The following is a 72,089-nucleotide window of genomic DNA, read 5'->3' as shown; positions in this document are numbered from 1 at the left end:
GAGGCTAATTTTATATCACAAGAGCTAGATTCTTGCATTTAATTTTGGATGGAGAGAGAATGTAGTTTCTGGTTGGAACTGTATCAATGACATTGTACCTAAAATGGCTACACCATATTAATTTGATTGAAACAAAACCCAAAAAAAAAAAGCAAAAAAAAAAAACAGATATTAAAAATGAACCAACCTTTACTTCACGGTAGTGCACTAAGACAATATTTGATAGCTCCCTGCAGCAACAATATACATATAAGAGGGTAATAAACTCCAAACCGAACGCTTTATTTGATTTTTTATAAATCCAATTGTTTATACTTTGAATATTATAAGCTTTCTAACCTTTAGTTTCAGGATGTTTTATTAAGACTGTAAAAGGAATCAGAATTAGTTTCAAGAGGCTTTCATCCTTATGATATTGTTCCTCCTTTCGACTAATTTTGAGCTTGTATGTATAAATATCAAATATCTTTTAAAATTTCAGTGGAGCTTAAATGAACTTGAAACCAAATGTCCATCTACTTGCCTTTTCATATAAATATCTTTGTTACTTAGATAATAGATAGCCCAGTTGTAGGTTCTTAACCCTTTAAGCGTATCACACAATATAACTAACTAAACTACACCAGTATATGTTTAATAAGTTCATCATGAAAACAAAATTCATAACATATCAGGCAAGTGGCAGCCATTATGTTAAAAAAGACTATGATGTTTAACAATGCTTTTTTTCAATATTACTTTTGTATAGTTTCCTTCATTTCAGTAAAGTCTGAGTGATCTTGGTTTTAGTATGTGCAACGCGCTCCGAACCGTTTTGATCCATAAAGCTGCTGTGTGATGCCGGATGCGCACATGCTTTTGTTTTTAAAAAATACTCAAAAATTATTTATAGACAATATCATAACTCGTTAACTTTTAAACACTAAAAAGTAAGAGATTAAAATAAATAGACTATAAAAAAAAAAGCTATAGTACCACCAAAGAAGTTTTATGTATAACCAAAATAAGTCTTCAACTCTATGTGTACAAGCAGTCTACACATAAGGGACAGGTAATCTATGCATAAACACACTTTAACTCAGAAATGCGCGCATCACGCATTATGCGCGCATCACTTTAACACCAGAAAAGAACGTTCACTCACTCTTCAAGCAGCCAATAACTACGCCTCTGAAAATTTTCATTCTCTTCTCCATGAGCATAGTAGCAGTGTAGCACATCAATGCTTCCAGCCTAATAACATTTAATGAAACTCTTAAGGCTTAAAAGAAACAGACAAAAAATAAAGTGTTTGAATGCTTCTATAGAAAAAAGAAGACCACCAAATACTGATAAGTAGAAAATAGACCCTCAAAACACTTACTTTAAGCCTTTCGTGAGCTTCTTTGACCGTTTTCCCATCTTTTTTCTTTCTCCAGTTATGTCCATCTTTTCTGAAGTACCTCAACACCTTCCGGTCAAAAAGAAAAAGTGAACCATCTGAAAAGAGGCTTGCATATCAGTTCATCATGTCTAAATGTACCAATTATAAGTAACCATGTGTCGGGTGTGTTTAGAAAATCATACTTGGAGGCCTATTTCCAGGCTCTGTTGCAATGCGAAACTTTGTATAATTTCGTAGAATTTCACATATTTCAGCAGGTCGAAGCCATCGATGCTGTGCTTCCGAAAGTATTTGCTCAATATCTACATTTAGCCACCAAATCAGTCAAAATAGGCAAGTAAAACAGTAAAAGCAACTTCAAATAGGAAAAAAACTATAAAACCAGCTGCATCCATCATCTACTCTAAAACACAGCTGATTATCAATGTCGCTTTCCTAATTCACAAAGCTAATACTTCATGCAGACAGTACAAACCCTAACTATAACCAGCAACAAAATCAACACAAATCAATCAATTCTAAGCTCAATCGAAGACTTCACAAACACTGAAACACGTACAACCGTACAATCACAGCTAAAAACACAATCATCCGAGATCGTACAAACCCTAACTCACAAAAACCTAACATTAACAACAATCAGCAACACAAATCGCAATAACGAGCAGTAAGTGAAAGTAAAACTAACCTAATTGAGCACCGAGCGCGTACCGACGACCTTCCGCCATCAGATCTCGCACTAAAACTAACCTACAGGAACACTTTAGCTATGTATCAGTCTAATCGTTGAGTCGCAGGTGAAAGGAGAGTGATTTGATTGATGAAGATGATAAATTAGGGTTTGTGATTTGGGGGAAATTGAAAAGGAAAGAAAAACGTCAAATGGAGAACAGTGTTAAGATTAAATAGGAAGGAAGGAAGAAGGAAGGAGCCGCCGAAATGGAAGACAGAGAGAGTGAGAGAGAAAGTTGACGTCGTTATTTGTGTAAATTTCAGCGTTTTTTCCACTATCGTGCCTTTAATAAACCAAGCCCGCGCTATCCTTATTGAACTGTTTGTGAACCGTTTGATATGAAGTTCGTTTAAGCCCGTTTGTTTAGGTACTAATAGAAATAATATGAGAATAAGTTAGCTACTTAATGGTTTCGTATTTGTTCATTTGTATTCATTTAGGTGTGGTCATTTATGTTTGTTTATGTTAGCTTGTGTCCATTTATCTTTGCACAGTTATGTTCGTGTACTGATCGTTTAGAGTTTAAACACACGAACATAAGCGAACACGAACAAGTTCATTTTTTAAATAAACGAATATGAACACAAATATCTGTTCGATTAAGTGTTCGTGTTCGTTCAGTTCGTGTATAGGCCTACACGCGAATGGAGTGTGTGAGAATTGGGATGAGATTGGATGGTTATTTGCAAATAATATGTTGTTGGGTATGATATTGATAAAAGTTATTATGACGTTAGTTATTTCTGTACTCGTTAAGCATTTACCTCAAGACTAACCCTAACGAGAAATCAACCACGGAATAAGAGTGCTACTACTATGGTCGGATGAGACACTATAAGAGAAATTGTCCCAGGTGCTTGGATAAGTCGAAGAATTGTGAAGGCCAGCACATAAGGTATTAGGTCAAAGAATTATATATGTTCTTCGCAAGGTTAAATGACGTCAGGAAACTATGAGTATCTATTGCAGGTTATATCTATGTCATTTGTATGTATCTTGTGATCAAATTTTCTAGTTGGTATATAATTTTTTTATGGGTGACTATTGTTAGTAAAGAAAACTAAATGTACAAATACATGTGTTAAATAACTAGACACTTCACACAAATACATTAAGAAGTTTATTGGGCCTCTTTTACTCCATCAGCATCTTGACAAAACAAGTTTAAAGGCTTGCACCTTCTTGAGCTATATTCTTTGCATGAAGTACGTTAGTGGGAACTTCGTTCTTCATTCACTACACCAAATCGTTTTGGCTACTACTTCTTTTCAAATGTTGTAAGCCTAAGCCATCTAATACTCTTTTATGGTTTGTTGTTGTTTTGGAATGGATATTTGGCGGGAACTTTTCAAAGTCATTGTATGTCAATGATCTTCTATTGATAAAAATGTAAAAACCGACAAACAAAAGGAGAAGAAGAAAGTCCTAATAGTGGTATCAAAGCCGCTTTTGCAATATGTAGAATATTTATTACAAAAACGGTTTTGTTATGTTTAGTAACCAAAAATAAATATAGTGTTTGTTGAACATGGAAATGACTGATGGCCAGAAACCAAACAACTGATCCATATCAGTTGTTATTCATCATGGTGAATAACAAAGTATTGCTCCCCAAACTGCTGACATCAAACAACTGCTCAATAATACTGAAGATAAATCAACTGAAGTTGCAAACTACTAAAAATCAAAGGTGTTGAAGACTAACAACCAATGCTTCAAACTTAGTTGTTTGCAAAGATCATTAGTTTTAGATGTTTTGGCATTTGTTAGTTCTTTATTCATATTTTTTTTCACACAATATTCTCTCTGATAAAACAATCATCTGTACTATAAATCAGGAGATTATGATGAGTTAATATTGAGTGGGAGCAATCTTTTGATGTAGTTAATGAAAATTTGTTCTTTCATGTGATTCCTTCCAAAAGCTATCTAATTACTTTGTCTTTGTTGCTATTACTTTGATAATACTAATTGATTCATATTCAATATGAATCCAATTAATGTCTAACTAATTCGTTCAAATGATTAGGTATGCTGCTTACTATTACATTGATTAAGTGTTTAACTTCGATCCCAATAACGCTTTTTATGTTATAAAAATAGACTTTTTATGTTATAAAAATAGGGATTTTACAAGCAATATATATTTTTTGAACGATAAAATATTTATATAATATTTACCACCAAACACATGCATGTGTGGTGGTAAATTAAGTTGTTATATGCCAAAATTATGAATTTCGATACATGTCAAAAATATGATTTTGGAGTTTAAGGCAGAAAAAAGAAAAGAATTGTGAAGTACATGATGTTAGAGTAGGAATGAGCAAAAGGGTAATGATACTAAATCAGTATCAAGTTTTGAATTTTCAGTACCGGTACAGTACTAGTATTTTGTGAACTTTGCTTTAGTACTGGTAAAAGAAAACACAAACATTTCAGTAGTGATACCAAAAATTTGGAAAAATCGGTGCCAACACCAATTCATCCATGTGGAGAACACTGAACACTAAGCTTGTATGTGCACATATGAATTATTGTACTTGATGTGATGATTCTAGTTTGGAATGGACTATGGAGCACGCTTCTCCTCATTCAGAGCCACACATGCAAACAATGTATCTAACCTAATATGTAAATAGTATTTATGTAACAGTATTTATGTAACAATATTTACGCATAGGTGTACAAAAAAACCGGTTTGGGACCGGTTTTAGGCAAACCGAACCGAACCGGTTTGGGTTTAAAACCGGTTTCGCCCAAACCGGTTCCCAAACCGACCCAAACCGCCAGTTTCATGACCGGTTCCCCTTAAGATCGACAAAACCGGTATTAAAACCGAACCGGTTTGAGGAAAACCGGTTAAAACCGGTTTAAAACCGACCGGTTTATAAACCGAACCGAACCGACGTGACCAGATCGACCCATCTTGTGTCTAAACCGGTTTATAAACCGAACCGGTTTGAGTCAAACCGGTTTTGACCAGGCGTTGACCAAACCGGTTCGGTTTATAAACCGGTTCAGTTTGGGTTTAAAACCGGTTTTGTACACCTCTAGTCTGCATTGCGTATATATAAATAGTTAACTCACACATATCTAAATAATTAAAAAAAACTAGATAACACAATAAAAACAATTTTGTACTTCATAATTGAACATGTAAATACATGTTTTAAGCAGCAATTTTATTCACTAGTTAGTACATCTAATAGAATCATAGCGTTTTCGTTGATAAAGACAGGCATTCACATAGAATAGGTGGATGAATCTTACTCAAAATAAATGAAATGAATGCAAAAACATTATTCACAGCAATGAGATGAACGAATCTTACTCAAAGGCATCGACAATCGCTCTCCTTACACTTGTGTTAATGAACTCTTTCTATCAAAAGTGATACCACTCACTAATATCTACCCTTCAATTCTATTTTGTTATGATTGAAAGATAAATCAATCAAATTAAATGCTATCCAAACAAATCCTCTACTGGAAGCCATGATAACCAAAATTACACAACGAAAAATCAGGTTGGTGTCTTGTGTAATTCTTTGAGAATCTCTTGGGATAGTTGGTTTGCACTATACTCAACCCCAAAGCTTCTAACAATTTCCATGTTTGGATTCATCAGATACCTGTCAATTGGCAAAATGTAAAACAATGAATTTAAGATTTGGTTTTGCATATTGTAGCTTATTTGTTAAAAAAGGAGAAAAAGAAAAGGTACGATTATTGACTTTTTACCTAGTTCTACCATTTTTTATGTTTTTATAAACGGATATGACTTTTATAAAAATAAAACTACTTTTACATACTTCATTATTAAAAAAAAAAGGTTCTACCATAAAATAAAATTTTATTCTATATATTTTGAGTATGGTATTGTGGGAAAACAGTTTTACTCTGTGTACTTGTATATACAAGGTAGCATGATTATAAACTGTGTACTTGTATATACAAGGTAGCATGATTATAAACGGGGATGTAAATGAGCCGAGCCCGAGCTTGACTAGGCTTGGCTCCTTTAACTTACATAGAGCTCAAGCTCGGCTTGTGAGTAGTTTCTCAAGCTCGAGCCCGATTCAATCTATTAGTTATTAATTAAATTATAATTACTTATACTTATTGTTACATATATTTAATTAAACTTTGTATAATAACATATAAGTGATAGGATTGCTTAGGCTCTCGAGCCAGCTCAACAACAGAAGCTCGGACTTGGGCTCGTTTATTAAATAAGCTTATTTTTAGGCTCAGGTTCATTAAGCTCAATTTGAGTTTTTAGCGAGCTGTTCTCAAGTAGCTATCGAGTGGTTTGGCTCATTTACACCCCAAATTATAAACATGTGATGTGTAACCCTAAGCCGACTTTGTACACTTCATAAATTTTTCAACTTTTTTTTCTTTCTATATGTATGTGTGTGTAAGGATTAAAAAGCTGACCAAGTTAAATAAAACAAGAGTGATTTTGGAAAGTATAACTCACATGCTGTGTGAAGTATCAACAAGATAATCATCCCCATCTTCTTCAACCTTCTTAAAAAAAACTCTATACTCATTTGCCATCTGTTTAACCGCTCCAACCGGTCCAGTCAGGCCCATAATTCTCTCATCAAACTCTGCACTCCATGTTTTAAACAAACATTTTATTATCCCTTTACAACATCTGATTTTGTGAGTCAAAACAAATAGAAATTAGAAATATGTTAAAAATAATAACCGACCTTTGAGATAAGCACGAAGATGAGATGGTGTATCGCGTTGCGGGTCAATTGTGACAAACACAGGTTTTACCTTAATGTTGTGTTCTGAATCTAATGTATTGATAGCCTTGGCCAATTTCACAAGTTCGGCAGGCCCCATATCGGGCGATGATGTATAACCAAAGTAAACAAGTATCCAATCTCCCCCTTGAAGGTCCTTTTCTGTAACTAATTTACCATCTGAACCAACTAACTTGAAGGGCCCACCAATAACCGGACCGTTTCGTGAACTACACCCATCGCTTTTACACTGTCCTAATTGGTTAAAAGAATAGATTACTATTAATTAGGCCTGCAAACAAACCAAACGAATCCGAACGGATCATGTTTGTGCTTGTTCATTAACTTTAACCAAGCAAACGATCAAACACGAACAGTTAAATGAACTGGGTGTTCTTGTTCGTGTTAGTTAAGAAAAAGAGCATGCTCGTGTTGGTTTGTGAGCAGTATACAAACGGTTCACAAGCATTAATGAATGAGCATGACTCAGCATAGATAAATGAACATAACTAAGCTAAAACCAATTAAAAGTAAACGTGAACAACGATGTGTTGTGCCTAAAAAGTTAAAACTAGACTAACTTGTAATGGGCTTAAGAAAACAAATATTAACTAACAAACGTAAACTAACGAGCATAAATGAAGGTAAAAACGACCATAAATGAATGAACAAGACATGTGGTTCATGTTCATGTTCGTTCGTTGGTTTATTAAATAAACGAACATAAATGAACCTCCCGCCTAACGGTTCACTGAATGTTCGATTCGACAAATATACTATTAATAACAACATAATTCGGGACAACGCACTCACTGCGAATGAAGTTTGACTTAAGTTGACCCTTTCATGTATAATCACTGCAACATCTTAACTAATAACATTTGAGTCTTTGACTAATTTAAAGAATAGACAACATTAAACATTGATATTAACCTATTAAGTAATCTTTCAATTCAATTAAGTCTTCAAGCACATCATAAATCAATATTGTGAGCATAAATAAGATCTAACCTCTATGAATAGCTCTCCTCTCATCATTTATATGCATAATAACAAGTCCTCCACCGATCCCACCAATAAGACCAAATGGCTACAACAACAAAGTTACAATGCCGCAATAAACATCAATGCTAGGCTGCTAGCATGATAACTATATACAGAATTCATGCGAGTTATATATAACTTACAAGCAGGTAGGATTGCCATGATGATGAAGAAGAAGACAGTTGTTCACGACCCTGTTCCAATAATCGGCCATTCTTATTTGGCATTTTTGCTGCTCTCATGTAACTTGAAGAATGAAACATCTTCTGTGTACCACCATACCTACCAGAGAGTCGAACAAATTTATCCTTAAATCTGATTTCCAAATAAACAAATACACAAACCATTTAACCTCAGTAGACCTAAAACTGAAGAAATCACCATTTGACCTTTAGTTGACCTAAAAGTGCAAATATCACCATTTAACCTCAGTAGACCTAAAACTGCAGAAATCACCATTAAACCTCAGTTGATCAAAAGTGCAAAAATCACCATTTTACCCTCAGTTGACCTAAAAGTGAAAAAAATCACCATTTAACCCTCAGTTGACCTAAAGGTGAAGATATCACCATTTAACCTCATGGTGACCTAAAAATGCAGAATCACCATCTAACCTCAGTAGACCTAAAAGTGCAGAAATCACGATTTAACCCTCAGTTAATCAAAAGTGAAAAAGTGACCATTTTACCCTCAGTTGACTTAGAAATGCAAAAATCATCATCTAATTCTCAGTTGACCTAAAAGTGCAAGAATCACTATTAACGATATAACACCACTTATAACAACTGATCATTGTTCTAGCAAATTCATAGTTCCACAATCATACTCAAATCATGCATCTGCATTCATGAAACTGTGATTAAAATTAAGAGCAAAAACCCTAAGTTGACCTAAAAGTACAGAAATCACCATTTAACAAAGCAAATTTACAGTAATAACAGCTAATCATTGCTCCACAATCACATTCAGATCAATATCTACATGTAATTCGTTAACTACAGCTGTTTCACAAACCCTAAGTTGACCTGAAAGAGCTGCAGAAATTGCCATTTAACAAACTAATTTCAGCTAACAAGTTACGAATAATGCTACCGATAATTATAAAATCAAAGATAAAATGAATAATAGTCACCTTGTTCGAGGAAACAGAGCTTGTACGGACCTCTTTCCAATGGAGTACAGGAAAACCTTGAAGAAAGGCATGGATGAATGATATTGAGATCAATCGTTGATTATTCAAAACCCTAATTTACGATTTGATAAACCCCATCGCTTGGTTGGTGCGGGTTATATTATGTTATAGTATAGTATACTATATATTAATGGAAAGGAGGAGTCATGAGAATGGTGTTTTGGTTTAGTTTACTTTAGTTTAGTTTAGTTTTCTTCTTGTCCAAGAATTAAATTTTTCTTAATTCGTTTCACTTTTCTTCTTATTCAAGAAATGTGAAAGCAATTTGATGCATATATGTATAAAATTATATTTAATAGAAAGTTAAAAATAATATTAAAGTTTTTTTTACTATAATTTTTCTAAAATATAATAAATTTAAATAAATTGTTTTCTATAATTAAAATATAGATTGATACAATTTAGAAAGAAAGAAAAAAACTAGGATGTACAAGGTCTAAAGTCTGTCCGATAAACTCATTTTGATTGAATTGTCTAACATTATGTGGTGCAGTTGACTTGTTCAGATTTGATACATAAATAAACTAAGTGATTACGGTGTTGATTAACTCATTATAACAGTTTGTCTGAAATCGCGTGTGACTACACATCTACCGCTTATAATTTTAGCACATGTGTCGCACCCTGGATACCTATTTTGAATGCCAAAACCCTTTATACAATGCCCATCACCTATATGCAGAGGAAATTCATTAGATAGTCTCGAATAGTTAGGAAATCAAAATATGTTTTATAATTCTCATTTAACGGGAAGATTGTTGGGACAAACTAAAATGTGGATATGTTGATACAAAGATTTGGAATTAATGAAATAAAACTAAGTTTTTGCAACGGCCAACCAACAAGTTAACAGGGTCGGCCATGGCATATGGCAGAGTGGTCGACAGCCATAGGCCTGACTACCCACTAGGCGGAAATTTTTTTAAAGTATATGTATTTTTATGAAAAATTATATGTATATTTAATGTTTAAACTCAATTACATAACAACTAACTTGGTCTAGTGGTAAAAAGGTATGACTCTCAACCAAAAGGTTGTGGATTATAGTCTCATTTGAGACATGTTTAAGCCTATTTTTTATATATTAGCTTTTTACACAACCCAAATCATAATCAAGGAAGTCAATATAAAAATTAAATTGTTTAAACCCAACAAAATACTTTTCTTACTTAATGCCTAAAATATTTTCCGTCTTCGGCCTAAACTTTTTTTTTCAAGTCTTGAAGCCAGCCCTGCAAGTTAAGCATGCAATTATTCACCACTACCGTGAGCGATAAGAGAAAAAGGATTGTAACTGCTCAACACAATAAAGCTGCTACTTCTAAAGTCGTTAATTTCTTAACCGACTTACAATGGCTTCATTTTGGATACAATAATGATTAATCATATGTTGTTCTCTCTTTTAGATATATTTGCCTTCATTGTAAGCAATATAATGATAACAATTTGATATTCAATATGTGAGCTCATTGGTATATGTATATGTGTAAACAATTAATTGGGGTTTCAAGGATCTTTACACCCTACTTTTAAGACATGATTAGTTTTTGTTTAAATTATAACAATTAGTCTATTATCAGTCTTTGCACGAGCTTAATTATAAAAAGTACGTGATGGTCTTGTAAAACACATCCACCTTAATTAAACAAATATTAATTTAAAAAGGTTTAAAAAATATAGATGATATAATATAATATATTGATGTACGCCATTATAAGGCTATGTGTTAAGTCTTCATTATTCATCACTATGGATTATTCGTTATATCATTGTCACCTCATATTTGGCTCTACTATTCAACCTACGTTATACATCATTCTTCACTATTCCATTTATTTATATTATTTAAAACAAAAAGAAATAAGAAAAAAGTAAGGAAAAAAATCTGATTGTGGATTTGAATATTGTGCGGGGCTTATGGACGGAGGTCGGGGGATAGGGGGCAGTTTTTCAATGATATCATTTTTGTCACCTCAACACTACTAGTGGTACTCCATAAAGACATGCTGCATGGTCTAAGAAAATTAAGAATAGTATGTTCCGTAACTTAAATAAATTTGAGTGAAACAAATATTAATGTCACATTCGTTAGGTAGCTGATATTTGTAACGAGCAGTAACAATAAAATGTAAGATTATTTTAATGTAATGTTTATTTTATATGTATATTATGTTTGAAGTTAAATTATAATTTGGAATAAAAAAGTTGGAGAAGAAACCTAACAATCTGAACCAGATTCAATAGAATTATACCTTTCGAAGACACATCGAACAAACACACCAACATAAGTGTCTTTTTACAATAATTTACATAATTGAATATAAAAATTGGTTTATATAGGACTGCCACCGCCTAACTTTTCTTTCTTGGTTTCACACCTTGAATTAGAACCGATAATGTTGTTTATTGCAAAACACAAAAACTATTAAAAAAAACAAACTAAAAACCAAAATTATATATTCTTTTAATCATTTGTAATTTTAAAAATAGTACTTGTTACATAGATCAAAGTGATTATGTTGTAAAAGAAAGTATCAAACTACTTTATTTATATATTGTTTTAGTTTTTTAGGTTACCTACGTAGGGTATAAATATAAGTTATACACAACCTACCATGAATATGTATTTATAAAAATAGAAAATTTGTTTATATGTATATTTAAATTTAAAGAGATACGAATAAACATTGAATTTCAACAATCACATCATACGTTAAAATTTTATAAATTATAAAAATTAATGATTTATTTTGTTATTAGGTGTTCTCGAAATAAATAAACCAGAGCTACACGTACAACACAGACATAATATCTATACGCCACTAACATGTCATACACATCGTATAAACTTTCATTATCACTAAATCATGCGCATCATGACTCTTTATAGACCTACAATAGACGGAAAAGTTAATACGTCTACTTGAAGGTGTTATACGAGCAAGCTTAACTTACTAAACACAACAAATATAACATTGATATGTATGATGAGGCAAGCTAGTCTATGTTTTAGAACACTAACACAAACCGCATAACCTCATAATACGTATGTGTATCCTTTTAGGACTACTTAGATGATAGATATCATGAGGGTGTATATATACATATATCTCTTTTTTTTTTGAACGACTACACATACCCATCTATCTTAATTTAATGCTACTCCTAAACTATTTCGATTGAAGATCTACTATCACGTCATGTTTTAAACACCGATCTTCTTTTGTAGAGGTAAGCGTTTTTACCATCTGGCCAAGGCTGAAATAACGAGTATGTGTATATATACTCTCTCTCTCTAGAGTTACACCATATATGCTTAATTAGTACTATATGCTATACGTCCCATGTCCCCACTAGCTTCTTCCTAGTGGAAACGTGAGTTGATGGAGCAGCCTTCCAGTTGATCCAATTCTAGTTCTCTCTCTCTCTCTCTCTCTCTCTCTCCATCACTCTATCAATCCTATATAGAAACCCTAGCTTTTACTACTTGTACACAAACCTATTAATCACCACCATCCAATTTGCTTCTTCTACCTCACACCTTTTTCACTAATTCGATGCCTTTTTCATCCCTTTAAACACAACTTTTAACCAACAAAAGATTTCATCAGATCTTCACTTCATCAACACATGATGGATTCTGGAAACAACAACAGTGGCAGCCTACAATCATCAAGTGGTGCTGAAGAAGAGTGTAATTCACGCGCCACCGCCCTACACCTACCTCACCAACCACCACCCTTCAACCACCAACTAAATCAGACCAACAACCTTAACAACAACAACAGTCCCTTGTTCTTTTCATCGTCCCAACAAAACCAACTTCTTGATCTTGACTCTGTTGTCTGGTCCAACACCTTACCTTCTTTCTCCGACCACCACCTTTCAACCACCGTATCTACCACCACAACTAGCCCTATTCCGCCTGCTAGGAACCCTAAGAAGAGATCAAGAGCTTCAAGAAGAGCACCAACTACCGTGTTAACCACCGACACTAATAACTTCAGGAGTATGGTTCAACAATACACCGGCATCCCACAACTGTCGCCGGAGACAAGTTTAGATCTTTTTGGTACTAGATCCAACCAGCTCCGGCCATACCCATATTATTCTTCACCTTCATTTATTAATGATTCTTGTATTAATCTTCTCAACACCATGCAAAACCCTATTACCTTTCCTTATAATAATAATAATAATAGTTCACTCAACCTCTCACCAATCTTGAATCTCAAATATCCAACACAAAACCCTAATACTTCAAATGGGTTTGGTGGGATTGGACAAACACATATTCTTCAACACCACACCACTTTACCGGATCTTCTTTCAACTGCGGTAACACCAACAACTACGTCAAGCTCGAGAAATGATGATGCAGTGGCGTCAGGAGGAAACTGGGAATCATCAGCTGGTATGAAAGGTGATCAAGGGTTCATTGAACCATGGACTTAATTAATTGTTCATCTGATATTAATTAGTGACTTGATATATATTGGTTTAAGTACTACATGATTATAGTATGTGATGATGTTTCTAACAATGACTTAATTTGAAGATTTGGGTTAATTTGTGTCTAAATACTTGGATTATATGTTTGATTTTTTTTTCTTAGGTTTCAAATACATGTTTTGCTTTGGGTGATTTTATGAGGGGTTGTGTTAAGTACCTCACCCTTTACAAAACGTACAATGTGAAAATGGAGTACATCTTCATACATAATTTACTGTTATTTTCAATGTTTCCTATATATGTTAACATTTATTTTAGTTTTTCTATAGTAACATGTAATATATATATATATATATATATATATATATATTGTTTAAACAAATTCATGGTTTTGTTTTATACTTTTTTCCGTCTTTGATATAAATTTTAGTTAAAACGAAACTGTATAAGAAAGCTCTATTGTTCGTTGATGTTTTGAAAAGAAGTTCGTATTCAATAAAACTTTTATCAGAATGTAGGAAAGAACAGCGATATATTTAAATTCTACGTTGAAGAGATCTATCATATATATAAACGAAACCCCTAAAATCCTAAGTGTCGCGATGTGGTCGCTCCCCCCTTTTATGGAAGCCACCAGATTGTTTGATTTTTAAATAGAGGTCTCTCATTGATTTAACCCAAATTCAAGGGTATGGGTCTTACCAAAACCAAATATCTCTTAAACGGGTTATAACATCTCATTAAATTAAAAATTAATATTACCAATTATTTGATATGAAAATCCTATAAAATAGGGATATACTAAAATTTAATATCCAATTTAAAAAGAAAAAGATATTATTTATAATTAAGAAACAATTTAATAATAAAGAAAATAAACGGGTAATGTGTATTACCAAACCTAGATAGCTTTTAAACCGGATTATAACATATCATTTATTTGTGAAACCATTTCATCATCAAACATCAAGTATATTCACTATTAACTTTTTACAATAAATAAAATTAAAATTTAAATATACATATATAAATATTAACAACGAATAATGTAAAATAACCTCCGTAATACGGAGGATAAAATCTAGTTATATATAATTGGGTCGAAGGGATTTTGTTGATTATTCGGTTGAAGAATTTATGCAAGCGTTGATGAAATTTTATGGTGGACTCACATGGGATTTGACTTTGTGATACTGTTTTGGAACATGAAAGATTTGTTATAATTATAATTAGAGATCTTATGCAAGTGTGTTCAATGTTCTGAGTACGTTGTCTCTAGCTTTATGTGCATTAAAAGGAAGGAGATCTACGCATTTCTCACCTTTCTATTATCTTTTTCCAATAATCTTGGTATTACTACTAAGACCGTGGTATACGGAGATCACACTTTACAACGTGATACATTTTTTTTAGTTATATCAATCATTTAATCCTCTTATGATATATTGTATAATACTTCTCTTAGTTTTTTTTATTCATCACATCAGTATTATTATATATAACAATTGGAAGATTTGTGTCCCTGAAACGTTTTTGAAATCAGTAAAATAGGGGAGTGATTACTCATCTTAATAATTGGTTAGCTAAACAATAAAATAAGAATAATAAACGAGTTCCGAGCCTTTAACGCGCTGACTAATCTGATACGAACTGACCTGCAACTTTGAGACGGTAAACTAGAAAAAAAACGAGAACATAGCCGCTGGAATCAAATCAAACGGATATATAAAACTCAAGATATGAAATATTTAATGTTTAAGCGAGCAGGTACTGTTCAGAATCCGAAATTCAAGTCAGAAGTCGGTTCTGACCAGTACAATCAAAATTTCGTGATGAACAAAAAAAGTCTTCTGGCCTGAAAGCTAGTATTAACAAGAAGATATAGTAATTGAAAAACCATTAAAATTGGCTTTTATAATCCTAAACGGGTCGGAAAACAATTGACTGACAAATACCCCATCAATCTATAAAATTGATTGAGGGCTTTTTTTAGTTGGATGAAAACAAATGTTTTTCATGAAGAAATTACCCGAAAAGATTATGGAACAATGATAAATAACGAGTCAAAAGGTCTTGAAACACCAAAGTTGTAACATCGTGAAAATACCCCATCTAATTTTGGGCTAAAATGTAAATTCTGAAAGATAAAGGATAAAAAATGAAAATTTTGGTTTTCATAATTTTTCGTGTGACGCGAAGCTGAACTGAAACTACTTCGCGCTACGCGAAGTAACTGACACACAAACCAAGAAAAAGAGTCTTTCGTGCGACGCTAAGTGTAACGAAACCTCGTTAAGTAATCTGATACACGTGTCCAACTACGTGTCAACACGTGACACGTTCTAAGAAGCCAAGTAGCCTGACATGTTGACGGACGACCCGTAGGAAAGCAACTAAGTGATTCAAAAGATATAAATATGCTTACGGGATTAAGTTAATTCTGTGGAATTAGTTAACTACGGTTGCTCATGTGTTTGTAGGTTTGAGGAGCTAGAGAGCGGCGTTACGAGAACACGGGCGAAAAAGGTGAAGAAAACGAAGCTGGAACGAAAGAGATACAAAGAAAACAAGAAGCTGGAAACGAGCCCCCACTGTGGCCCACGGTCCAGACCGTGGACCACGGTCCACCTGAAGCAAACTTTCCAGTTTTCACCGTACCATGGAGAAGAAGTGACACCGTGGGGAGGACCGTGGACCACGGTCCACACCGTGACCCACGGTCGTGCTTGGATGGCTGGCTGACTTTAGTTAACCGTGGACCACGGTCCACACCGTGGCCCACGGTCCGGGCGCGGAGACACATTTGCATGTCCTTTAATTAGCCGATTGGGAGTGTCTCTTGGACTACCTTTTCATTTTGAACGGCCTAGGAGCGATTTTGGAGGACAAAAACAATATTTTGGGTGTTTGTATCATTTGGTTTATGTTTGGAATTGCTAGTAACAAGATATTTGATTCAAGAATGATCTCCCGAACCATGAGTGGCTAGTTCATTCGGTATTTCTCTCGGGATGTAAGGTTATTTGCAAAACACTTTTCTTTATTGTTCTTGAACTTGGATTGGTTATCTAAATATCAATGAGTATAATCATGTGTTTTGTGTGATTGTTTGTAGCTTGTCCATATTGTTTCTATCTAGTTTTTAGCCATATGTTCTTGGTGTCGTTGGCAATCGAGATTTAGTGGGTAGAACTAGAAAGAATAGTATTGATTGATTGTTAAGTAACAACCTCGCATTCTAGGAATCCGAGTATTTAGTTCTTGATTAATCACAAACAATTACATGTGCACAAAATCGAGATACTACGGTTTATCCATCGAACATTAACAAGAGTGTTGAGCAATAACCCGAACCCCGAGAGGAATGCTTGTTTAGTTATTCGTTTACAACTTTCGTTTAGTCTACTTTAGTTTATAAAATCAAATCAAAACCAGCTTGGAAATTGCTTTTTCGTCATTTACATTTATATTAGTTTAAGCGTTAAGTTACTTATTAACACATTTTCCACAAACTCCTCGTGTTCGATACCCATTTACCGCTATCTATTTAGTAGTATTTGGTTTAAGTTTGAGTGAGCCTTCGACCTCACGTCAAATTTTGGCGCCGTTGCCGGGGAGTAGTGCGCAACGTGTGTTACTTTTGTAGTTTTTGTTTAATTGTTATTGTCAGTTTTACGTGGGTTGTGTTAGTGTGCAGGTATCTACAGGTATATGCATACGCGAAACTCTCGGTCTTCATCACCGTTAGTTTTTGATATGGAAATCAAAAGATCTGCTCGTCAGAATCGGATTCTTCAAAGAGAGAATAAGATTACCAGGACACCAAGCACGCACAGTCAAACAACTGACACCACAAACATGGCTTCGAGTCAATCTGTACCACCCATACCATCACCTATCAATCCAGAAAATCCTCCTCCCAATGAAACCGTTACCACTACAACTCCTATAAGTGAGCCTACTTCAACCGTATTCAGGTTTCAACCACCACCTGGCCTTCCACCTTTTAACAACTCCATTCCTATTCAAGGACAATCATCAAACTCACAACAAAAATCGCCTTTCCAATCTCAATAAAACCCGCCTTATAATCAACCATACACATTGCCACAAGACCTACCCATAATCCATACTTCACCGGGTCTTAGGTCGGGCCCACATTCATTTGGTGGGCCATGATATGGTGATAATAGCGAAGGGTATGAAGAGTATGAAGAGGGATATTTGAGTGGGGGCGATGGAAATCAAGTAAGGGTGCAAGGTCAATTTGGGTATGTTCCGCAACAACAAATGCAACAATGGGGCAGGCCACATGTCATTCAAGCACCATTGCAACAACCACAACCATTGCAACAAGTTCCTCCACAACCTCATTTTCAACCACCTCAACAACCAATACCTCGACCTCAATTCCAACAATATCCACCGCCAAGGCCCGTGTATAGGCAAATGGGTCAACCGAGAGTACCAATGGGGGTACCGAGAAGGCACGTGAGAGAGATGGATAGGGGAATTGAGGCTCACTTTCGACCGATCATTACAAACAACCCATCTCCGGTGGTCATTCCTCAACATCAAAATGGAAGAACATTTGAGGTTAGAACCAACACACTCCAAATTTTACCAAAGTACAAGGGTTTAGCAACCGAAGAACCCTATTTCCATTTGGAGGCGTATGATTCGATTTGCAACACGATCGGGGGTCAAGGTTTTTCACCGGATAAGGTCAAGTTGGTTTTATTCCAATTTTCGTTAGAAGATAAGGCAAAGAGATGGTTTTACACATTGCCTTCCGCATCAATTTACACTTGGGCCGAGATGCAATAAAGGTTTTTGGAAGAGTTTTACACGGCCCAAAAGACAAATGATGCAAGACGAAGCTTAAGAAGCTTCCAACAACAATCGGGTGAGATGTTTCATGAAGCTTTTGAGCGATTCAACATGATGATAAAGAATTGTCCTCACCACGGTATTGCTCTTTGGGAATTGTTGAACGCTTTTCATGAATGGTTGAGTATGGAAGATGAGTGGGACTTAATGTCAATCACGAATGGTACATTCGGTACCAATTATGAACAAGATGATTGGGCATTTTTGGAGCAAATGTCGGTTACATCGATGAGAAAAGCTCAAACCGCAAGAAGAGCAAGAACGGCTACCACGAGACCACAAGTGCATGCAGTTCAAAATGAAGAACCTCAAGTTTCTAATCAAGTATATGATGTATGCACGAGTTGTAACGCGTTGGGACATGCAAGTGAATTGTGTCCCGGTGTGGAAGGGCAAGTTGAAGAGGTAAATGCAATTCAAGGTCAAGGGGGTGGTCGGAACTACAACATGAATTCAAACACTTACCACCCTGGGTTGAGAAATCATCCCAGTTTCGATATGGCAACCCATCGACTCAACTCAACCCTAACTTCCAAGGGACTTCTCAACCCATTTTGTCCCTCGTTAACAATATTTCAATCAAGGGAGTGCTCAAGGTGGGAACAATCAAGGAAGTCAAAATCACTTTAAAGGAAAGGGTGGAGGTCAAAGTGGGTCTTCGGGTCAAGGTTCTTCAAGTGGAAATGAAGTAATGGATATGTTGAAGTCAATGCAACAAGACATGCAAAAAAGGAATCAACTTGATGAAGCCCGAATGCAAAAGGATGAAGTCCGTGATAAAGCCATTCAATCATTGACCACTCAAATGGGTCAACTTGCAACCGAGGTAGCGAAATTGAAGAAAAACAAAGGTAAGTTGCCAAGCGACACCAAGGTAAACCCTTCTCATAACTCGTCTCGTAATGTTCCTATTTATCATGTTAGCATGTTGAGAAGTGGTAAAGAGTATAAGGCAAATTTGTCACCAGAATTGGTTAATGGGGAAGTTGAGGATATCACGGGTAAGGAAAGTGATGATGAAGAAATTGAAATTAATAAACCCACTAAACATGTCACTTTTGAGAAACCATCCCAAGCCTCGGGTCAAGCCCAAAATTTAAATGACAAAAACAATGAAGTGGAATCAAATGTAATTCCATTTCCTTCGGCTTTACTTGACCCGGGTAAGAAAAATGTAATTTCAAAACGGGGTCCTCAAAAGGAAGAAATGTGGGAGGTGTTTAAACAGGTTAAAGTAAACTCACCTTTACTTGAAGCAATAAAACAAGTGCCCGCTTATGCAAAATTTTTGAAAGAATTATGCACTCAAAAGAGGCAACAAAAAGTGCCTAAACGGGTGGATTTAACAGAGCGGGTAAGTGCGGTTTTAAAAGGAGATCTCCTTCCTACGCTTCAAGATCCGAGAACACCCTTAATTAACATTCAAGTAGGTGATTTTCAAATGTCTAGGGCGATATTGGATCTTGGGGCCGGGGTGAGTATTCTTCCGGGGGGTTTGTATGACCAATATGACTTTGGTCCCTTGAAACGTGTGGAGACCACGGTTGTATTGGCCGATTTGTCTCATAAACTCCCCCGTGGAATCGTACGGGGTGTGATTGTGAAGGTAGAGGATTTTTATTATCCCGTGGATTTCTTGGTTTTGGATAATTCATCAGGTGACTCAAGCCATCAACAAAATGTTATCTTGGGTCGACCATTCTTGAACATGGCTCATGCCATCATTGATTGTAGGTTTGGTACTATTGACATGGCATTTGGCAACCGGAAAATGCGTTTAAATGTTTTTACTAACGTTGCTAATTCTTTGAGTGGTGAAGAATGTTTTTTGGCAGATGTGGTGGATCATTGTAATCCTCATGAGTATGATGAAGATTGTATGGAAGCTTGTATTTGTGATGATTCTGAACAGGTACATGTGTGTGCTTTGCGGATGGAGGAGCACAAACAAGATGCTTTAGCTTTGCAAGAAAAGAGATCACCATGGACACATCAAATGGAAAGTTTGCCAAGGGAAATCAACTCGGACACAAAACCATCCTTGGAATGTCCACCAAAGGTGGAGTTGAAGGATCTTCCAAGTCACTTAAGTACGTTTTCAGAATGAAACCCTCCAGGTTATCATTGCTTCTAATTTGGAGGAAGTTCAAGAGCGGGCATTGGTGAAGGTGTTGGGAGCACACAAGGCGGCCATTAGATGGACGCTTGCAGATTTGAAAGGTATTAGTCCTTCTATTGTTATGCATAAAATAATTACAGATGATGAGGCTAAACCGACACGAGAGACTCAAAGGAGATTGAACCCGAACTTGCGGGAAGTGGTGAAAAAAGAGGTGATCAAGTGGTTGGATGCGGGGATCATTTATCCCATTTCAGACAGTGCGTGGGTGAGCCCGACACAGTTAGTGCCCAAGAAAGCCGGCATCCAAGTAATTAAAGATGATAATGGTGAACAAATCGCCACCCGACCGGTAACTGGGTGGCGAGTGTGCATCGATTATAGGAAATTAAATACCGCCACCTCAAAAGATCATTTTCCGTTACCATTCATTGATCAAATAATTGAAAAACTTACAGGTCAAAAATATTATTTTTTTTATGGGTATTCGGGGTATAATCAAATTGCAATCCATCCCGATGGCCAACACAAAACCACTTTTACTTGTCCATATGACACCTTTGCTTTTATACGGATGCCATTTGGATTGTGTAATGCCCCCGCCACTTTTCAAAGATGTATGATGAGCATATTTTCAGACATGGTCAGGGATTCACTTGAAGTTTTCATGGATGACTTTTCCATTTTTGGCTCAACTTTCAAGTCTTGTCTCAATGATTTAGAAAAAGTTTTAAAACGATGTGTCGAGACAAACTTGGTTTTAAGTTGGGAGATAAGTCATTTCATGGTGCAAGAAGGTATTGTGTTGGGTCATGTGGTGTTAAGTAGGGGGATGGAAGTCGATCAAGCAAAGATAAAAGTAATTTCATCCTTGCCACCCCCGAAAAATGTTAAAGGGGTGAGGTCGTTTTTGGGACATGCCGGTTTCTATAGAAGATTCATTACGGGTTTTAGTGTGATTTCAAAACCCTTATGCAATCTTTTGTTGAAGGATGTCCCTTTTAAGTTTACTAATGAGTGTATGCAAGCGTTTGATAGTTTGAAGGAAAAGTTAGCGCAACCACCCATTTTGCAATTACCGGATTGGTTAACACCGTTTGAAATCATGTTTGATGCTAGCGACAATACGGTGGGAGCGGTTTTGAGACAAAGAGTGGACAAAAAGCCGGTGGTAATTTATTATGTGAGCAAAACATTATCCGAGGCACAATTGAACTACACCACCACCGAAAAGGAGTTACTTGCGATGCCTTAGATAAGTTTCGTTCGTATATTTTGGGAAGTAAAGTTGTGGTGTACTCGGATCATAGTGTGGTGTGGTATTTGATGGAAAAGAAAGATGCAAAGCCGCGTTTGATTCGATGGGTGTTATTGTTGCAAGAGTTCGATCTTGAAATTCGCGACAAGAAGGGATGTGAAAATGTCGTAGCCGATCACTTGTCAAGAATTACCCTTGAAGGTGTTGATGACCTGAAGGAGATAAACGAGAAATTTCTAGATGAACAGCTGCTTGTTGTTTCAACCGCACCGTGGTATGCCCATTATGTCAACTATTTGGCCACGGGTGCGATTCCGGAATATTGGTCCAAGAAGAGAAGGCAACAATTTGCGGCCCAAGTTAAGCAATACATTTGGGATGAACCAGATCTTTTCAAGATTGGAGCGTATCAAGTAGTGAGAAGATGTGTGCCCGAGAACGAAGTACAAGAGATCTTGAAACACGCTCATTCGTCGGCATGTGGGGGCCATTTTAGCGGCTCTAAAACGGGGTACAAGGTACTTATGTGTGGAGACGATCTTCAAGGATGCTAGTGATTACGCTCGGCATTGTTTAAATTGCCAACGAATGGGGGGTATATCGAAACGGAATGAAATGCCTTTACAACCCATTTTGGTTGTGGACATTTTTGATGTGTGGGGTGTAACATTTCGGGTTTTTTTATCGTATTCGGCTATTTCGTTTTATCATTGTATGAACCTATTTCGGATCCTAATATTTAATAAAAACCTTGCATTATGAGTTATCTAGTTTCTATATATTCACATCAAGCCCTTCATGTTTATTCATTGTTTAAATCCTAATTATATCTTAAAAAGTTCTTAAAATGGCCAAAATACAAACATTAGGGACTAAAGTTGTCAACGGCTGAAACTCGACCCACCTGGGCGCCGGAGCGCCGCGCGGTGATGGTCTAGAAGCTGGCCACATAGCGCTATGGTGCTGCTGCATAGTCAGTTCGCGCATAATCTAAGTTCGTTTTTCATTTATTAACTTGTTTTGGCATAAAATCGGTTATTTTGAGCATGAATCGAGAGAAGTAAGGATCAAGATATCTTAATATAACTGAAATATATATTTAAATTCGTTTCTTATCATTCAAGATTAGATCTTTGCGATTATATTCAGTGATTTATTCATAAAACTCATATTTACTTGCTTAAACGGGCCAAAAAGGCCATAATTAGTTCGGTTTATGTTTTTCTATATAAACAACCTTAAATCTCTGCCATAAATCTTTACACAAACCCTAAGCATCAACCCTCAGCCGTCCATACCTTCTGCCATATCAGATTAGCTCGGTTTTTGGTGTTTTTGTTGAAGAACCGTTCATAACCGGTTGACTTTGCTAGTCCAAGGACCTTTGACTCGTTATATCTTGTTGTTCGTTCACATTCCGGGTAAGTTGTAAACTGAGTTTTCGTTCATAAACATTCCCTAGTCGATAACCTTCAATCAATTTCTGAGATTGAAGGGTATTGGCTGGTCAATTGCTTTAAAAACCGAAAAAGGGCAAAATAGTTAATCTGTTTGACTTCTCGTTTTCTCATAATTCTGGTCGGATTCAACGTTCGGTCCAGAAGATTTTTCTTCTCGAAATAAAATTTTAAGGGTTCTGACCAAAACCCGACTCCCGACTCGAAATTCGGATTCTGGTCAGACTCGACTCGTTTAAACGTTAAAATTGACATAACTTGAGTTCTACTCATCCGTTTGGATTGATTCCAGCGGCGTTGGGTTTGCTTTTACTTATACTTTCATACTGCTAAGTTTCAGGTCCTGTTGATTATCTTCGTTCGGCGCGTTAATCGAAAGACTCTTTATTTTATTTTTAATATCTTATTAGCTCGCTTGTTATTAAGGTGAGTTTTGTCATTCCCCGTTTTCACTTATTTTCAAACGTTTTGGGGGCGTATACTTATTTATAGTATTTCATATTATACATATCTCAATCATTAGCAAACGTTATATTGTGTGTGAATTGCTAGACATAAATGCTATTTGATTACTTGTTTAATTTGCGCATTCGGAGAGGTCCACCATATTCTCATTATAATATGATCATACGACCGTCTAGTTATAACCGACGCCCGATTCGCTTGGCAATGGTTCTCTTGACACTTTATTTTCTCATTGGTTTGGTTTATTTACCACTTTATCTACGTTTTGCTATCTTTTTCATATTGTTTATTATTGCAAAACTTAATGACTTGCTCACTCAACATATTTGTTGACAAAAATATTGTATTTTCTACGTATATGCAGGTTATCGTATGAATTGAAGAATTGAAGTCATAGATTTCTAGTTGAGACCATAGGCTTATTCAAGAATAATTAAATTTGAGACATTTGATTTATTTCCTTTATTATCATGGATTATTGTTTTGAAATTATTTGCTATATTTGGATATTTGTTTTTACATGGAATAAAATAAATTATTACATATTGTCATATTTATTGCATGATAGTTACCTCGAGCTATGAGCAATCATGCTCACGCCCCGACATTTCCGCCTTAGGTTGGGGTGTGACATGGGGCATAGACTTCATGGGCCCGTTTCCAAACTCATGCGGGTACTTGTACATTCTTGTTGCGGTTGATTACGTGTGAAAGTGGGTCGAAGCGGTTGCAACAAGAACCAATGATCATTCCGTGGTATGCAAGTTTGTGCAATCCAACATATTCTCAAGATTTGGGATGCCTAAGGTGATCATAAGCGATGGTGGATCGCATTTCAAGAACTTTGTATTTGGCAAATTGTTGAAGCGTTATGGTGTGAATCACCGAATTGCAACACCCTATCATCCTCAAACAAGTGGCCAAGTTGAAGTCTCGAATCGACAAATCAAAGAAATTTTAATGAAGATGGTTCGGGTTGATAGAAAAGATTGGTCAACTAAGTTTGATGATTCATTGTGGGCTTAGCGCACGGCCTACAAGACACCGATTGGTACCACTCCTTATCGGTTGGTGTATGGGAAGGGGTGTCATTTGTAACATCTCAGATTTTTGGTATTTGTATCCGTCTAAGTTTAAACCGATCAGGGAACGTAATTCGGATCTTTTGAACTATTTAAAACTTGTATTTATTGGTATTTAACTTGGTTTAACTTATTTTATAATTTCATAACTTTCATTTATGCCAAATAGTTCTTAAAAAACCCTTAAAATCAGTTAAAACGGCTAAAAATCGCATTTATAAAAGTACAGGGACTATTTTTGACCCAAATCTTGAAACTTATGCCCCAAGATAAGTTATATAATATTATAAATGTCCATTTTCTTACCTTAAATGTTAAAAACGAATTTTTATTATTAATTGGTTCGATTTTGTTATTAATTGAGCATTTTGTTTCCTAATTCGTTTTTAGCATGCAAATCACTTATTTTAGGCATAAATCGGGTGAATTAAGCTCCAAGAAAACTAATACAACTAAAATACATGTCCATATACATAACCCCTTGATCAAGAACGAAATTTACAGCTTATAACATTGATTTAATCATTAAAGGCCCATTCGATTCTTAAACGAGTAAGTTACCATATTTAGATCGATTTAGTGTATCCTATATAAACATATCATTATTTATCTACCACAAATCATCCCTAAACCCTAAAAAACTACCCTCAGCCGTCACCCTCCTCTGACCCTCCTCAAACTCTTCGGTTTTTGCTTATTGGTTGAAGATACGTTCATAACTGGGTGACTTTGCATACGTATGGACCTTTGACTCATCGTTTCTGTTGATTCTTTCACTTTTCGGGTAAGTTGTAAACATATAAATCATTCATATATATTCCCTAGTCAATAAACTTCAATAAATTTTGGTGGTTGAAGGGTGTTGACTGGTCAAATCGTTTAAAACTAATTAAAGGACAAAATAGTCAACTAGTTTGACTTAACGTTTTCTCATACTTCTGGTCGGATTCAACGTTCAGTCCAGAAGACTTTTATTCTCATAACGAAATTTTAAGGCTATTGACCAAAACCCGACTTCCAACTCGCTGTTCGGATTCTGGTCAGTACCAGCTCGCTTAAACGTTTAAATCGACATAACTAGAGTTCTACTCATCCGTTTGGATTGATTCCAGCGGCATTAAGTTCGTTTTTATTTATAGTTTCATATCAAAAAGTTTCAGGTTCTGATCAGTTATCTCGTTTGACGCGTATTGGACGACTCGCTTATCCGTTTACTCGTTTGTTCTTAAATATACTCGCTTGCCTTTAATCTATGGTGAGTTTTATCATTCCCCTATTTTACTCAATTTTCACAAACGTTTTGGAGACATATGCGTATATCATACTATACATACATATCTATATATACGTACATATCAAAAATAGCAAACGTGTAATTGTGTGTGATTAATCAAATCTACTTGTTATGTGCTTATTTGTCTTTGTATGCAATCATTTGACATTTCCCCTTGGAGAGGGTTCTCATTCTATTGACCACCGCCCGATTCGCTTGGCAATGTTCTTATTCTATTTATTTGCTCATGGTTGATTTACCGGCTCCCGATTCGCTTGGCAATGGTTTAGTCGACAATCTATTTGCTTATGGTTTGATTTCATTACCGCATTTATTACGTTTTGCTTATTTATCATATTAACATTATTTTGGTGTCAAAACTTGGTGGTAAACTCACTCAACATATTTGTTGACAAAACTCTATTTTCTACCAGGTTGCTTGAGTTGAAGAATGGACACTTAGAAAGACCTTAGGATTATAATGATGACATACATGGATTTAGACTGGTTGTATTTATTTCTTTGAATTGTTTGATTGTATTTGATTATTGTGTGTATTATTTGAACAGAATAATTAATTAGATTTTGTCATCTATATTTATGATAGTATTTTCGAGCTGTGAGCAATCGGATCACGCCCCGGCATTTCCGCCTTAGGTTGGGGTGTGACATCATTTGCCAATGGAGTTGGCTCACTGGGCATTATGGGCAATTAAGAGTGTTAATTTGGATTAAAAGGAAGCCGGTGAGTTAAGAAAGTTGAAATTGAACGAGTTGGAGGAAATCCGGGATGAGGCATATGAATGTGCTTCGAATTACAAAGACAAATTGAAGAGAGTGCACGATGCTAGGATAAGGAAACGAAAATTTGAGGTTGGGTAAAAAGTGTGGCTCTATAATTCAAGACTCAAATTGTTTCCCGGGAAGCTCAAAAGCAAATGGATGGGCCCGTATGTGATCACAAGAGTCGGGAAATTTGGTGATGTGGAGATTGAGGACGTGCAAAGTCGAACTAAACAAGTGGTGAATGGACATCGTCTCAAACCGTACCTAGAAGGGAAAGATGTGAATGTGCTTACCAATGACAATGTGAGTTTCCTCTTAAGCTCACCAGACGGTTCCACCGCATAAAGGCCCAGGTATGTTGTAGGTTGTAAATAGCTTTTGTTAAAATTTCTTTTTTTAAATTACCTCTCTCTCGTGAGAGTGTGTTCGAGTCAAGTGTGGGGAAATTCTTAAGAGTTTTTCTACCGTGTTGAGGAAAACTCGGGATTTTCATGGGGTGTAGGGTAATTCTAGTTGTCGTCTTGTTTTAAGTACTATACATTCTGTAGTTTCGTTTCGTGCAAAAGAAAAAAAAAGGGGGGGGGGGTAAACCGTGGACCACGGTACCAACCGTGTCCCACGGTCCGGTCACCGTAGCCCACGGTCCAGAGAGTCACCACGGTATGGTGCTCTCTGGAATTTCTGGAACAACATCACCGTGGCCCACGGTTCACACCGTGGCCCACGGTCTCACCTGGCTGCTTTGTTGACTTTGGTCAACCGTGGACCACGGTTTACACCGTGGCCCACGCTGCGGCTCCTCCTGCTGCGGTTTAACGAGTTTTAAAGACTTTAAACGAATTTTAAGATTCTTTCACAACATATCTCAACCACAAAACTCACCAACCATCTCTCCATCTTCATAAAACACTCTCTCAAACCCTAATTTCACCATCATCTCTTCCAATTAACTACCAAAATCCAAGTTTCTTAACCCAATTGTGTGACGATTTGTAAGAGGATTAACAACCCAAACTCTATTTTCATCAACTCTTAAGTGGTAACCCGATTGTGAGGGTTAGGGTTCCGAAAATTTCGAAGATTTTTGGGGTTTTTCTTGTTTGCTTGAGACAAGTGCTTGTTTATCACCATAAACATTAACCCAAGGTATGTTCATTGTCAACTCTTTGAATACATTGCAAAATCTGTCAAGGTAGTATCGATTTGTGTAAACCCACTTGCTTGTTGGTTATAATGGTTACAAATTGTAGTTGTGGATAAGAAATAAACGCTTGAAATTGGTCATTTTTCATGGAAAAGTTGAAAAAAATTAAGTGTTTATTGAAGTTTTGTGACATTGGTTAATTATATAACGAGTTGTTTATCCACAACTATGGTAACAAGCAAGTGTGGGGATGGACATATTAAATTAACTTGGTTTGTTTGTGGTGGTCTGTGTTTATAGATGGGAAGGAATTCGGACAAGGGGAAGGGTAAGGCGACATCTTCGAGTGGTCGGGCTGCCCAAGCCAAAAGACAACGGTTGCGGGAAGAGCAAGAGCATGTGCAAGTAGAAATCCCAAAACCCGATTGGAGGGGTGGTGTATTATCGAGTTATGCTTTAGAATGGCAGCCAGAATTGTTCAAGGATAAGATGAGCACTTTGAGAGAAAGGATGGAAGGGTTCATGTGTGAGAAGGATGTAACCGACTCAGGTCTTGAAGCATTTGGCGTGTTCAACAAGTTTGAAGCATTAGGTTGGGAAGCTGCTCTCCAATGTTACGATGCAGAGAGCACGGTGTTATATGATAGGGAGATTGAGGAGCGGGCATCTACCTTGCGATGCTCACCGTTTAGGAAGGGTTTGGAGATGAAGTTGATCGGTACCGTGGGTGGAACGATGGTGGAGATGTTTTTCGACACACTCAATCAAATTGCTCAGTTCGACAGCAAGCCACTCAATTCGTACGTCTATCCAACGGTCAAAGATTTGTTTGACCATCCTGACAAAAGTCTGCAATGGTATAATATTTTATCATCCATGTTGAAAGGGGGAAGAGGTACATGTTCAAATTTTAAAAGAAGGGAGTTGAGGATTGAAGCTCAACTGTTGATGACGATATGTCTATCCAATGTGGTGCCCCGTCGGAGTGACATTTGGTGGTGAGAAACAGTGATATGCCGGTTTTGGCCGCATTGATGACTGGCAAGCCGCGAATTTCCTTTAGCTACTTAGCCATGCTAAACATATGGACGAGTAGAGAAAGCAACAAGAGAAAGTTAATCCCTCACTGCCGATTGATCACGGCGATACTGAAGTTGCATGGCGCCATTCCAGCAGGCGCAGTTAGGTTGAAGAAGGTATTTACGGAACATAAGTTGGATGCGTTGGGGCCAGGTTGGATATATACCAAGAGCGAAAGATACCAACAGTTGAAGATCGGTAATGAGAAATGGAGAGTATTAAGGGAGGATGTTGAACAAGAAGCGGGTGAAGACCGGGAGGAAATAATGGAGGAAGGAAGTGACGATGAAGACATAGAGATGGTTGGTGGTGATGAGAATGCGGGTGATAGTGGATCCCAACAAAGGGGTTGGGACTATTATTCGAGATATGCTTCATATGGAGACAATTGGGCCTACATGGGTTCGATAAATGAGGTGGTGGAGAGGCATCGGCCCTCCACTTTTGATTGGTCGGAGGAGTCCCGAGCCCTTTTCGACCACCAAACTTTCATGGGGGCTTATCATGAACGAGCCGAGAAAGAGAGGCGTGACCGCAACGAGATGTGGAACCGTGCTCATACCTATGCACGCGAGCACGAATCAAACATGTGGTATATGGACAACAGAAACAGAAGAATGCACGAACAGTGGCATGCTGGTGAAGAGGTCATCCCAGATCCACCAAGTGTGGACTACACATCTTTGCCTCCATACGACGGCTCTGTGCGATACCTCGAGCCTCCATTACATCACTCCATGTGGGTGGACCCGATGCAGTCGATGGCACCACCACCTCCATCATCGGGAGAAGACAGCAGCGGCGGAAGTGGAGCTTTCAACTTTGGTGAATTTTCGGACTTTATGACCTCCATCTTCAGGCCGCACAGCCGCCTTATTACTGATGAGGACCTCGTCACACCAGGTGCATGTGTTTTTGTATATTGTGTACAGTTGTTTATTTTTTGTTCTGTTTAGTTTTTGGGTGGAAGGGAGGAGGATGAAATATTTTGAAATAGTGTTGCGGATCGGACAGAGGTGGCGTTGTTTTTTTGTGCTTGTTTTTAGTTTCTCAAAACCATACCTTGGGGACAATGTATCCCAAGTGTGGGGATGGGGAATCTTTTGGAAAAAAAAATAAATAATAATAAAAAAAATGATGATGAAATGAAAATTTTTGATGAAAAAGAAGACAATTGAAAGAGAAACACCGGAAAAGTGGTAAGATTGGCGGAGCAAAGTGTTGGTCCCCTTTCATGGTCATAATTCCCCCGGAAATCAAGTTTGCTTAGCTATGTTAAAAATGTGGTCGAGTAGTATTCTAGGCAAGGTTAGCATGCTTTCGGTTTATCAAATCACATAACATGCCCATAGTCACTTGGGTATTGAGGAAAACGAAGAGCGGTGACGGAATGATTATTCTCCGTTAGAACTTTTGCTATCAATGCACTTCGAGACCTTAGCTTGGCATAAATGCAAAAGTGATTGGGGCACTTAGGTTAAAGCCTCATCTCGGAAGAGTGTGAGTGCGGGTTTTGGGGGTTGGGCCTCATAAATTACATATATGAGCGTGGTTAATGAGAGGGGCGGGGGGTTGGTTCCTTTAGAAAACTTTATTGGACCTATTCTTTTTATTTGATCAAACCCCGATGTATTTGTGAGACGATCCGGCTTAGTAGGTTGTTCTTTGTGATTGTAGTTGTTTTGTTATTAATTAATAGAGAGTAGTAGTTAATTGTTTATGCAAGTTATTATGTGTGAAAAAAAAAGAGAAGAGAAAAGACAAGAAAAACTCGAGGCAATGTTCAAAGCCTTGTGGTTCGAGTTCGTGATGAAAGATGTTATGTATATAGTAGTGTGTTCTTTTATTTATTTTAGTTTTAATGTAACAAGCCGGGTCACATCACTTGAGCCACTTGCAATATCCCCATTCTATACCTTTAACCCTAGCCTCATTACAACCCGTTTAAGACCTCTTGATTTGCATTTGTGTTAAAGCACCATTAGGTGGAGATTTGATGGTGGTACAAGCGTATGCGAGGAGAATCGAGTATGATTGTGATATTTGGAATGGTCGCCGAGAAGTGAGTTAATGAGTGACGGTGTGTTATGTATGAGTAAAGACCGAAAGCATGTTAAGGTTGACTAGAATTCTATGTTTTAAAATATAATATCAAGTAAGCTAGTGCAAACCTCTAATTATGTGGGAATAGGGTATGACTCGGGACCTTAACTGAGCCGGTCTTGTGGTTTGTTTGGCGTTGTGTTTCAAAAGCAATTGTGATTTCAAGTGTTGCTTGGGGACAAGCAATGGTTAAGTGTGTGAATATGACGGGCGACCCGTAGGAAAGCAACTAAGTGATTCAAAAGATATAAATATGCTTACGGGATTAAGTTAATTTCGTGGAATTAGTTGACTACGGTTGCTCGTGTGTTTGTAGGTTTGAGGAGCTAGAGAGCGGCGTTACGAGAACACGGGCGAAAACGGTGAAGAAAACGGAGCTGGAACGAAAGAGATACGAAGAAAACAAGAAGCTGGAAACGAGCCCCCGCCGTGGTCCACAGTCCAGACCGTGGACCACGGTCCACCTAAAGCAAACTTTCTAGTTTACACCATACCGTGGAGAAGAAGTGACACCGTGGGAAGGAATGTGGACCACGGTCCACACCGTGGCCTACGGTCGTGCTTGGATGGCTGGCTGACTTTAGTAAACCGTGGACCACGGTCCGGGCGCAGAGACACATTTGCATGTCCTTTAATTAGCCGATTGGGAGTGTCTCTTGGACTACCTTTTCATTTTGAACGGCCTAGGAGCGATTTTGGTGGACAAAAACAATATTTTGGGTGTTTGTATCATTTGGTTTATGTTTGGAATTGCTAGTAACAAGATATTTGATTCAAGAATGATCTCCCAAACCATGAGTGGCTAGTTTCTTCGGTATTTCTCTCGGGATGTAAGGTTATTTGCAAAACACTTTTCTTTATTGTTCTTGAACTTGGATTGGTTATCTAAATATCAATGAGTATAATCATGTGTTTTGTGTGATTGTTTGTAGCTTGTCCATATTGTTTCTATCTAGTTTTTAGCCATATGTTCTTGGTGTCGTTGGCAATCAAGATTTAGTGGGTAGAACTAGAAAGAATAGTATTGATTGATTGTTAAGTAACAACCTCGCATTCTAGGAATTCGAGTACTTAGTTCTTGATTAATCACAAACAATTACACGTGCACAAAACCGAGATATTACGGTTTATCCATCGAACATTAACAAGAGTGTTGAGCAATAACCCGAACCCCGAGAGGAATGCTTGTTTAGTTATTCGTTTACAACTTTCGTTTAGTCTACTTTAGTTTATAAAATCAAATCAAAACCAACTTGGAAATTACTTTTTCGTCATTTACATTTATATTAGTTTAAGCGTTAAGCTACTTATTAACACATTTTCCACAAACTCCTCATGTTCGATACCCATTTACCGCTATCTATTTAATAGTATTTGGTTTAAGTTTGAGTGAGCCTTCGACCTCACGTCACATGTCAGACCGACCGTTCGCGAGGCGCAAACTGCGCAATTTGTCCTCCGTGCGACGCGAAGAAAGCCCAAAATTCACTATAAATAGGGTAGCTACGGGTTCAAGCCAATTCATCCCAAAACACCATCTTTACAAACACACACCCTAGAAATCCGTGCCTAGAGTTTCCCGATGTTCTGAGAGCCTTTTTTCGCGAAGATTCTGCAAGAAACTAGATTCCAAAGCCCTGTAAGAGACCAACCGCCTAAGAGTTGCCGATCTTTTCTAGTTCTTATTCTCGAGTAGCTGTTTAATGTAGAATTATGCTTTAGTTACTTTATTATATAGTTATTTAGAACCTAGTTAAGATTATAGTCGTAAAATGTAACTGATTTTCCAAATAATGTTTTACTAAACATAATGGCGTTACTTCCACAAGAAGTAATGTTATCAAAACTATATTTTGACGGGCATGTAGTAACTAGAAGGGTGACATCATTAGTAGACTCTTCTTGCCCAAGGTAAGTAATTCGTACAAATCCCAATCAACCGCGGGACCCGTTTACTTACCTGGAGAAGTTTGCCGACGTGATATAGCCTATTAAGCCAAAGCATGCTATCCCAAACGTCACATGTAAATACACGTATATTTTCATAAATGACTATACCTTTATCAAGGTTAAAACAGACTTGAAGTCTGCTAAGTTAAATCAGACTTAAGGTCTGCTGATTTCATCAAGAAACACCATCAAGGTATTTATGCAAACCAATTACAAATATAGGTTAATAGCATACTGAAAGGCTAAGGTTCTAAACGTCACTGAACTGACAACAACATGTGAATACGTTAAACCTTTACAAACTGAACTGATTTTACTCTTGTAATAAACAGGTTGTTTATTGCAAAGAATCTGATAAATGTTTGCATGAGATTTCTATCTCTAAAATCATTATAATACAAAATAGATAATAAAAAGCAACTCAGACCGAATACACATGTGTCTGGATCCATACATAACTGACCATTTGGCATACAAAACCAAGTCAGTCATAACCAGTTCTCCAACAGGGTCACATAGCCTAGGGGAAGAATGTCTCCTAACAAGGGCTATGTAACTCAGGAAACCTTTGAATTGTGTGTGTAGGAGTAGTGGTACAAATCCCGGAAATGACAGGCGTTCCTGCTGAGATTGTAAAACAGAAAACTATGTTTGTATTTAACGACTGTTATAAATTATTTTATCGAGTCAACGTTTCACCAGCACATAGCTGACGTATTTTCCAATCCTTACAGGTAATTGAGTGCTGATATCAATAGACAAGGATTAGAAGTCATGAAGATAGAAGATCGCTCAAGATGGCTCAATTTTGAAAATGATCCTTGTAATAATAATACAACAATATTTTGTAACCGAATACTCGGGTATTCAATTCCCGAGTAAATTTTCAATGTAAATTAATATTTTATATAAAAGTCTTTTGCTAAAATAAACACACTACTCTGATGTATTTACAAAATAGGTACCAACCGATAGTCACGCCCCTAGGCCTGGACCGGGGTATGACAAAAGTCAAACCAAAGAATAAAGAACTTGAAGAAATCGTCAATGGGGAAGATGGAATTCGAGATTTTGAGATATGGTGGTTGAGTTGCAGATGCAATTAGGGTTTCTTGATAGGTTAGTTTAAATAGTAAAGGTTAAGAATCATTTATTGATAGTAAAATATGTAGACGGGCTCGTTTAGGAAGTAATTCAAAAATAAACCCAAAAGATTCAACCTTATTGAACAAGAAAATGATGTTTGGGTATCTTGTATATATATTAGTGTGTTAATTATGTACTTTTATTTAGTATATTGTTAGAATTTGGTACTTCATACGTGCTTTTGTATTTCATGTTATTGATCGTTAAAGATGCTAAATTGGAGACTTGTACGAGCATGGAATGATTTCTCGAGAAGACCGGAGCATATTGAAGTCTTGGGAAGTGTTAGAAAAATTCGTGAAGAGTTTGGATGAGAAACCTAAAGCCGATGTTAAAACTGAACAAGATGGGTTAACAAAAGGCGACCAAGAAGTGAAACGAGTATATACTGGGCTAGAAAATGAGTTACATGACCCATAATATATGAATTTTGGGTGTCTCATCGAGAGAAATCCAAAAATGAGGTAATCTTTGGTCTCGGTACACAATAAGATGTGTATATGGCCATCACGACAAGCCTAAAAAACGGGTTTTGACCTATATATATTCTATTTTATGAACCCTAATCAATTTTGACGACCTCAAGAAGCTCTTAGGCGATTTTGGGTGACTTCCAGGGCTACCAATCATCTCTTGATCAACCCTAATGGTCTTCTTCATCAAAATTGAAGATCTTCGATGACGATGCTCGGCTAGTCTTCTCGAATCATACCCGGGATGTAGAGTATTGTATTTTTCAATTTTCTCATGTGTTTAAGAACGAATGATTTGCAATTGTCTTTGATTAATCTACGAGTATTGATGTCTAATATTATTGTGCACTCAGTCAATTTAGGCTTATTTCGATCAGAACGATTAGTTTGCCAGTTGTTATGATAATTGCTTATAGGGTTGTTTTGACTAGTTTGACTAGTTGGATCACACTGGCAGGGACTGTTTGATAACCAGTACCGTGTGTTAGCGATTGCTGATGCCTAAGGTTTTGCCTAGTTAGTGTATTGATCATTGATAATTAATCTTTTATGTTAACATGAGATTGTTGTTAAGTTGCTTACTTGAACCCCGGGTGTGATTTGTCTTTGTTAATTGATTTAACTTTGCTTAATTACTTGTTTGATATTAAAACCAAATCCTTTGCTAGTGTGATCAGCACTCATAACTATTTACTTCATTATGTTAGGAATTAGTTACACGTTGCACTGACCACATATTCCTCGTGGTTCGACACCTTACTTACCCTAGCTTGCTTAGGTGATTAGGAACACTGATTTTATTGTTTTTGACTAGATAGAGACAGCCTAGCATAAGAAAACGAGTTATACAGTTAAAATAGGTCTAGATACATTTACTTGGAACTTACATGCCATTTAAATCGGTTAGAAAGAGATTTGGATGATCGAAAAACAGGTTAAATGAGTCGAAAAACACAAGAAACGTGTTGCAAATGATATTTTGGTCGCATCTCGTGATATATCATGAGAAATTCCGGTATCTCACGAGAAATTCCGATATCTCGCGAGAAATACCTGGATTTCAAAAAAATGTCTTTATTAGTCCCTGAACTTCTGTAAATGCATTTTTTAGCCATTTTAAGCGATTTTAAGGGTTTCTAAGCATTATTTGACGAGTTTGAAAGTTATGAGAATATAAAATAAGTTAAGCCAAGTTAAATACTGATAAGTACAAAATTTAAATAACTCGAAAGCTCCGAATTACATTCCGATTCGGGTTAAACATAAACGAATTCAAACACAAAAAATCCGAGATGTTACAGCAACGGGGTAGTTCCTAGTTCTGTTTTCTTAATCCTTTCCGACCTCAGCTTCTATATTTCTTCCAGGAACCTTTTGTTGGTTTGTTGATGCTCCTCAATCTACTTCTTGACTTGAGTGAACAAGGAGAGGATATCATTGTTTGAAACCATAATGGCATCAACAGCTTGAGAAAAAGGCGGGCAAGGTAAGCAGTGGTTATCTTCTTGATGAGTCATCAAGCATACTCGGAAGTTATGGCATCGACGGAAGGGAATGGCCTAAACCCGAACTTGAAGATGGAGTCGATGGACGAGTCGATTTGTTTTGAGGTGATAACTATTTTGATTGAGATGCGGCATTGGTGATGTTTGGAAGGGTTGATAACAAAAACCAAGAATTGAGTGTGTAAAGCACCACTTGCCCCATGGTGGGCCCCAAACTATTTTGATAAAAAAATTACACAAGGATAATCAAGTAACCAAACTTTGATTGTGATGTCGGATGCTTGTAAAGTACGAACTAAATAAAATGAAAGTAATGCGGGTGCTATCCCATTACCTCAGATTTATTAAGTAAAAAACGATGATTACAAGGTTAGAAGTACATATGATCGTTGCTATGAGTAAAAGTGTGTTCACAGTGTGTGTGGATGTCTTATGCGAACAAAGATATAGAGTAATAAATGCAGTGAGAGGATCCTAGAACCCTTATAGAATTTGATATCTCCATTAATCGATTGTTTTAGCAGCTCCAACGTCCTAATATTCAATGATTGAGCGAGTTTTTAGCTGAGAATTAATTACTAGTCGTTGCCTGCAAGAATAAGTCGAAGATAATACCATATATGTTAATTAATGGCGTTAATAGCCAATGATACTGTCTTTTGTCCAAGATCCTGCATTGTTTGGATCCTCAAGCTGATTCTGAATTCCGAGATCCTTAGGATTTTACCCATAGCACATGTCATCAATTGCGTTAGCCTTTTGATGACTACAATCGCTAACACCCTAAATTCGTATTTCACATTTTGTGGAAATTTGGTCCCAAAGGTGTTCATTTTCCTTACAAAAATACACATCACGCAATGTGACATATGCATCCTCAAACCTTTAACCGTTGTGGTATTTATTAATACTATTTAGTTTCAAAGACAACATCACTTAGAGTTCAATTGTCTATTTTAACTAATTGCAAATGGTTTTACAAAATAGAACTAGTTGATACCACGGGCTTGAAATTAATAGATAGATTGATAAAGATAGCTTCAAGATGGTTAATCTCTCAATAGACCTATAGAATGGGTTAGGCTTCAAGAACAAAAGAACAATAAATAAGAACTTTGGAATGAATTTCTAATTTAATTTATCAAACAAAACTTTTAGTTTATAACAAAAACAATGCATGAAAATAGGAAAGTAGCAAATTTGAAAACAATAAGGAAACTAAATATTAAATAAATTTGTATAGTAACTAAATAAATGGGCTTTAATCCTTATTTAAAAAAAATCAAGTAGAGATTTTCTTAGGATCATATCAGAGCATTCACATCTTATTTCTCATTTTTTGTGAGAGTTTTTTACAATGTAGGAAATGGTTAGGGTCTTGCGGGTGGAGGAAAAAAATTTAATTATTTTTTCATGTATTTGAATGGTTAATGTCTCACCCTATTAATTTTTTATTATTTTTTAAGTGGTTGTGAGTTAAGAAAAGAAAAAAGGTAGCTATAAAGGTATAAAAAATATTATTTAATTGAAAATAAGAGAGAAAATATAATATTTTTTAATATAATTATAGGTTTGGAGATAGAGTAAGGGATGTAAATGCTCAGATAAATGTTTCCTTCAAATTTAATGTTCTCATTCACACATTAAATAGTAATATATTTAATCAACACTATACATAAGGTATTAGGCTAAGGGTAATGGGGTTTGGTTGAGCCCCAAGTGAACCAACATCTTCATGACATGTGGCGCTGACTAGGCATGCCAACCAAGCCCCCAGACCAAGCCTCAAAGGGTATAATGGTCCAGGTGAGCCGGGGCTTGGTTGAGTTTTTTTTTTAATACTATATCCTAAATAAATATTAATACATAAAAATAGCGTTTTTAATTTTTTTTCGTCAATTCCTTCCGAATACGATCTTTTTCTTCCTCCATTATCGCTTGGTCGGATGGCGGTAGGTGGCTAAAGTCCTTGGCTAGAAATTTCAAACTCCTCATCCGGTTTCTATTATGTTTAGCTTGACCAATCGACTTGAGACCAATTGACATTCTAGCAATCTCTTTTCCGAAGTCGTAATCGGCGGTTCTTTTCCCACGTTCCCTACCTGGGCGGCGGCTAGAGCCTTGCTCTTTCGAATCTCCCTCGGACAAGTTTAGGTTGAAGTTAATTTGAGTCTCCGAGCCGCTAGAAAAGATGCAGGAGCCGGACTCGCTAGTTTTCGTACGTTTAGCCGATTCTTTTCCGACATCCTCATCCAGAGTAACTAACATAATCCATTTCGAGCACTTCTTGAGCACGTCCCACAAGTAGCGCTCGTCAAACGTCTTCACCATCCCGTACTTCCTTAACACCTCCGCTTTCCACTCGTCGCAAGTGAATTGAAAAACTTGAAGGTCATCGGACCCACTCTGTAGCATTCGGTTTGCATTTCGGTTATGTAGGTTGGTAAATAATCCTACAAACTTACGAATATCGGACCACTGACCCGATATCATATTATCGGTTCGGTCCCTATTCCCACTTGCTCATAAAACAATTCCCGAACTTTGCTCCAAAATACTCGACGTTTATGAAAGTCGGCTATAAAAAAATAACAAAACTTTAGTAAATTGCAAACAAAAACTAAAAATTTAAATTAAAAAAAAATGCACCAAAAAATAATTACCCTCGTTTCGATATTGAGATATCTCAATCTAAGCTCTAGCCAACGCTAATTTTTCATCATTTTTCCAAGGAGTAGCCTTTCGCTTCGTCACAGCCGGTGTCGATGAACCGCCCGCTTCTCCGGTTTTATTCGTTTTCTTACCTTTGTGAGAGCGTTTTGTGGGTTTATCCTGTCCCGGTTGTGTCTCCGAAACGGAAAACTCGGGTTGTGTATCCGAGTTGAAAAAAGTCGTGTTTTGAGATGCCATTAGATCTTGAAAGGCCTCGTCAGACATGTAGTCCAACCCCTGCATCTGAAATTGAGTGTTATAGTTGAAATTTCCCGAACCCGACATGATTTTTTAACAAACTTTGAAAAATCAAATGAGAGGTATTAGTAGAAATATTGAGAGAAAGAGAATGAGATGGGTGAATTTAAAAAAAATGAAGTGTGATATTTATAATAAGTTTGAATTTTTTTTTTTATTTTAATAGCCCAACGGCTCTCCCCCAACGGCCACCTATCAACCAACGGCTATTCCCCACGCGGACTGCCCCGCGCCGGCCAACCGCGCCCCATCCGCGCCAAGGTGGTAGCGGTGTTCGCGAGCCAGGTGGTCACGCCGGGCCTTCGTACCCCCCATCCACGAGACCATTACCCTCAGCCTTACAAAAAAAGATGTGAATGCTGTTATATATATACTCTCTTTATTATATGTTTCCTTCAAATTTAATGTTCTCATTCACACATTAAATAGTAATATATTTAATCAACGCTTCATATAAGGTATTACAAAAAGGGATGTCAATGCTCTTATATATATACTCTCTTTATTGTTTGACTTCCTACAAAAGTATTAGATGACGTATGCCTCCCTTATAACTTCATAAATCAAAATGGCTCCTCTTTTTCCGTCAAAATATATGTCAACCTCTGAGGAATATCCAATTCATATTCATGGTTGGTTGCGAATTCATAAAAATGACCAGTGTGAAAGATTCCTTGGAAATGATATTATCCCGGCAGGAACCGATCCCTCCACGTGCGTCCAATCGAAAGACGTCGTTATCTCACAAGACTCCAACGTTTTTGTAAGGCTTTACATTCCCTAAACCATAATCCCGAACACGAAACGCCCCACGGAGGTGGTTTCATTACCGAATCCGTATCTTCTTCGACGTAGCAACCAACACTTAACTTAATCACAGCACAATCCAATGTGATTGTAGTGTCAGTAAACTACAGGTTGGCGCCAGAATATCCTCTACCGACTGCGTACGAGGATTCATGGAAAGCAATCATATGGGTGGCTTACCATGCTAGAGGAAATGGTGCTGAGTCATGGTTGAACAACCATGTAGATTTCCAAAACGTGTTCTTTGGCGGAGACAGTGCAGGGGCGAACATTGCCCACCACATGGCTATCCGGGTAGGGTTGAGCCTAGATAATACCCTTCAGTTTATCAACCCAAAGGGTCTTATTCTGCTTAACCCTTATTTTTCTGGAAAAGACCAGACTGAAGACGAGATAAGCGAATCTCACAAATTCATTGATCATTTATGGAAGTTAGCTAACCCATATTCTGAGAGTGGGTTAGATGACAAGTTCCTTAATCCAGCCATGGACCCGAACATTAGGCGTTTGGGGTGCGACAAGATATTTATGTGTGTTTGTGATAAGGATAAACTAAGGGCTAGGGGTCTAATTTACAAGAAAGTGATGGAGAAAAGCGGATGGAAAGGAAAAGTGGAGGTGATGGAGATCAAAGGGGAGGGCCATGTGTTCTTTTTATCGAATACTTTAAATGCAAATGCTTGTTTATTACGCAATAGGATTTGTACCTTTATTAATCCCATCCGTAGTAAAGTTTGAGAAGTGGTATGTATATGCTTCATAATTTGTTAGGTTAATGAAATAATCTATATTTATATTAAAACAATACTTTTTTCCATAAATAACTTTCACTCTTATAATTTCTCTTTAATAAAATAATTTAAATTAAATTAAATAATTCTTTTCATAAATAACATGCAATCTCATAATTTTATTCTAATAAAATAATTTAAAATTAAATTAAACTACCTCTAACTTATTTAACTTCCATCATTTCTCCTTAATATAATAAATCAAAATTAATTCATTGTTTAAAATTTTTATTAGATTCATGATTTAACTTTCTGAAAATCAAATTTGTTTATGATATTGATGCCAGAATTTAAAGGTAGACTTAATCATTCTTTTTGTTGTCTTTTTTAACCACCCGTGTATCACACGGGTTCTAACCTAGTGCTCCATATGTTACAAAAACAACTTAAATATAATTAAGACGGTTTGATCCTTCATGCGTGACATGGTTTAGGTGTAGGGCTGTCAATTTATGACATGGACCTGTTGACACGACACGTCACGGGTTTTAACAGGTTTGGGTTTGAGCTTAACAGATTTCGTGTCTTAAACAGGTCGACATGTTTAAGATATGTTTAAATCCGTGTCCTAACAGGTTCAAGACCTGTTAAACTGTTAGTAACCCGTATAGATTTTTATTTTAAAAAATAAATATATATATATATACTCCTAAAGTCTTAAACATAAAGTCATATTTACAAACGGCATGCCATTAACGCCCGTCAGAACCCTATATTATGTTTTTTTATGGATGTTATGCATTGCTTATATGGTATTTTGTTTAAAGTATACTATAGATTTGCCGTATTTTGTTTCAAACATGTTATGGATTTGTGGTTTTTTTGTTTCAAATATGTTATGGATTATCTATTAATTAAGAGTTTTATGCTCGTTTTGAATATTTTGGTTTCGTTACATATGTATTATTCATTGTGTCTTTAAAAGGGGGTTCCTTAACAGGTCTTAACAGGTTAACCTGTTACTAAACAGGTTCGTGTTCGTGTTTGGAAAAAATGACACGATTAGTTATCGTGTCGTGTTCGTGTTTAGCACAACATGTCATTGTGTTTTATCGTGTCGTGTCTTATCGTGTCGTGTCCGACATATTATGACAGCTCTATTTAGGTGTATGGCACGATATAATTTTGATTGTAAGAGATGTTTTATCTTTCAGAGAAGTTACACATCCAATGCCTATTTAACTAAACTAAAGAATCTACCTATACTATTAAAACAATAAAGTTTTTGGACACTTGTCTTTTTTCTGTTGGTCAAGTCCCATAAATTCCATACATACTATGCATTCTTAAAATTTCTTGGAATTTAAATAATTCAAAACTAAAATGTATTGTTAGAATTTATTGGAAAGTAAATATTTCCACCCACCAAAATCGTTCTACAATAATAGCTATGTTTGTTTAATTCATATAATAATATAACAGAATTTGATATTCATAAATTAGTAGTAAATACATTTTGTGATGTTTGAAGTCAATTCAATCATTCTCTATCAAAAATTAAGCCAAAAATGGCATGGAATTAAATTAACAAATGTATTTACATTTTTTAGTAAATTCACACGACCATAAATATTCAAAATAATTATCAAAATGCAATTTCTGAAATATTAGTCCATTGTGTGCTCTGAACCAAAATTTAAATATTGTCAAGCACAAAATATGCATCTAATTATATGAATACGGTTATTTTCTTTCTTAATAATTTTAAACAAATTTCCATTATAATATCACTTTTTATGAATTACCTTATTTAAACTGATTCCAATCAACATATTTCGTAGCTTCCTAATTTGAGCATGAATAGGTGAATACTGTTTAAGTTTATGCCTTTTTATTGATTCATATGCAATACACAATATTGGTGGGTTAAACACTTTTACATAACGAATTTCTAATCATCTATGTCAATTCAAGTTAACCGATAGTCTTGATATCCAGTAGAGTAAGTTATGTTATTGTTGTTTTCCGTGTAATATTTCTAATTTCCATGTATTTAATAATCATATGAACACTCAATATAAATTACCTACAATTGTCACTAATGTTAATACTATTTGTTGTCCCGGTTTTCTAATTTTTATGGTCTGTGTACTAAAATCCTTCATTAAGTCAACAAAATTGAAACACTGTGCTCTATAAGTTTTGGTTTTCATATTTATGTTGTTCATCTTTTTCATACGCTAACAATATTATATTCTATTACAGATGCCTTCACAATCAAAGAAACGTAATTTTGGTCAATCAACGTCTTCCAATAAGAGGAGCGATTCAAACGGTTAGTCATTTTGATTATTTACCCTTAAAATGTTTTTTAAGTGTGCATTTTTTGTAAACGTGCAGTTTCAACGCCAAGAGAACCACTGACTAGCATTTCGAATAGTAATAGTTTATTTTAAACCCGTCATTACACTATAGTTTATTTAAATTTATTTTGTTATGTTATTATCTTCAAGTTAAACCTTACATCAACAAATACAATCTACTAATGCCAAATAAAGTAAATAAAAATTAATTTGTTGTTAACTATAAATTAGGCCATTGTAACAGACGAAATTAAACGATTTTTAATATAGTTATTATAAACTACATTATACCTTTTAGATAATCAGATTCTAATAATATTGAACGTATGCTTACACAATTTTTTTGTATTTTTTATTTTGAAATGATACAAAACATAATTTTCATGTATCCATACTATTTTATTTTCTTAAAGTCAATTATAATACATGTTTTAATTAACATGTGTATTTGAATCAATTTATGTTAATTAGAGCAGCAAAGATATTTTCTATAATTTAATAGGTTAGAGCCCGTGTTCCACGCGCGTGAAAAATATAATAAAAATAAAAACTTATTATATGTAATACATAAATTCAATTGTTTCATATAATAATTTTTATTTATGACTTTTTATATTAAGTTTTTGATATATTATGCACTATAATTTTAAGTTGAAAACCAAATCTTGATTTTCGATTTATTTCAAATAAAACATTCAGACTGATATTGTTATATTAAATATTGTGTGTATAAAATGATATTTTTAACAAAATGTTGTCACAGAGTTAAAAATTAAATTTACAAAGCCTAAGGTTTTGTTGTAAAAGAAAATAAATAAAAATATAATATATTTTAAAATAAAGAGAGAAACGATGAACAATCTTAAATGGTTGTGTTAAAGAGATATGAGAATAGAATGTCATATTATGAATTATAAAATGTTAACAATTAAATATAATTTTGGTTTTATAATTGAAGAAAAATCACATTTATACATGCTAAGTCAAGAAATCAAACATAATTACTATTTTAGTGGAGTTGGTAAGCACATTTGGTTTGAAACATTAGGTACTGGGTATTAAAGTGAGAGCAAACATGAAGAAAATAAATAATTGGCAACCACTTGTGTATGTTTTTGTTAAAATACTTGTGCTGTGGAAAGCTCACACGCTTTCAATGGGTGGTCACATAACGTTGATTAAGGCGGTTCTTTAATGTATTCCAATATATTATTTTTCATTGTATCAAGCTCCGATAAAAATAATAAAGACCCTAGAGGCTAATCGAAGAAGATTCTTATAGGGAGGGAATCGAAAATGTGTTGGGTTGGGAGTTTGGGTTTGTGTTCGCCAAAAGATTCAATTTTAGCACTCTTGTCTAAATGGTGGTGACGTTTCAAGGTAGAAAAAAGATAGCCTTTGGAAGGGAATTATTATGGCTTTACATCGCACACCGAGATCTTGGCCGGTCATTCCCGCAACATACGACTAAATGGTACATGGGATACGATCGTTAAGATTGATAAGTCATTGTCAGAATGCTGGCATCTTTAGCCGATTCCATCAAAGGACAAGTTGGAGATGGGCATAAGATTCAGTTTTGGTTAGATGTGTGGCTTCCCTAACAACATATTGAAAAACCACTTCCTAAATGTTCACGTTAGAAGCGGTTAAGTCATGTCTTGTGGATGATTGCTGTGATGTTATTGATGGGTGTGTATAATGAAATGGAATTGGAAACTTCAACCCGTTCATGGAGAAGTGATAACTGATCTGATGGAGTTGTTAGACTTGTACTATTTCAGTTTTAAAGGCGTGAAGAAAATTGGGTGTGTGGTGACGATGCTTTGGGTTTGTTTTCTGTTGCAACATGAAAAAAAGGGTATATAAAACGGAGCTGACTTGCCCTAGTAGTATTTTATAATGGAAAAATTGGGTTCCGTTGAAAGTGAAAGCCGCTGTTTGGCGAGCTATCATGAACCGGCTTCCATCATGCGATAATTCGAAAAAAAAAAAGAAAGATCATGTTTGGACCAGATATGTGTAGTATTTTGTTTGGCGGCAAGAGACTCGGTAGAGCATATTTTTTCATCTTCTTACGTAGCGATCGTGGTGTGGCATAGAGTTGGAAAATGGTGCAGTATTCAACCTTTCATGCTTAAGCGCTAAAAGACATTTTTGAGGCTGTAGAATAGATTCCGAAAATGGGCCATAAAAGAAAAATGGTGTATTCCATTATCATGGTGACTATTTGGTGTATGTGGAAAGTTCGAAACGAGTGCATATTCGAAAACAAGTCGTTAAAGATGATAAGTTGCTTAGAGATATTCTAAGCAGTTAATGCGGAAAAATATCGGATATCGGTGAAGGACCGATATCTAAGATATCGGTTATCGCAGTGAGATATCGGTGGGATATCGGTAATTTTTTAATATCATGTATAATTCATATATATAGCAATTTAACACTAATAATTCAATATAGTCTCCTATCATTAACAAATTAATCTTTTGCAAATTGCAAAACACTAATAATCGTAGCAAGTAAGAATTGATTAAGACTTAAAACAATAACATTGAACACTAAAATTGATAATTAAGACTTAAAACACTCATATTGGGAATATCAGTGATATTTCGGTCAAATATTAGTCCAATATCGTCAACTATCGGTCAATATCGTTGATATTGTCGGTACCGATATTCTGAACTGATATTCTGACTTATATATCGCCAATGAGCGATAACCGATATATCACTGATATATCGGTGATATATCGGCGATATCGACTGCATAGGAGATATTACGGTTTTGAGTTTCTTGTGGATAAAAAAATATGTCGAATTGTTTAAATCTAGATTGGGATAGATGGAAAACGATGGCTATGTAAGTGTTTTTTGTTGTTTTCTTTGTCGTTGTATGTCCTTGCTATCCTCTTGTTCAAAAGCAGTAGCAGTAGTAGTTATAATAATAATAATAATAATAATAATAATAATAATAATAATAATAATAATAAGTAGCGTATGGCGGTATGGGTATGTAAGGGCTCATTTACACGTACAAAAATACTTTGTAGAAGTGTAGAACTATGAAAAGTACTTTATACTTTATAGAACTTTGCTTGTTGGAGTGATTGACGCCTTGACGGCGTGATATTCGGGATCTTTTATTAAACCGCAAGTGTTTACTTACCAACGCCCCTTGATTCCTCCAATAGACCAAAACTACATTTAAAATTCTTTGTTTATTAAATAAGTATATACCAAAATGGCATGCTATTATAAATATATACATAGTTGCTTTTTTAATGTAGTTTTGCTCGAGTGAGTTTTTTCAGAGGGGGATGTCAACCGTTTATACTTATTTTGACGTTTTAGACATGATTTGCCTCGAAACCACCATGAGTCAGGTTTTGAAAACCCTTGACTCGCCCGGGACACCATCAATGGGGAAACCCAAGACTGTGGAAAAACTCTTTTGAGTCAGGTTTCGAACCTTATACCTTAAGGATCTCAAGTCTTAACCATTATCTCATGCCATTGCACCAAAAGACAAATTACAATATACGTATGGTTTTATTATTTATTACAGTCAGCTTGTCGTTTATGTTTTTTTTCCCTGTTTAAACCAATTGCAATATTCTATTACACCACCAATTAATGACAAACAATTATTTTTCTCGTTAGATTTCTTTTGATATTTTTGTTATTAGGCTTGCATTACAACACGTAATCAACACGAAAGTACATTATCTAAAATCTCGATCATTCCCATTCTTAGTCGCCAAATACCTACTCGGTTATTTGAAACTCGTTACTGTCATGGACCATCAAGTATAACTCACTAAAAACTTCTGTTTCCATGTTATCGTTTAGAGCAGTCACTGCAACCTTGTTTGTTTCCATCAAGAAACACCATCATCCATCGTTGGCAGTTGACACACACTTCCCTCGATCTCTCTGAAAGCATTAAAAATACCACAAACCAAGTCTTAATTTGTTATGTCACACCCGCATGCGAATACCTCTCAATTTAATTTATATTATGTGGTAAGAAGATTAATTATAAGCAAATCACAAGAAACAATTTCCATTTGTCACACTTTAACTATGCTCCTATGTAGCATTTGTAAAAGAATACTACAGGTTTAAAGTGACTTCATATGATCATATCCTTATGTTTGAGGAAATAAAATCTAAAGTTTGGGTAACATGTCAGATGGTTATTTTTTTAGTACAACGATTAATGGTCAGTGACCGAGCAACATGCTCACCATCTGGTTCGGCCAAACCCCGTCTTTTTTCAATTTTATATATTTAAAGTGACTTTTGAGGAAATAATATTTGCAGTTTGGGTAACATGTCAAATTGCTAATTTTTTAGTACGGCCAATGGTCAGTGGCGTAGCCACATACTCTCCACCGGGCTCGGCCAAACCCAGCCTTTTTTGGTTTTATACATAACCTATTATCTCAAATTAACAAGCAAACCCATTTAAAACAATGGCCATCACCTCAGCGACCGATCAATTATATTTCTATCGACCACACTATCATAACCTATTGGTGCCTTGTCGTTTCATGGTCATGACAATTCCTAGAATTCCTATTACAAAGGGCATTTCGTGGTTACAAATTGGTAAAGTAATATTAAAAAATGCCCTAAAGAATAGCCAAATAACGTGTCCATCAATTCCGAAAGAGGTCATTAGTTGTTTGGCACAAGTACTATATTATTTGACGAGTCTAGGGATGCTTATAAAAGGAAACAAATGGTTTCGGTGTTGAGATATGTTGGATAAATTGGGATTTGTTAAAGAAAGGTTTATTGGTTTAGTTCATGTCATGGATACGACGGCTTTATCTCTTAAACATGCTATTGATGAAATATTTTCTCGATGCAATTTGTGTTTGACTAATGGCCGACCTGACCTGATATAATTTGAGTTTGACTATAGTTTGATGACATACTTTTGTTATGATAGTGATATTGCATCTTATTTATCTGCCCGAGAGACCGACCCGACCCGACCCATCCTGACACGAAAACTTGCAGGGAAAAAATCGAGCACAAAAAATCTCGAACTCATAAGAAAAGGTTTCTGGCTCCGCCACTGCTAAGTTACGTATTTCTGAAAAAAAAATATTATTATTTTATTTCTTTTTACCTCAATTGAAACCGGTTAAAATTAAACATAAACCACAAAACTAGTTAGGTTGAAATTTTCATATTTGTTGTAAACTAGAAATTTGGAAGGGGGGGGGGGTGGACTGTAAAAAATGCACATATCTTGACGGAAAAATCCCAACTTGAGTAGTTGCCTCTGGCTACGCATTGTTATCATTGGTTTAAACTCCAACAACCATAGAAGGGAGACTCGTTTTGTTGAGTTGTCAATAGGCAGCCACATTTGAAGTTGTGGTAGAACCTAACATGCAATGAAACTAATGCATTAGGGTGTAGATTTGTCAAAGGCATTTGATTTTCAATCATTTTAAGCTTTCCTATTTTAGCTCAAAAGCAAATTAGAAGTCATTCAGACATCATATTTTAGTATATGTATAACATGTGCAAATATTTTATTTGCATCTGCATTTTGTTTGTTTTGTCAACGTTGGTTTCTAACTTGAACCGGTTTCATCCAAAACGGTTTGGACTAATCGTTTCAAGGACCGTTAAGATATGCCTATAATTCAGCTGTTGTTGAAAATGAGGCACTTTAAGCAATTCTAACATACAAAATGCCTATCATAAATATAAAAACCAACACTGCTGCCACCCATACACAATGCTAAACTTTAAGGCAGCCAAGTCTAAACCCATTCATTAGTTATAATTAAAACTTTAGCACCCATAATGAATACCCATCAAACGACACATCACCAATCCGTATTACATTTTAATTGTAAAAGTCAAGAACATCAAATTAGAAAAAAGAGTACTGTTTTTGTTATTACTGTAATTTATGTTAATATTAGATTACTTGATTTGAGTGCTTGTAATTGTCTTGAATCATCAATGCATATTAAACAAAAACTTTATAAAACTTATATTAGGTATTTGAATTATCATATTAATCAGATTCAAATTTATAAGAAGGGAAATACCAAAGATAAACAAAAATGTTTATAGTGGTCATGCTATGATGATATAGTTAAATTACCCATCAGCATGAGTTTTCCCTTCACATATTGACTCAACCTAGCTTTGCAGATTATATTACATAGCAGTTAATGGAACTTGTTTGAAAACTATAAGCTACATGTATCTTAGCGACATACATGAGAGTGAGAGAGAGTGAGTAGAAAACTTGCTTTCACAGGTGAAAAAATCTAGATAAAACCACCGTCATGGTGTAGTAGTCAGATCAAAGTAGGATTGAGATCGGTATCGTACCGGTATCGACTGGTCCCGGTCTCGAAAATCCCGGTCCCGAAAATCGCAAATTTTTGGTACCGGTACCTATACCAAAGGCAAAAAATTTGAGAAATACCGGTACCGATACCGGTCCCGATACCAAAACTTAAAACTTTGACACTGATTTGGTACCGACGGTACCAAACCGGTACCGATACGGTATCGGTACCAACCGGTACCAGTACCGAATTTGCTCCTCCCTATATCAAAGTCAACTTACAAGACCCTATGCACAATGTACTGCCACTACTAACTTGTACAACACACAATGCGAAAAGTACAAACTCTATTGCACAACAAAGTTCATAATTGTATATATATATAATTAAATCAACTACAAACTCTGTCTGTCTACTAAACGAACATATCTCTTGATTCATCTCTATTTCCGAATGACGTCTTTTACTCTACAAAGCATTAAAAGCCTGACTATACGAGTGAAATTTTACTAGATACGTTTGTTTATAAAGCGTCCAAAACAGCTCCTATGAGTAAGAACTCACTGTCCACGTAGGTATTGTTACAACAATCACCATGGCAGCACCCACAACTTTCATCCCATTTGTTCATCTTCCTTACAACCATACCTTCACTCGAAGGGACTTCAATCTTCATAGCCACACAAACCGAAGGCGCCTTCACGCCTTTTTTCTTCAAGTCCATCATCACCCATCTGTCTATTTCCATATTTGGCGACTCGAAAGCGTCTCTCCAAGACACCTCAGCCCTCCCCACAAGTTGTGATCGTCCAAACAAGGCGATCGAATTGCTCCTCCAACGAAGCTCCAAAACAATCATTCCATGAATGATCATGCCCATTGATTGCTTAGTGCCTTTGCAATCCAAAGAGAATGATTCGTTCCACGATAAGTCTCCCTTCGAAGATACTTCACGGCTATCGACACGCACCCTTTTGTTGTTTCCGGCCGAAAGATAGCATCTAACAAACAAGTAGCCACCAGAGTTGGTAAGTTGGATGTTTCTAGCATTCATAATCTTTAATTCACAATGGAGAGATGATAGAGCCTTTATTGCATCCATTTGTGCAAGTTTTGAATGTGTTTCGAGTAATATGGTGTTGAGACTCAAGGGTGAGGTATGTATATATATATAGATGTGGGTAAGCCAGAATCTAATATAAACGTATATAAAATCAAGAAAATGAATGTCTAGTGTATAGTAAAGATATTTGAAAGATTTTGAGACCAATTTAAATCATAACGATCTTTGAAGATCACCAAGGGATCTTTTAAGATTGTAGCTCTAGAAAAAGAATAAATAAAATAAACATCAAAACCCATTTTAAAGGCCATTATAAAATTACAAGGTGTAACCTTATATATCCACATAATTTATAATATAATTTAATATTAACTGGAAATAAATTATTATTATGTATCAAAATTGTGTCCAAGTCAATGGGCTAGGCGGTTTGCTAGTGGAGTTGCCACTTTTGCTCTCCAAATGACTAGTTGATGCTTGTGTAGTGCTACAACCTATGGTAATTACATAGGTTGTAATATATGTAATCATATGGTAATTACATATATTAAATTGGATTCTAACAATTAAATTATAATTTATTCATTTTTTCTCCTTTAATGGAGGGACATCATTTGACACAAATAACTCATTGAACTAAATGCCCTTTAGTAACTAAATCACACTTCTAACTTTGTAAAGAGCCATTCCAATTTATTGAAAGAGTAACTATGGCCGTTTCTAATTTCTAATAAATAGTTGATTGATTTTAAATCCAATTCATTATGTTTTAAGTTGTTAACATCATATATAAAAGTTACTAGTAGGAGTTTATGAATCAGTTTTTCAAAATATTGGAGTTATGACATTTTCATAATTCATGAAATATAATCATTTAATTACGGTTTATGATTTATAATAAAATCATGCCAAAAATAAGTCATTTTCTTTTCATATATTTTATATTTTTCTCACCATTCCATCCATCCCAAAGTATTTATGTATTCCAAGTCTTTATCCTCTTTTGACATTAAGGTTTGTAAGTTCATATTTTATTACTTTTTAATTTACCCTCACTATAAGTTGTTTATAGTATGATTTGAATACCATTTATATTATCAACATAACACACTTGTTATTATGAAGAATGGCCAAAAGTCAAATTTAGGTTAGCAGGTCCGCCGAACTTATTCTTTAAACGAATATAATATTCTAGCGTTTCTTGTTATGTTGATTTTACTATGCTCTTCTGTGATTGTGAAACATTTTTATAAAGGAAAGAAGGATACAACAACTAGAGAGGTGCAAATATATATGACCTTTAATGATAAAAAAACATTATAATTTATGATTTTATATATATATATATATATATATATATATATATATATATATTCAATTTATTAATCATAATCTATTGTTTTTATAGTTGCACAAATATTATAAGAACACTCATTTTAAGGCTATGTCATCCTAAGGTATTGCTAAATGGATGCATCAACTATCTGCTTTAAGTCAAGCAAGCAAGATATGGATGCATCAACGTTGTCTATAAGGAAATATTTGATGGTTTGTGAAGTTTATGTTATAAAGTTTTAAATTTTGTTTGTAAACATTCTATTATGTAGCTTCATTTTTTGTGAGCTCATGTTTTGTAGTACTTTCTTTCTATATGAATATCAATTGCAGTTTTATATCATACTGACGTCTCAAAAAACATATTAAAAACTATCTTGTCGTTTGAAATTATATGTGTGTACTTGACAACTTTTATATTTCCACCCGTATCGTACACGGGTCAATAACCTAGTTACATATATTAAATTGGATTCTAACAATTAAATTATAATTTATTCATTTTTTCTCCTTTAATGGAGGGACATCATTTGACATAAATAACTCATCGAGCTAAATGCCCTTTAATAACTAAATCACACTTCTTTGTAAAGAGCCATTCCAATTTATTGAAAGAGTAACTATGTCCGTTTCTAATTTCTAGTAAATAGTTGATTGATTTTAAATCCAATTCATTATGTTTTAAGTTGTTTACATCATATATAAAAGTTACTAGTAGGAGTTATTTTTCTTTTAAAAAGGGTGTTTGGGATTCCTTATTTTAGCTCCTTATAGTTTAGGTCATGTGTAGTGGAGCTACAAATGTGAGCGACAAGGGCAAGAACACCACCCCCGGGGCAATAAGAGGGCGGACGGGGGGGGGGGGGGGGCACAAACATGTCGCCTGCTTGTGTTATGGTGATGATGATGTGGCAATCAATGATTGGAGGGTGGGGCGATTTGTGGGCTACAACCCCCCGCGGGGGGGGGGGGGGGGGGGCTAGATATCCACCGTTGGCTACGTATCAAAAATCGCTCTATTTGTAGCTCATCCACTACACATAGTCTTATAACTTATGGGCTATAAGTTATAAGGTGTTTGGAAAAGTAGGTTTTGTGAGTGCATAAAAGTATAAGTTACAAATTTATAACTTATAGTTTTATGCCTTTATTACGTTATAAGGAGGTAAAATAAAAAATCCCAAACACCCCAAAAATCGAATTGCTAAGTAAAAATTATGATTGTTATTGATCATATTATCATTATGAGTTATTATCGGTTATTGCGTCTAAAAAAATATAAAATTTAAGATTGTCATTGATCAAAAGTTAAGATTTTCATCAATCGAGCTATCGTTAGTTCAAATATGTAACTTTTGAAATAGTTCTGGTTAATTAATCCTAGGCACTTTCTGTACGGTTTCTAAACATTCAATTTTCAATAAATAAAGAGGTGCCCACGAAGAGAGAATTACAACTCAATTCGGATGGAGATATGCATAATAATAAATGAAACAATCCCTGGCCACATACCTCCTTTCTTTACCTTGGATTGGTAGAGATGTTACTTTCTGGGTGTATAAGTTATCCGAATCCATCAGTGGATACCAGCCCCTTTATGGGTGTATATTTGTTTTGTCTTTGTTACCTTTGTTTTATATTATACTAGCATAAGTGCCACGTGTTGCTACGGGTTTGCACATATTTTTTTTATATTGACTTGTAATATTTGGTGTGGTGTGTATTGGGTTAATAATGCGAGCGTGCTACCGCATATGTATATGGTTTGTGGGATGTAGTTTTTTGTGTAGGATTCTTACTAAAATATTGGTTTATGCGTATATATTGGATACATCGTGTTTGTGAAATATCTTAAATTTATATAAACGAAACTTTTAAAAGCTCTCTGATTGCTTTTAACGTTCTCTCAAGCCATCAGATGGCTGCATTTGTAAATGAAGGTTTCTTATGTATTTGACCCAAATTCACAGGTATAGGTCTCATCAAACCCAGATAGCCCTTAAACGGTTTATAATATCTCATTAAATTAAAAATTAATCACACCAACTATTTAATGTGAAAATCCTATAAAATAGAAAAATACTATAAATTATTATCCGATTTTTTAAAAGATATTATTTATAATTAGGTATATTGGTTTTATTAATCCCAACTATTGCTTTTTAGTCACTGCTGGTCCTAACTAATGAATTGGCTACTAACGGTCCCAACCTTTAACGTATTTGTTCCTAATGCTCCGCGACTAACAGAATCCTAACGCCGTTAGTTTTAGGTCGCCGGAAAAACGTTTTTGCCGGAAAAGTCAAATTTGTTGCCGGAAAACACCACCTGAACATCGCAACCACCACCAATTGGCTCGCCGCCAACCAACTACTACCAGTTTAGCACCATCAACCGATTCTAACGATGATTCTAGGGTTTCCGGCGACCTCAATAATTAGGGCTTTTACTAAAAAAGGTTCCGAAAGGTCCGGTACAAAGTTACCAAGATGTTTTGACGAAAATGTTGAGTTTTGGGGGAAAAAATTGAGTTTTCCGGCCAAAATTTTTTCCGGCGACCTGAAACTAACGACGTTAGGATTCGGTTTGTCACAGACTGTTAGGAACAAATACGTTAAAAGCTGGGTCCGTCAACAACCAATGTATTAGTTGGGACCGGTAGTGACCAAAAGAAGATATTTAGGATTAATAAAAACCAATAGCTTTTAAATGGGATATAACAAACATCTTATTTGTGAAACCCTTTAATAATCAAATCCTTGCTATATTATTAACTTACTTACAATAAATTTAAAATCCAAAAAATATATAAATATTGGAAACGAAAAATGTAAAACAATCCCCGTAATACAGGAAATAAAACCTAGTTTATTAATAAAGTATGTTTATGGGTTTTGTGATCTTTAATCAACATAAAGGATTGAATGTGTGTTAACCGGTAAGTAGTTAGAGCTGAAATTTAATCAGGAGATGAAAGAGATGCTTAAACTAAAGCCACAACGAATTGTAAAAAAGGTAAAGTAGTGTGCATACGTGATTTGATTGTCTACATGCATATTAGTGGTGTTATAAAGTGATTGGTACTGAACTTGCATAAACAAAAAAAAATTATTTAGGGCATGACAAACTGACAAGTATGAATGTGATGAGAGTTGCACGTCTCAACGGTTTGTGATGATTGCAATCTCATTAGTTTAGTTAGGAGTTAGGGTTTTAAGCTCAGATGTAGTGCAGCCATTGTAAGTTATAACGCTCAACATCGCAACACACTGTGCTTCAACCAAAACTCACCAATCACTCATTTATGCCTCCTCTCTTTGAAACTCCGGCCAGCCTCCGCATCTCCCTCCCTCTCCAGCCACTCAATTATCCTATGTAACACTTCGGATATTCGTTTGCCCGACCCAGGAATTTAAATAAGGTATTTTGTATTAACAAAAAACTTGTATCTAACTTAGTTTATAACTTCATAACTTTCAATCATGCCAAATAGTCCCTAACAACTCTCAAAATTTCTTAAAATGGCTAAAAATGCATTTTCGGAACTTCAGGGACCAAAAGTGACAAAACGAAAGAGGTCAGACCACCCTCCACGCCGCGTTACACGAGGAGGATGGCCTAGCCTGGTCGCGTGGCGTGGCCAAACCCTCAGACCAGCTCGTTTTGTTTATTTTGGTTAAATCTCGTGTTTAATTTCTGAATCGCTTATTTATGGACCGAATCCCGTATTTTAAGCTCTAAAAAAAACCCCTAGTCATGGTATATGTCCACCAATTTTCCCCTTCTCCAAGAACGAATTTTGGTGTTATTTCACTCGATTTCGTCATTTAAACAAGATCTCTCACTAAAACGGGCCTTTTGTCCAAACTTGGCATTTTATTCCGTTCATTATTTAAACAAGGCCATAATAACCTGCAAACATCTTCCCCAAACCCTAATATACTCTGTAGCAGTCGTCACTTTCAAGAGAATCCCGAATTTCCTTCATTCTTTAATATTTTCTTGAGTATGTTCACGTTCAAGGTTGACTTTGGTGTTTCCTGGTGTTTAATTCAGTTTTTCTCATCGATCTAAACACTTTCTGGGTAAGTTGTCTTCTGTAAATATGTTCTCTACTATTCAATGATCAATAACCCTCAATCAATTTCTAAGATTGAGGGTATTTAACGAGTCAATTTGGTCAACAAAGTTGACTAATCGATTTCTATCACTTCTGGTCGGAACTAGCTCGCTTATTTACTGAAAATCTCATAATCGGAGTTCTATACATCCGTTTGGATTGATTCCAGCGGCCATGTTCTCGGTTTTAATCCTAGTTTGTTATCTCTAAGTTTCAGGTCTCTTCGGATTAACTTAGTCAACGCGCTAAAAGACGGTTTTCTCGTTTATTCTTGTTATTATTATCTAAACTCGCCTAAGTAATAAGGTGAGAAGTTATTCCCCACATTTTACAGTTTTTAAACATTCTGGGGACATTTGTGTCACACCCTAACCTACGGCGGAATATGCCGGGGTGCGACATAATTGCATCATAGCTCAAAAGACACTAAAATAAATCCACGTGTCAATATCTAAATTATTAAATTCATATTATTCAAGTACGCAAAAGCACAAACATTGTCTAATAGAAATAAACTTAACAATTTAATATAAAGAAATAAATAGTCTTTGATTGATCATGCATCCTAAGGTCCAACTACTCTTTAATCTCTTGATTCTTCATCCAATGTAGCTATCTGCGTCACGTGGGAAAATACATAGTTTGTCAACATAAAGTTGAGCAAGTAATCACGGTTTTTGAATACATATAATATAAAAATGACAATTCCTTGCGATAATATGAAATACTACAACTAGCATAACAACAATATAACAATAATATAAAAGTTGTCTTTTCACTCGAATCTCATGGATAATGAGCTACTCCGACGGCGTATGATCATACTAATGAGGATGGGGATGAGATACCAACCACCAATACGTAAAATAAACACATAGTCACGTATAACTAATTGAGCAATATCATACAACGCAAATAGTGGAATTGTAGTGAAAATGATTTAACGCATAATGCCCCAAATATAAAACGGTAAAAAGGGGGATGTGAATTACTTACCTTTAGTGAGCGGATTAGTGAGGACGAGATAATAATAAATGAGGATAAACACGTTCAAACCTTTGAGATACGTCAACAAAGATGCCCTAATTGTTTAACGATACTATAATTAATAACGAGGAAAATAATTAATAGGACATAACGATTTGATTTTGATGGGATATTATTAGTTTCAATGTCATCATTTTGATTTTAATTGGTTCGAATGATTTGGCGTCTTTTAGGTTTTATAACATTATATTTATTATTAATTATTATTATTATCATTGTTATTACTATTTATTATTATTAATTATTATTATTATTATTAACGTTAACGATATATTTCATCTATGCTCAATTACATGGATTTTAAATAACTAATAGCCGATCTTAAGTGTTAATAACATTAGATATATAAATGAAACATTAATTATTAAAATTTCATATGAGTATATATATATATATATATATTGTCGAAAAGTAAATACTAGTTTTGATGACATGTTACGTAATAGATGGATTAAGCAGTTTACTATTTGAACGTCAATAAGTTATTAGATCGGTGTACTTAGACGAGTGGTAAAACATTTTAAGTATATTTATTATAAAAATATATTTATACTCATTATATATATATGTATATATAAAAGAACGTTGTGAAACTAGGGCCGAGATGAGGGGAAATAGTCATCCCGAGGTTCGGTTTATTAAAATATCATTTAACTAATATTATATATATATATAATATTAATAGAAAAACATTTAAAAAATGCATTTTAAAGATAAATACAAAAACCGGGCCTGGGGAGGCTCGAACCCGTGCCCCAGGCCGGTTCTGGCACATACACGAGCACACAAACCACCAGACCAGACCGCCTATCTGTTAACAACATGAAACCCATTATTTATAAACACCCAGAATGTTTATCCCCAAATCCATTATAAACCCTAGACCTTAAATCCGTTTAATTAATTGATTTCGATTAGAATTAGGTTAGGGTTTTGGTTAAACGATCAAAAATGAACTGAATGCATGTTATTAATACCTTGTATGATAACGGATTGAAGGATAATGGCCACTTAGGGTTACGGTTCCAAGTCGAACACGAATTGGATCTTAACAGCGATGAAGGAACCAATTAGCTTAGGGCTTATGGTCATGATGTTGTAGGGATTGTGTGTGCACGATTAATTGAATTATTATTGCGTTTAAATAGTAGTTTAGAGGTCGGTCAATCGCGATTCATTTAGGCCGTATTTAGTTATGATTTTTTGATTAGTTTTCTATAATTACAGTGTCGGTGTGAAGCGTTTTGGTTAACGAAAGATTTGGTGAGATCAATTTTGTATTAACAAGCCTGAGAATTGAGGTTCAAGAAAGGGAGGGTGGTATTAACGACGGGGATGGAGAAGGGAAGGAAAGAGGAATATTGGATTATAATAGTATTTGCACTTAGGTCCCTGTTCTTTGATATTGGATACAAAAATCGGATTTTTGTTGTTTAAGGGTTAGTTTTGCATATCTTGGATAGTTAAATAAATATAAAAGGAATAATTAAAATAAAAAAATTCTTTATTAATAATTCTACGAATCGGGTCGGGTACAGAACATGAAACGGAAAAAAAACAGAAATGTTACAATTTGCATATTTATTCATATTTACATATTATATATTATTTGCACTAGCAAACTTGAGTGTTGTGTGTTATAAATTAAATGATTAACTGCTATTTGTTTAGTCGTTTTATTTTATCACGTTCGGAAAGGTCCATCAGAAGTCTAGTAAGTCAGTATGATCATGCGCCGTCCTAGTAGCCATATCCCGTGTTCGAGAGGCATGGTCAACCGACACCTTTATTTTGTATTTGTTTTGTCATAGTAGCAATAGCACGTGTTCGAGAGGCATGGTCAATTGACACCTTTAATTTGCTCATGGTTTGAGTGATTTATACTCACAATATTAGTTTTGCTTTTTATTTATATATCATTATTATATCAAAACTTGTGACTTTTCTCACTCAATCTCGTTTTGACAAATCTATATTATTTTATACGCATTTGCAGATTATCATTTGGTTTGAGCTAGGGTGAAGAGACACTTAGAGAGACCTTAGTTAATAAAAGACAATTGTGTTGGAATGGTTGTTTAATTTAGATTGTTTGGTAATTTATTTAAACTTTGTGTACTTGATTGAAAATTTGGAATTAATGAATAATTAGATATTATCATATTTAAATTGTATGATAGTACCTTATGAACTATGAACCAACAGGTCACACCCCGGCATTTCCGTAGGTTGGGGTGTGACATCCTCTGTTCCTCTTGGCCCGCCTCCACAGCTTCATTCCACTGAATTTGTCTTAGATAAAAGGCAATTTTTAGAGCTAATACAATATTGATTGATTTTATATTATTAATTGTATGTTGTAGACTTGATTATCAAACTGTTGTTAGATTGTTACATAGTTTTGTTAAAAACTTGAATTTTAGGGCTAATTATGCAAGAATTATTGAAAAGGAAGTAATACTTTTAAGAAATTGATTTGGAAAACCTTTCATGGGATCCCTCTTAACGAAAACCAATTTCAACTTATCATGTTAACCAACGAGACGAAATTATATAAATGATGCTTGCATTTATTATATTAAAAAAGAATTACTTGCATTCGTTTTCAAAACACGAAAAGTCGTAGGGAATAACTTTAAGAATGCGTAATATATTGTTTTCCTCGTTTCAAGTGACATTGTTTATTATGATAATGTTTGTTATTATGTTTTTTTCGCTTCGACCCGACCCAAACATCGATCGGCCCAAATTTTAAACACCGAAAATATAGGATCCCATTGTTCAAAAATCGATTGTTATGTATGTATGTAAGAGAAGCTATGACAACATTTGAAAAGTAAAGTTGACCCCGAAAATAAACATTATAAGTATAGTAGTGTTTTTTGTTTTTAAGGTTTTAAGACATAAAGATGAATATGTTGCATCTTCTTTTTCAATAGTTTTCACACTTTAATAAAAATCGCTATTGCCCTCTTGATAAAGGAAATATTTAACATGTTACGATGAAAACAAAAATGTCAATGTGATTAACAAAACATATGATATTGTATGTATATTATAAATTAAATTGCAAGGTAATACATGTTACTCAAAAAAATTACATAATAGTGCAATATTTAAACTTTTGTTTTCCTATTTGACACACTACATTGTTTTGACCCGCAGCAAAACGTTTTGAGACCCTTATCCAACATGCCACGGAATCATTTGATGAACATTCAAAGATTTAGAAACAATAAGAATTTTAAATAAAATTATTAAATTGAGGGATAAAGTAATCATGTAAGAATTTTTAAAATTAACAGAAGATAACTAAAATTAAAGGGTAAAACAATATACGTATTTTAAATTAAATTGAACTCGTAACTGGTGACGGTACGCGAGTAACGCTACATTGAACATTGTAATGAGCAATAAAGGACATTGCATGTGTAACTGATGCCAGTATGCGTGCAACTCGACATTGAACGCAAAACTAATGTCGACACGATCGTAACTAGATGATGATACGCACATAACCCAAAACTGGGTGTAACGTGTGCAAATCCAGTACGCGTGCAATCGACGATTGAGCACGTAGCTCGATCTGACACATAAACTAAGCCCACCCGACTTGACCTGACCCGACCCCTTGCCAATCCTAAGTGATAATCATGAAACATGCTAATTTTTTAAAATTAAAAAAGTTTAGCAATACCATACTCAAATTAAAGAGAATAAAATGTTCATTTTTTTGTGTACTTTTTCTTAAAAAAATAATCGCCTGTGAAAAAGATATGGCTGTTAAAAGGTCGTGGGCAGTTGGTTTAGAATAAGAGGGTAAATGTGTAACTATTCAATAAGTTTATAAAACTTACCATTAAGTTGATGGACCACTATTGTAATTATTTTTCAAACTAAATTGTTTAACTGTACATGATCATGTGAGCAAAGACCATATTACCTCTAAATTTTCAAAATTATATTGATAATTGTAGTACCTCTTATAATTTAAAAGGTCCTTGTTATTTGCATGATATATAGTATAGATATAACATTATAATTTAGGTCATACGACATTTAAATACGATGTACGTTACTAAAAATAAACATAGTAAATATTGATAATGCGGTTCCTTTATTAAAACGATAAAATAAAAACATTTTCTCAAAGCATTAAAAACCGAAACAAACAGAAATTACTAACGGTTCATCACACCCTAATGCTCCAAACAACAATTTCACATCTGGTAGTCTTTCAAATACTTTGGCATTCTCCGTATCCTCTTCACACGAGAACTTGTGGCCAGTTGCTGATCCAATGCCGCGTATATTTCTTTTAATGATCGCGTCTTCTCACGTACCTCCTTCTTCTGGATGAGAGTGTGGGTCGCCGCAGATGAATTTGAGTTTAGCATCTCAACTTCCATCCTGTTATCCTCCATTCTGCACTTTCTTTGAAATAATTAATGCACAACATCAAATCTTTTGCAAAATATTTAGTGAAAACCCAAAATTATATACATCTACATGATGTTACTAGCTCGGGACATGTACCACACGGATAATTAATTAAAACACTATTTCTTCTGTTTTTCACTATGAACATAAATATCAGAAAAATACCGAAGACCGTCATATATTACTCAAAAGATTTTTAAAGTCATGATTACAATACAAAATAATTATATAATATTTACATTTGCATCATACAGTATTTAAATACGACATACGTTACACAATATAAATGCCATTAATTAATATTGGCAGGGGTAGCTCGGGGGTTGAGGCGGTGTGTGAAATAAAGTGATCGCTTTAAACCCTCACTTTTCTAGAGTCTTCAAATTCTAAAAATTAACAAATTATATGTAGCTAATTTTGGTTTTTGAAATTGTTTGATGATGATCTATAATCACTCAAACGCATAGATGATGGTTGATATAGGAGTCACATGATCGAAAATGATTTTTCTTATGAAAGCACTCCAGTTTTATTATGTGCTTTGAGCTCCAACCTATTATATTATATTATAACGTCGTATCAACATCAATCATTTAATTTATTATAAAACTTATTTCCTTTGAGTTCACATGAAATTAAAATGCTTAAAAACGTGAAAAGATATGCTTAGAAAACTTGTTTGATTGCGCAATGAGTGGAGCACAAATACACAAAGGGCTCTTAATGAAAAAATCAATGAAAATTAGAAGAAAAAAACGCATATGATCGACTTCTCCCTTAGTTAATCGATCAGTTTTTGAGATCAAAACAGCCTCATAGCTCGATAGTTGGGAGGTGCAGTGATGGAATGGAGACTTAGAGATTAATCGAACCTAAACGTGATTAATCATATTGGAGTTTTTTATAAATAAATTTCAATTTTATAAACATATATTTTTATATGTAATTTTTATGCTTAATTTTTATACATATACATTTTTATATGTAACTTTTATATATACACACGCACACTCATTCTTATGTGTATGTATATAGAATGTATATAGAATCATCGAAAATTGGCCAGAAACTAGAGTCGCCGGAATTTGACCGGAAACTGCCGTAAATTGCTAGAAACGATTGTATTAAGGCCCGTCTGTGTCCGGCTGGGCCCGACTACCGATTTTTTGGCCGGTTACCCAAAAATTAATCAGTCACCGGCCGATTAGCAATTATTCTCTGACTAGTCCCGATCTTTACAATACTGCATATAAATAAGGGAATCGCTGACTATCGGAGTCAATCCAATCAAAAAGCATTCTCAATAAAATTCATAACCATATATGTAATCAAATATTTCGTAAATTTCAATAAATGCGTTACAATGTTTTTTTTTTCCAAATGGAGAAGAGAAATCAAGCTTACTTGTTTCAATGAGTAAACTGGAAAGTAACGATAGTAGATTCAGAAAAGTTATATAAACTGGTATTTTCTCTGGAGATCTTTCACTTAGTTTTATAGTGCAATAATATCAAGCATTATACTAATACATACATGCATGCATACATAGGGGAAATATATTTTGAGAACTTGATAAGTTGTAAGAACTTAAATAACTAATATGAACCACATAAGAGCATTCCTAGTCCGTTCCCTACCCTATATCAATATATCATATAATTACACTAAAAACACTGTATTTTTTCTCTCCTGTTTAATTAAATAATATTTTTTATACATTTATCATCATATTTTCTCTCTCTTTCTATACAGTATCTACAGTAAAACATTAAATGCAATTTTCCCATATAAATTCTCTCTCCTCTACTCACAATCACTTATAACCGTACCATATAATTTGCAAATCCTCCTCACATAATTTTAGGAAACGGATTGAGAATGCTCGTAGAGCATTCCCATGTGTACGTGAGGGGAGTTTGTAAATTATAGGGTGGGATTTTTAGTGGTCGTGAGTGTAAATTATAGGGTGGAGAGAGAAAAGGTAGTAACTTTTATAAATTTGGAGAAAATGTAGTGATTTTTTATAAATTATAGGGTGGGGAGAGAAAACCGTAATGGTAATAGTATAAAAGAAATATTATTTAATTAAACAAAAGATAAAAATATAGTGTTTTTTAGTGTAATTATAGAGATGGGGATAGGAGATAGGTTGGGAATGCTCTATTGAATAAGGAATTTGTTGCTAAGATTAAATCTTATAAAAAATTAAGTAAGGGAGAAAAAATAATCTTTTAAAGATGGGTAATGAGTTCGTTGTAATGTTAACGTTCGTTACTCTTATGTTAGAAGTTGATTCGGTGTAAAAAAATGTACAATTTTTTTCTCGTACATGTAACCTACATACATATAACATATATGTAAAACAAAATTGTTACATTTAGTTTTTTCGAGTTCTAAAAACTCAATGCGCTAGGCTCTTTTAAGAACCAATCCCAGTTGTGAGAGCAACATAAAAAACATGTATTTTTATTTTTTAAAAATTGGAAGAGCTACTATACACATTCAGGAATATTTTCATCAAAAATAAAAATAAAATAACGCATAAAGAATTTAAAAAAAAATAGACAAAATCCTCGTTTTAAGCATGCTACATATGTAACATCCTATGTAAAAATACATGTAACATATGTAGCATGTGATAAGAGTAATTTTTGTCGGTTTTTTTAGAAAACAAATTTCTTTTGATGAATTTTTTTATTTTTTTTCATGAAATACTCCTAAAAATGTATAAAAGCTCTTTCACTTTATAAAAAAAATGCTTTTTTATGGTTCCAAAGGTTTTTTTTAAATTTTATATGAGTTTTTAAAATATGCTAACCCTATATATATTTAAAGTCATTTATCATGTTGAATCAATAAAGCAAATCTTGTCCTTATTTAACATAAAGTCATATATTTAATTAATGCTTGAGATTTAGTTTTGTTTTTCGATATAATTTTTTTTAGAACGTTGACTTTATTCTTGTGTTTAGGACATCAAATTCTTTAATTTGAAGAACTCTGTTGTTTCATTCTAGGCACACTATGTTATCTTCACCAGAATTACGTTGACTTTAAAGTTTAGCTTGGACGTTAATTATTAGAATATATTTTTAATGTAATATCTATGGTTTATGTCCTTTAAGGTTAAATTATTAGAATATATTTTCCATATATAATCAATAATTCCACCTAATTAACTAGATTAATTACATTTGAATCTTCGTTTTTTTTAATATTTTATGCCAGTCGATACAACACTTTTTATGGGAAAAGTTAAAGTGCAAAGAAATAAAAAATAAGAAGTGTGAGAAGGATTTGGGACCACTAAAAAACCCCTAGAAAATAATAAAAAATCATAACTCAAAATATAATTAGAGAAAAAAAAATTAAAAACTAAAATGTTTCCCCTTCATTCCCGTTGAAAAAAAAAACCCCGACGAAAATACACAATACCGAGAAAAAAGACACAATGACAAAAATAAAAAAAACAATTATAACTAAAAAAAGACACAGCTGACCGCAAAATATAACACAATATCAAGAAAAAAAATAAGCAATGTAAAGGAAAAAATACACAATCAATGACGAAAATAAATACAAAATACAATGATAAATATAAAGACATAATGATATTTTTTCCTCAACATTGTTTTTTTTAGAACGATGAAGAGAGTAGAAATATTTTTTTTGTTTTTCACTATTCTCGTTTTTTTATTAAATTTTGAATTATGATTTTTTTACAGATTTTCTAGAGAAACCGTGGGGTTTTTCTAAAACCCCCTCTAATACGCGTATAGGGCTATACGCGGTGTATTAGGGGGTTTTCTAAAAAAACCCACCAATTTTTGTCTTGTTATGTTTTTTTTCTCTTTGTTTTCTTTTCTTTTTGTTGTTTTCATGTAATAAATTTATAAAATAAATGTGTTTTTTTGTTTTTATTTAATATTAATAAATAGTTGTGATTAACAGTCAGCTCGATTTCTAAGAGCTCGTTCAAAACAATAGACAAATAGATACATCAAAACATGTATTATATACAAAACAACGAGTTTGCACAACTAAAATAAAATACAACAACTAAAACAAAGTATAAAAATCTACATAAACTTCCCTAAGTCGTTGTCATCGGGGGCCGTAATGTAAGGCCCCGAGCCCGGGTACCCTACTTTAGCATTGGATTTACTCGTGAACGTAGTTTGCTACAGCGGAAGTCTATACAAATTGAGCGGAAATTTAAAACATTTATAAAGCAACTTCTTTCTCTATCTATTCTTCAATATGGATAGCCTCGTACGCGCCTCAAGCTTTCCACGTCATCACAATATCTGTATGCATACTAAAAGTCAACTAGACGCTGAGTGAGTTCTTACGTTTCTTCTCTTTTCATTACATACGATTTGTAAATACATCGCATCTTTCATACATTTATACATAGCATAACGTTTATAATCTTTATTTACTTTCTCTATGTCTGTCTACCAATCGTTTCGTAACTATATTCATATGCGCTTGCTCATGACCTAGCCTCCTATCCTTGCTCATAACCGAGCCATATAAAGTTAGAGGGATTTGTCATCCTAACTTATTGTGCATGAATAAGGCCCAAAGTCTCTACGCACGAACGTATACTCATTCTTCTATACATAGCATTCATACTCATTGATATCCATATAATATTCTACACAAGCATTAGTAGGGCTTATTCCATAGCTCTATCTATTCTATCAGCTGTTATTCAAGCATTGAAATATATTAATAAATTAATATAAAACACGTTCTTACAAGATATATGTCCTTAACTAAAGTTACATATATCTATTCTTTCACATACGAATACGCATACAGCCCCAAAAACGTTTAAAGGAAAAAGGGGGCTAAAACTCACCTGCAGTCGATTCCTTTCTGAATTAATAGTATTGCCCTTTTTCATCTGAGCTCGACTAACTGTTAATAATGTACACCTATTAATTCCCTTTATTTGTTTATTAATTATTCTCTTAAGTTAACGGAGTTAACTCTTAAGTTAACCGAACCGACATGTATTCTTCTTTAACCGATCATCTTACTTTAATACACTTAACTTTATTTTAGTAGCGAACCGACTTCGTTAATTTATATTCTTATCCTATATATTTATTTCATATTTATATTTATCATTATACTTATCTCATTATTATATTTATTTCTTAACTTTATCTTAAGTTTCCATATACATACTTGTTTTTTTTACTATATACATATTCCTATAAGCCATCTCTCGTTACTAAGTTCCTTTCTTAATGAGTACGGTCTCGGGTTCGGATTTCGGTCCTATTTTAAATCGAGTTCGGGTGAGACCAAGTCTTACATTCATGTATTAATATGTCTTTTCTTCTTTATTATTATTATTATTATTATTTAAGATATTGGCTAATTACCGAAACACCCCCCAAACCATACCTATTTAACACACCCCACCCCCACCATTAGGGGTGTGCACATTTAGGCCCGACTCGAAAAAACCCGAAGAACCGGCCCGAAAAAACCCGAACCCGGACCGACCCTATTTACAAGCTTATAAAATCGGTCTTTAGTTTCATGCCCAATCAGTTTCGGGTCGGGTCAACTGAAGACCGACTTAACCGTTAAAAACCGATTTCAAAATCCCAAAAAAACAGGAATACAACTGAGATACGTACATGGCCCATATAACCCTAAAAAATACGCATTTTATAAAAGTAACGTGAATAAAGTTTTGGTTCTACCTCCTGTTACTGCATTCTCTTCAATCATTAGGGTTTTGGTTCTCCGTTATATCAAAATCAAGCTGCTACTGCTGTTTCCTTGCTACTTTCAATACATGATTTTAGTGCCTGCATGCATACCAATGAATATATAAAAATTCAAATTAAGTTATTCACAGTTTAATTCAGTCAAAAATCTATAATTTGTCTATACAATTATCAAATCCAGATGGTATAAGTAATTATTTTTATGTCATATGTTTTCTACATTGATGTCCTTGGTCTAGAATCAAATATATTTGCTTCACCAATTCACATAATCCAAATATACATATTCTATGTTGTACTATCTGGTATGTTTAATAGTTTGATGTGTTTTTTTATGGTCGTTTTGTGTTAATTAAACGTAGATAGATTCAAAGAATGTTGAGAATATATCTAGCGACGAATCTCATGGAAGAGATAAGAGGAAATCACCACTTGTTGAAACAGAAGTTGCAAAAAAGAAAAGTAAAACGACAAGTTCCAAGAACACGACACGTTCCAAAAAGGCGAGGACTTCTAAACATACGGGAGCGTCTAAAAAGGCTAGTGTTTGGGTTGATTTTGAGAAGTTTGAAGACGAGGAAAATAATAAAAAGGCAAGATGCAAGCACTGTTCGGCTAAATTGGCAGCAGACCCGCATTTAAATGGCACATCGTCTTTGCGTAGACATGCTAGTAGATGCGAGAAACACCACGACTACTTAAAAAACCAAAGCAATATATTTATCAAGAAGAATGATGATGTTGAGGGCGGTACTTGCGAGGTTAAAAGCTGGAAATTTTGTGTTGAAGCTTGTGATAGAGCTGTAACCGAGATGGTTATACTTGATGAACTCCCGTTTTCATTTGTGGAGCGTGTGGGCTTTAGAAGGCTTTTGGAAACATTTAATCCGAATTATAAGGACCACCGTAGGGAGGAATGCCAGGAACAGATATTTAGAGGAATGCCGGGAACAGATATTTAGAGGAAAGTTTGTTATGGATCGTATTTGTTTTTTTTATCATTATGTTTGGTTGAATTTTTATCATTATGTTTGGTTGAAAGTTCGTTATGATTATGAATCATATTTGCTTTTTTTTTCTTTGCGTTTGATTTGAAGTTTGTTAAGTGATCAAGTCCAGTTTGATCACATTGTTTATGTTTTCATGGTATGTTTACCAATTAGTCAATGTGTATAACAATTAGTCAACGCGAGGTCGATTAACCGTTGGTTGCGGATGTCATATATTAACTTTGTTGTCTGCGGATATCTTATAATCACTAAATTAGTTACACTAGTTCATTACAACTCAATATATCACAAACGGTTAATCAATTAATCAGTAAAGAACAAGAATTAAACAAATGTTCATTGAGGCACTTCATCAAACAATTGGAGGGTGTAGTGAATCAAACAATAAACTAAGCCTATATTGGTCAATTAAGCACCAAAATTGAGAAATCATAATGTTATAATCAGTTATTAAAGATGAATCTAGGAGAACATTCAACACATACTTCAAATTAAAAAATATATATATATTGCATGAAGGTGTACCTGATGAAGATAAGAGCCTGTGTTAATGGATTGATGCTTGCAAAGTTGCAATTGAATCCTCCCCAAGTATCCTTGCCTTGATTCATACATGTCTGATTCAAATGATTGAGCATTTGTTGTTGGGTTTGGTTATATGTGAAAGGACGATTGTATAAAGACCGATGCCCGATCATTCTCATCGATTCATAAAACGGTCTTTTAATTTCAGTTGGATCGGGTATCGGGTCGGGTCGGGTCACACACTTTGCACACCCCTACCTACCATTCCCCACCTTCTTGTTCCTTTTTCCTTCTTACTCCACGGCACAGCCGCCGCCACCTTCATCCACTTCCGGCCACACACCGCCACCACGGCAGCTCTACTCCGGCGACCCTTCCTCTTTCCATCACTCTCCCTCACCGCTTCTAGCCGTTCTCATCAACCACACCGCCGCCTGCTCCTTCTCCGACCACACCACGCCGCCACTCCCCTCCATTCCCAGCCACCATGACAATCACATCAAAGAAAATGAGTCGCACGGGAGGAGATTCGCATTACAATGATTCGCATCTCAACGATTCGCATGCCAAAGAATTTGCACGGGATGCGAATCAAATTGCACCACTAATTCGCGCGAATGGTTTTCCCGAGAACAATTCGCACGAAAGAATTCGCGCGACTTCTTTCCGGTCAATCTATTCGCACGGTGGTTTCCAGATCTGGTTCGCACAGGGTTCCGGGTCGCATACGGTTAGTTGGGTTTGGATCAGGTTCTAACTAAGCCCGCAACTCGAGCCGCCTTGGTGCGTATTCACGTCAAACAGATAGGGGTCCGTTATGGGTTCCTTGGTTCGATTAAATCACCCCTCTGATTCCGTGTCTGCAACCCGGATCTCGCCGAACCTCGCCGGATCTCTAACCCGTGGATTTCTCGGGACAAAACATACATATGTGTGCATATATCCCATGTATATCATTATTTATATTACTTGCCAAATCTCATGTTTATTGATATTTATTTGATTCACTCAAATCTCGTTCATATCGAGTTTGTTTTATGTTGGTTTGACTCGGTTCATTCATTATTAATCTTAACGAGCAAATGAAATAAAATGAATATAAGTGATTGGACTAGATCTAGGATGGTGGATTGGATTTGGAATGTTTGGTGTACAATAGGTTTTTTTATTGTTTGTATGGGTGTGTGAGGTAATGATTGGAGAATGATGGTGAAATGATGAGGATAATAATTAAATTAGGGTTTAGGGGTTTAAATAGGCTAAACCCAAAAGCTTTGAGGCTCATAATTACTTTTAAGTCCAATAACCATCATGGCCTTATTCTTTCCTCTTATTATTTAATTAGATTAAATACGTAACACGACGCCTAATTAAATGAAGGCTCTATTTTATTTATTTAATAACTCTAAAAAAAATAAGGACGTTCACGTAAACGCAATATCATGAACGTTGATGTCGTCCTCGCCCCTGCGTCTGACCCCCGATCCCTAACCGGCGTGGTTCACGTCATTGCCCCGTCCGCGTCTAACGCCCGACGTGCTTACATCGTTGGTCAAATTGGGGGAGGGGGGCACTATGTAGATCTCGCCATCTGTAGCATCCCCTGCTGCATCTGTATCATGCCACCCTCAATGGCCTGTAACTGGGCCTCAGTGGCGGGATCCAAACACACCATGCGATATGTACGGGGAACGTGCTGCGGCGGAGGATAATAACAAAACAATAAAAAAAACGTTTAATAAATAGAAGAATTAAAAGTGACCGTAAAACGATAGTATAATAAAACGTACCTCACGTGCGTCCAGATCAGGAGGCGCGTCCCCACCAGCATCCGCATTCGTGCCGACCCCCTCGTCATCGACAGGCTGATCGGAAATCTGCACCTCTGCTGCCGCGAGTGGGGGAGGCTCGACTAAATGCACCGCGATCGCTGGGATAGGTAAGTCGTCCACCAGGTCTCCGTGCCCCCAACGAGATCGCAAGATGGGTGACGTACGAGCCACCCAACAAAGGCCCTCATGCCTGCCTATGGTAATACCGACAAAGTAGTCTGCAAACCCCCAAGCGAGGTTGCCGGTCGTGGCAGTCATTAGACACCTAAAAAAATAGGTTACGGAGGCTGCAGTGCTTCGCGCCCTGACTACGAGCCGTAATAGACGTAGCAATCAGTCTATGTAGATACATGTAATATAATATAATATAATGTGATGTGATGTGATGTGATGCACATTAGGAACGTACTTGTGCAACGGGTCCCTAATGGCAGATGTGGCCCTAGCATAAGAAATACTGGGTTGATATTATGTCACACCCCAACCTAAGGCGGAAATGCCGGGGCGTTATCCTATTGCTCACAGCTCGAAGATACTATCATAAATAAAATGTGACAATATCTATTAAGTTAATTATTTCCAAATACAGTACACAAATATTCAAAATACAAACCAATAATATAATACATGTAATCCAATAAAGATTTGAATAATATTTATCTCCATTAAAATCCTAACGTCTTTCTAAATGTCCATACTTCAACTTCAATTCAATAGCAACCTGCATATGCGTAGAAAACAGAGTTTGTCAACAACACGTGTTGAGTGAGTTTATCACCAGTTTTTTTAACACTAAAATTAATGTTAATATAATAAATAAAGAAATAAGCAAAACATAATAATTTGCGGTAATGAAATCAAATCATGAGCAAATAAGGTGTCAATTAAACCATTGCCAAGCGAATCGGGTGCCGGTAAATCAACCATGAGCAAATAATAATAAGATCGTTGCCAAGCGAATCGGGCACAGGTAAATAATATGAGAACCCTATACAAGGGAGTGTGTTGGACCTCTCCGAATACGAATGCGCACATAAACAAGTAAACACATAAAAAGTATATTTAATCAATCACACACAATTATACGTTTTCTAATTTTTGATATATGTGTATATAATATGAGATACGCCTATGTCCCCAAAACGTTTAGAAAATTCAGTAAAATAGGGGAATGATAAAACTCACCTTAGATTAAAAGCAAGTGATTAATAAATATGATAAACGTACTAAGATTTAAACGAATCGTCCACTACGCGTCGAACGAGATAAATGATCAGAACTTGAAACTTTGCGATATGATAATATAAGTAAAAACAAACTTTTGGCCGCTGGAATCAATCCAAAATGACGTTTAGAACTCAAGTTATGTTATATTTAAGATTTTAGAGAGTTGGTACTGACCAGAATCCGAACAGCGAGTCGGAAGTCGGGTTTTGGTCAGTAGCCTTAAAATTTCGTTAC

At 35.2% G+C, this 72,089-nt stretch overlaps 3 protein-coding genes and 1 pseudogene across 3 annotated transcripts in view; 1 reads left to right on the top strand and 3 right to left on the bottom strand.

The window, feature by feature from the left end:
• The window catches only part of LOC143587525 (calmodulin-binding transcription activator 3-like), a 2,588-nt gene extending 399 nt beyond the window's left edge, over positions 1–2,189 (bottom strand). The window contains exons 1-5 of the mRNA XM_077068792.1: positions 2,073–2,189; positions 1,567–1,686; positions 1,364–1,479; positions 1,145–1,233; positions 188–230 (exon numbers count right to left, since the gene is read on the bottom strand). Of these exons, the coding sequence (XP_076924907.1) occupies positions 188–230; positions 1,145–1,233; positions 1,364–1,479; positions 1,567–1,686; positions 2,073–2,112 (408 nt within the window). The 5' untranslated portion in view covers positions 2,113–2,189. The remainder of the gene's footprint in view (positions 1–187; positions 231–1,144; positions 1,234–1,363; positions 1,480–1,566; positions 1,687–2,072) is intronic.
• A 3,339-nt stretch (positions 2,190–5,528) lies between these two features.
• Positions 5,529–8,196, bottom strand: LOC143587532 (protein SCO1 homolog 2, mitochondrial-like). The gene is made up of 5 exons (XM_077068799.1): positions 8,067–8,196; positions 7,891–7,969; positions 6,841–7,134; positions 6,603–6,735; positions 5,529–5,751 (listed from the first exon to the last, which is right to left on the bottom strand). The coding sequence occupies exons 1-5, from the start codon at positions 8,184–8,186 to the stop codon at positions 5,643–5,645; spliced, it is 735 nt and encodes a 244-aa protein (XP_076924914.1). The 5' UTR covers positions 8,187–8,196; the 3' UTR covers positions 5,529–5,642.
• A 31,599-nt stretch (positions 8,197–39,795) lies between these two features.
• LOC143587531 (putative carboxylesterase 12 pseudogene) lies at positions 39,796–40,844 on the top strand (annotated as a pseudogene).
• A 9,101-nt stretch (positions 40,845–49,945) lies between these two features.
• LOC143587530 (uncharacterized) lies at positions 49,946–50,876 on the bottom strand. Its single transcript, XM_077068798.1, has one exon. It carries the CDS (start codon positions 50,603–50,605, stop codon positions 50,027–50,029), a length of 579 nt encoding a protein of 192 aa, XP_076924913.1. The 5' UTR covers positions 50,606–50,876; the 3' UTR covers positions 49,946–50,026.
• Positions 50,877–72,089: the final 21,213 nt, after the last annotated feature.

This window comes from Bidens hawaiensis, unplaced genomic scaffold (assembly GCF_021521415.1).
Source record: "Bidens hawaiensis isolate Kalapana, Puna unplaced genomic scaffold, B.hawaiensis_p1.1 tig00035541_1, whole genome shotgun sequence".
Lineage (NCBI taxonomy): Eukaryota > Viridiplantae > Streptophyta > Magnoliopsida > Asterales > Asteraceae > Bidens > Bidens hawaiensis.
This window is presented reverse-complemented; position numbering and strand designations above follow the sequence as displayed.

Excerpts from the sequence above, each read along its gene's own strand:
- LOC143587532 (XM_077068799.1), bottom strand. The coding sequence starts at position 8,186 with ATGTTTCATTCTTCAAGTTACATGAGAGCAGCAAAAATGCCAAATAAG. Across the intron at positions 7,135-7,890 it reads GAGGAGAGCTATTCATAGAG|GACAGTGTAAAAGCGATGGG; the intron begins GTTAGATCTTAT and ends TTAACCAATTAG. Across the intron at positions 5,752-6,602 it reads GTTGATACTTCACACAGCAT|GTATCTGATGAATCCAAACA; the intron begins GTGAGTTATACT and ends GCCAATTGACAG.
- LOC143587530 (XM_077068798.1), bottom strand. The coding sequence starts at position 50,605 with ATGGATGCAATAAAGGCTCTATCATCTCTCCATTGTGAATTAAAGATT.